General features: G+C 46.4%; 1 long non-coding RNA gene across 1 annotated transcript; it reads right to left on the reverse strand.

Annotated features, from left to right (window-relative positions):
• Positions 1–2,897: 2,897 nt before the first annotated feature.
• On the reverse strand, positions 2,898–56,128 carry LOC140430011 (uncharacterized). The gene is made up of 3 exons (XR_011949274.1): positions 55,771–56,128; positions 5,352–5,504; positions 2,898–3,218 (listed from the first exon to the last, which is right to left on the reverse strand). It is a non-coding gene; the product is annotated as an uncharacterized lncRNA (long non-coding RNA).
• Between the last annotated feature and the right edge of the window lie 15,961 nt (positions 56,129–72,089).

Genomic DNA, 72,089 nt, shown 5'->3' on the forward strand with positions numbered 1-72,089 from the left:
GGAGGATATTCATATATGACTGACATCAAAGAACAATATCCCCATGCTCTGTCAAGTATGAAGGGAAAGAAAATCTGGTCCTCCAGCATATTGTTCACCTGGAAGGGGTGGGGGTGGAAATTCTGTGTCTAGGTGGAAGCCAGGTGCAAACCTTGGTGCTGCATGGTGCCCCTGAGATGGAGGCAAACATGTAAAGAATAAGATTTATTACTGCAAGTTGTTCACAGATCCACAGAGGCCTAGATGATGCAGGCTCCAGGCAATCCTGCTCTTCTACCTGTTCTCATCCAGATGAGAAGTAGTTGGCGCTGGTTGGTACATGGCCAGGAGGCGGAATGGCCAAAGCAGCAAAGGGCAGCAGAGCCTCACGAAAGTCAGGATACTGGTGACCAGGGTCCACTGCAAGGGCGAGCACTGGCCTGGCCACGGAGGTATCTCACTGCAGCCATCTGCAAATGAGCAAAAGGCAATGCAGGGGGCACCCTGGAATGTCCCAGAATGTGGTCACACATCTGCCAGGTTCTCCACAATGGCCTGCAGCCACAAGAACTTGGAGGAAATCCCATGCCCGTAGCATTGAAGATCACCGCTGCCTTAAATCTCTTTGCCAGTGGCCCCTTCCAGGGCTCCAATAGGGACCTGTGCGGAATCTCTCATTCAGAACCACACCAGTGCATCTGGGAGGTGACAGATGCCCTCATCTTGAGAGAAATGTGTCCAATTCTGACCGAATCCCGAAAACCAGGCAGAAAGAGAATTGGGTTGTGTCCCAATCTCAAGTGTCCCGCAAGCGAATGGACTATTGACTGCATACATGTGGCCTTGAGAGCCCTCTGGCAGTAGCCAGTCACATTCATCAATAGGAACATTTTCCATTCTTTGAACGTGCAGCTGAAATGTGGTCACAGAAGCCAAATCCTGAATCTTTGTGTTTGGTTCCAGGGAGTGCTCACAACATGTACATTTTGAAACATTTCCAGGTACCACAAGTTTTTGAAGGACCTCAGCGATTGCCTAGCTGGTTCCTTGGGGACAAGGGATACCTGCAAAAGACCAAGCTGATTGACACCAGCTTGCCTTCTGCAGAGTGCTTCTGAGGAGATGCACAATGCCACATATGACACGATCATGTCCATGACTATGCAAGCACCAGGTCTCCTAAAGATGAGGTCCAGTTTGGACCGCACAGGTAGGGCTCTCCAGTATTCACCAGAGTGTCCCAGATAATCGCTGTCTGCTGTGCCCTGCACCACCCCATGCTGTAAATGGGATGGCTTGGCTGAGGGAGACATGGAGGAGTGAGATGTCTCCTTCGCCGATGAGGATAATAATAATAATAATCTCTTATTGCCACAAGTAGGCTTCAATGAAGTTACCGTGAAAAGCCCCTAGTCACCACATTCCGGCGTCTGTTCGGTGAGGCCAGTACAGGAAGGCGTTGCGCTGACAAGGACCAAGATGTTGCCAAGCCACATGCAGAGGCCATATCAGGGGCATGACATGGTAGACTGGCCCATAACAATCTGAAAGCTAACAAATTCCAGGCAGAGTCAACAGCCAAGACATTTTCTTTACAGTTTGGGTTTCTATCCTCTGCTGGCTGGAAGTCTCCAGCTCCTATTTGATTACAGACATCTACTTTGCTCTAATGTACCTTGATTTATTGTAACCAAATTAAATTGCACTACCTTACACTTGCCCTGATGGTTGTTTGAGCCTTTTCATGCACTAAACTATGCTAGGTCCTGGCACCAAATGAACTTGAGTAGCACTCTGTTCTTCCGTGATTTCGAGTCCTTGGATATAGAATTGTGATTTTTATCCATGACCTCACAAAGTACGTTTCTATGGCAACTTGGAAGACTTATCAAATCTAACCTCGACAGGGAAGCACTCAGGTCACCTTCACACCATTGTCGATTGTGTAATACCCATCTGGTTCACCAATATCCTTTAGCGAAGGAAACCTGCTATCCTTTTAAAAAATATATTTTTATTCTCCTCCTTTTTCACAAACGCCTCCCAACCCACCCCATAATGTTCGATGTCATCCAATTCTTGAAAATGAATAATAAACACAACCCATGAATTGTAGAACCCTTCCATCCTTCCCCTCGACTCGATCTTCACTTTCTCAAGTGTTAAGAACTCCAGCAGATTCCCCACCATGCCAGGGCACAGGGTGGAGAAACTGATCTCCACCCCAGCAGGACCTGCCTTCGGGTGATCAACGAGGTGAAGGCTTCCAACCCCCGCTGATCCGACACCCCAAATATGGCTTCTAGGGGATCTGGTTCGAGTTTCACGTGCACCAACTTCAAGATTACCCTGCATACCTCCCACCAATACCCCTCCAGTTCTGGACAGGACCAAAACATATGAACGTGGTTTGTGGGGCCCCTCCCCACAGCGTTCACAAATATCCTCCACCCCTTCAAATAGTCGGCTCATCCTCATCTTTGTGAGGTGCACTCTATACATCACCTTCAACTGTATCAAACCAACCTAGTGCACAAAGTTGAAGCATTCATCCTCCAGAGCACCTCACACCACAACCCCTCCTCATGCCCTCCCCCAACTCCTCCTCCCACTTTGTCTTAATCCCCTCCATCCTCTCCCAGAATCACCCCATAAATCGCTGACACCACCCCCTTCTCCATTCTCCCTGTCGTCAGTACCTCTTCCAACAGTGTGGGGGTTGGCACCACCGGAAAGCTCTGTACCTCCTTCCTGGTGAAATCCTGGACCTGCATATACCTAAACATCTCATCCTGCCCTAACCCATTTTTCACCCCCAGCTCCTCCAGTCCCGCAACCGGCCCCACAGAAGCAAATCCTTTAATGTCCTAACTCCCCTCTCCTCCCATCTCCGAAAATTCCCATCCCACTTCCCTGGCTCTGATCTCTGATTCCCCCGAATCGGCATTTCCCTTGACCCCACGCAACTGCCTCCAGATCTTCAACGTCACCACTACCACCGGACTCCCCGAAGCCATCGGGAGCGGCGCTGTTGATTGATTGATTGATTTGATTTATTGTCACATGTACCGAAGTACAGTGAAAAGTATTTTTCTGCGGCCGAGGGAACGTACACAGTACGTGCATCGTAGACAAAAGAATAATCAACAGAGACCATTGACAAATGGTACATCGACAAACAGTGATTGGTTACTGTGCGGCACCTAGTCCGGTCCTCAAGGTTCGAAGGATCCTCAAATCTGTAAGAAAACATAGAAGAATATTGTTAGTAATTATATAAGAAGAGGAAGATAGTTTTAGTAGGTCAGAACGCTCATAGGAGATAAAAGAAAAGGGACAGGGGGAGAGAACTCGCAGAGAGTCGCCATGCTCCGGCGCCATCTTGAAACCAACGTCCTCAGCCCCGACCCCCTGCACAAACTGGAAATCTGCCATCCTTAACTGGTCTGGCCTACATGTGACCCTTCACTGCCCCTTCAAGGGACGATTCTGGCCCATCCAGCGACGCCCACATTCCAAGAATTAATTAAAAATAACATAATAGTTTTAACTCCCTTTGACTACTTGTGGCATATCAGGGCAACAGCAGTAATAATCTCACTGAGCATATTTTTAGAAGTCAGAAGATGCTGAGCTTCAAGCTTGCATAATACATGGCCAAGCCAGACAGTACACTCACCAATGATTTCCATTACTAGTATTATTGAGTAATAACTATGTTGATAAAGTGAGAGAAGTGAATCTACAAGAATTCATTATTGGACTCTGATCGGGACTCATGTTCCAGACCGTTGAATGTCCATTACCATTGAAGCAACTAACAACTAACAGAAAGATAGAATCCAGGAAACTTCCAAACAATGCAAGTGGACATATATTTACAAGTGCCAAAAGGACATACGTTGGTTGTACAGTCGTGCCACCTGTTTGTCTTCAATATTTCTTCATCTTTTTTGCCTACCGTTACTTCCAGGTGCAGCCTTAACATCCACAGTTCAGGTGAAGACAGCCTGCTGACTGCTATGTGCTGTTGACTGTGATAACTGCAGGCCCAAGACCTAATGGGCCCTGGCCTGCTCAGGGTCTCCTGCTCAGATGCAGGTGCACCCTCTTTGGTCTGACCTGCTGGAGAGACTATGGATGGATTCACCATTCCCCGATGCCGATTTTGTAATCGGCGATTGGGCAGAGAATCCCTTTTGACACCGAAATCGGGGGCGGCGCCTGTTTGATACAGGTTTTGTTGCTCCACCCCCTCTGAAATGGTGTCATCACGTCGCATGCCGCATGCCATTGGGATGACCTTAGCGCGTCACCTGAAGCCCCTCCCCAAATGCTCCACCCCCAATGGGCCGAGTTCCCAACCGTGCAGGACACGTGTGGTCTCAGCCGTTGGGAACCCAGCATGGTGCCTGCGGACTGTGTCCAGCGCTGCCACACTCGGCTGGGATTCGTGCTGCTGGCCGGGGTGGGGGCTTCCGCGAGGGCTGGGGGATTGGTGGGGGGTAGCCAATGGGTGGCCAGGGGGTGGCCAGGGGGACACTATCTAGTAGGTCGGGTCCACGCACGGCAGGCGTCATGTTATATGGCATGACCACTGCAGGTCGTCGCCATGCGCATGAGAAGCCATGGACCCAGCCATTCTCCAGTCATTTTTATCGTGGGATCCGGAAGTTTTACGCGGCGTGGCTGTTAGCCCCTCACTAGTCATAGGATCGTTGAGGGGGCGGAGCCAATGCTTTTGACGTAAAATGCCACAGATCCTCCACACTTAGGCTCAAAAACGGTGAATCCAGCCCGTGGTCTCAGGCAGAGGGGATTCTGAGTGGCAGGAATCCCTTGAAATGTCCTGGGCTGAAGCCCATGGGGTGCCTAGTTGGCACTCCTCCGCATTGTGGGTGCTCAATGGCATCCCCCTGACTCCTGGAAACTCAAGGTACTCTATCTGCCATTTGCCTAGCACCTGCCGCAAACTGCACACATGGCTCTAGCATATATCCAGCAGCCATATTGTGTGTTCTGTTGGACCTAAGTCTCCGAGGTGGCTGCCATAATTTTCATGGAGGCAGTTAAGTGTTTGCATGTTGGAGCTACGACAGCAGACAGACTGTGGATGGAAACTCCAGCTTTAAATGCAGTCTACATATGGCCGCTGGCATCTCCACCAGTTGTTCCCCTGCCTGTTTCTGCATCTCCAACATGTGTCTTAGCACTGAGTCCAGAGGTTCATCATTTGCATGGGGCTAAGCAGTGGCAACAGTCCTCTGAGTGTCAGAGGCCCAGGCCCTCACATCCTCCATCAGCTGTGGATCCGTGTTAGTGATGTGCTTACTAGATTATGGCCCTAAATCTAATCTAGAACGCCGACCCACCAAGGTAACTGTAATTGTGCTGGTGGAGAGTTCAGGTGAGCATCGTGATGATGCATCCACTGATGCTTCTGAGTCATTCTCTCTCTAAGGTCGGGTAAAGACTGGTTCTGCAGCTGGTCTCCCTTGTTGACCTTCCCCTTTTCTTGCTGGTATCTGGAACAGAGAAAAGAAATATGCCATGATTGACTTAGCAGGCTCCTTAATTAAAACCAATGTATTACATTATGGGCATAGCTGACAACTGCAGACTGGAAACATCCTCACTGGTTTCTTGGGCAAGTCTTATCTTGCCCTCCACATGCACTGCCCTGCTTCTCCTTGGCCATCTAGGTGGCCTACTCCTCATACAGGGTTTTTAAAATTTATTCATGCAATGTGGGCATCACTGATGATGGTCAGCATTTATTGACCATTCCTAATTGCCCTTGAGAAGGTAGCGGTGGACTGCTTTCTTAAACCCTACTGTCCATGTGGTGTTGGTACACCCACAGTGCAATTAGGGAGAGAGTTACAGGATTTCGACACAGCGACAGTAAAAATACGGCGATATATTTCTGAGTCAGGATGTAGTGTGGCTTGGCGGGGAACGTGTAGGTGAATGCGGGAATCTGGCATGAAGGGGGAAATGGGCATTGAGTGGTGGGGGGGAACTTGTACTGATGGAGGGACCTTTCATTGAGAGTTGGGAGTGAGCATTGAATGGGCATTGAGGAGGGGAACCTAGCATTGGGGGAGGAATGGACATTGGAGGGAGGGGGACCTAGCATTGAGGGAGGCTTGCATTGAGGGGGGAGTGGGAATTGAAGGGGGTGCGGCAGTGATACTGGTGCAGTGGTTATTGGGGGTATGGGGCAGGAGAGCCCCCGATAATTGTGCAATGAAGGGAAGGGGAGAGCTCCCGATATTTTGTGGTTGTGGCAGGGGGGCTGGGGGGAATCTCATGTCTGTCCTGATTGGGTCTTCCTTTAATGATGGTGCTCAACCTCTGTGGAACCGACCTTGCTGGCACTCTCATGCCCCGCCCTGCCAGACTGATAGCATAAACCACGCTGCCCAATTTTTCTTCTTGGAGTGGCTCAAGATCTGGTCTGAAAACGCAGCTGAGCATCTGGAGAAGCACACATCAGTTTGCAGACATGGCCTGACACTGAAAAATTACTGGAAAATACCGCCAATCATAGGCATTGTTGTCCTACAGAAAGACAGATTGTCATCCAATAGTTGTATGAGTAGTCAGGAGTATGAATGCCTATGGCAGCTGCTGACCTTCCCCAGTAAGTTTAATACCAAGCAGGATATCCTGCAACTGAGAGAAGATTGAAGGTGTGACTGGCACATATTCCGTGTACATGTCTCATCTGCTGAGTCCTGCAACCCAAACTCCTGTGTGACATCCTTGTGCACTCGCCGATTTAGACTGCCTGATGCTCTAATGATTATTTACCCTGGTGGAGTGCAGCAGATCATACTGGGCATTTCTTTGGAGGTCCCCATGGATGCTAAGCTCCACTTTGCCCTCCATACAGCCTGCCATGGTCAGATAGGATGACCTCCTGTTGCCACCCCTGGGAATCAGCATCTTCTGCCTTTCCTAGATGGCCTAGAGGAGAATCTTCAGGGGCTTTGCTGAAATATGGGACTACACAGTCTCTGCTCAGGGACACTCTCATTGATAGAATCTTCAAGGACAACCAGACTGAAATTCCTGACCTTTGGTGATTGAATGATTGTTCGGATTCCTATTAAATATAACGCCTGGTCCTTCAACCCCATGAGGTAACGGGGGTTCGGCAACTTCCTACCCGCCCTGCCACAGCGTTTGGTAAGCTCCTTGTGGCTGCATAAATAAGGAACTGAATATCACAATTCACACGTGGTCACCCATCCAGCACTTCCAGCGGAAATCACTTTTGCGCCCACCACCGAACCGAGACTCCAGGGCAGAAGATTCCGGCATCTATTTGAGAAACCTGCAATGACATCCCTCCAATGTTTTTGGAAAGCTTAAATCCATTTTCGATTTGGCATATGAAAGATAGCATTGGGAACTTTTCCAAAACAGTTGGTTCCAATATCAATATCCATGTTAAAGTCAGAACACTGAGTAAGTATTGAAGTTCCTGTTTTTTGATGATTAAATCAACAAAAAATAAGGAGCACTGCCAGTGCACCCTATTCAATTTTTCATCTACCAGAATGAGAAAATGTTGAATTGGAACTAACCTTGTGACAGGACGCAATAATTAGTTGCAATGTTGGAGACAGAGAATAGTGCTAAGGGTAACATCCTCTGATTGGTGAAAGGTGATGTGGTGCTTCCACAATGCAATGACCTCAGTTTTTCACTTTCCATATTTATGACTTGGATGAGAGCATTGTATAACTTTGTTTGCACATGAAAACTTCAGACATAAAATATTGTTCATCGTCTCAGGATATCCCAAAGCGCTATACAAACTAAATGCTTGTTTTAAAGTGTCGTCACCTTAGTAACAAAGATTAGAGGGGGAAGCCAATTTGAACACAAAACAACAATGAGACATTTTACTGATGTTGGTTGAGATATAAATAGTGGCCAAGACAGTAGAAGAATTTCCCTGGTTTACATTCACCCAAAGGACACATCTCAGACCTTGGTTTTACGTGTTATCCTGAAATGTTAACCTGGATTATATGCTCAAATCTCTGGAGTGGGATTGAACAAAAACACCGAATTACATTTACATTGAAAAATGTCTCAGAAGTATAATCAGAGAAAAATTGACATTGAGACACAGAAGGACAGGTGACTCATGAAATAGGTTTTAAGAAGTGTCTTAAAGTAGGAGTGAGAGGTGGTTGAGGTTTTTGGGGGAAATACTGGAGTGAAGGGCCTAGAAAATTGAAAGCCTAGCCACTAATGTGTCCTGTGTAATAAGGACATGGGGAGTCCACACCAATTAAAATAAAGAACTAGATTAATTTACAATGCCGTACACAGTTCCCAGTAGATCCCTACTGGGTCTCTTTCTGGTCGGTGCCTTACTGGCTAACCTTTTATACATTGGTTAATTAGAGTTTCCCCACCCTTAATGGGGGAGCTCATACTCTGCGAGGAGAATGTGGAAGATAAGCGTTTCCACCCAGTAGGTCACATGCAGTTACATCCACAAAGTTGGAGATGTATAAGAGAATTGGACAGCTACAGATTTTCAGAAAGGGTGGTAGATTGAAGGAGTTTGCAAAATAAGGGAGAGGCAATGTCATGAAAGAGACTGAACATAATGTGATGAATGTCAGAATTTTAGATAACACAGTATATTTATTTGGTGCAGCAAGGGTTAAAACACCTGGGTTAGTGTGTGTCTGACTGCTGCAGTTATGTTTTTAAAATCTTGGTTTTAATGGCAGCAGGATATTTGGAGACAGAGCTACAATTCAAGCACCGTAGAAGTGGGCTGATGGAATTTTGTTTATATAAAGAGGGTTCCCTGGGGAGTAGATAATCAGAGACATAGGGTGTGATTTAACGGGAAATAGAGTCCTGTATTAGGCGTGTTTAGCCTCGGTGCCTGTAGCACTGAGAACGGCCCCGCTATCAAACGGGACTCTGTTAGTTTTGGCCTCGGTGAGGAACGCCCTGCCGTGGCCACACTTACCTTCATTTCCTGCATTAATGAGCCCTGATCTCAACCCCCCTCAGCATCCCACCATAACCTCTGAACCTTCCAATGCCCCAACTTACATGTTAGGGGCTCCTTGAACCCCTCCTCACCCCACCTCATAAGGGCAGGGCAGCCTGGGCTCAAACCCTGGCATGGGCAACCTGGAACCCAGACACATTGGCACTGCCAGCCTCGCACCCTGGAAGTGATCCTTCCAGGCAAGCAGTGCTACCTAGGCACCCTGACAGTGTTAGGGTGGCACTGCCTAGGTGCCCAGGTGGCAGTGCCAAGGTGCCAGGCTGGCAGTGCCAAGGTTCCTACATGGAAGAGGAAGTGTCAGAGTACATGAATAGAATAGGAATAGATGGATACGGACCCCAGAAGTGTAGAAGATTTTAGTTTAGACGGACAGCATGGTCAGCGCAGGCTTAGAGGGCCGAAGAGCCTGTTCCTGTGCTGTACTTTTCTTTGTTCTTTGCACTAGCCTGCCAAGAGCCTGATCACCCGCGGGTCTCCGATGGCCTCGGAGACCCCTGTAGGTGCCATAACATCTAGCCCACATTTGTCTGGACCAATCCTAGACGGCGCCATGGCAAGGTCTCCAAGGTGTAGACGTTTGTTCCTGAGCCTCAGGATGCCATTCGATCATGCCCATTGTGTTTAACATAGGGAGATGATATAGTTCATGGGAGGAGCCATGGGTTGAAGAAGTCAGGTGTTGAGTTTTTAGTTTTGAAATTCAGTTTTAGATTGGATTGTAGACAGCCAAGCAGCTTCTCTGAAAAATGAGATTTGATCTGCCTGTGAACAGGAGCAGTTTCCCTCAAAACAGTGAGTTAAAGATTTGTCTGTGAACGGAACAGGAGCAATTTCTCAAAAGTTGGCAGGTTAAACAGTAGTTTGAGGTAGGCAAAAGTCTGCAAGCTGGTTCCTGAAGGATATCTCTTTCTCAAAGCGGAGTATCCAAGACATCTCTATATGAAACAAGTACTCCTGGGTCTGCTAACTGTATTTAAAAGTGGATTTTGACCTGATGTAGGTGTTATTTGAGTGGAGATACAGATAGCAATGTCCATGTATACAGATCACAGATACTAACAAATTCCAATCATTACCTGAAAGGGTCAGGCATCATTAGTGGAGGGTGAAACAGTGTTAGTGTTTCATCACTCTGAAACAGTACCACTGTTGCTCTTTCCATGGACTTTGCCAAATGTGCTGAATGCTTACATCATTTTCTGACTTTGTCTCAGTTTACCAGTATCCACACTATTTTGCTTTTGTTTATCTCAAACGCATGGGAATACATATTTGATAAAATTATGTTTTGGTTACATGGGACGGGATTCTCCGACCCCCCCGCCAGGTCGGAGAATCGCCGGGGGCGGCGTAAATCCCGCCCCGCCGCTCCGACGCCGGCTGCCGAATTCTCCGGCGCCTTTTTTTGGCGGGGGCGGGGATCACGTCGCACGGTCACGGGCCGCTGGCAGGGGCCTCCCGGTGATTCTCTGGGCCCCGATGGGCCGAGCGGCTGTCCATTTTCGGCCAGTCCTGCCGGCGTGGATTAGACAAGTCCATACCGGCGAGACCTGGCTTTGAGGGTGGCTAGCAGAGTCCTCAGGGGGCGCGGGGGGATCCGGCCCCTGGGGGGGGCCCCCATGGTGACCTGGCCTGCAATCGGGGCCCACCGATCTGCGGGCGGGCCTGTGCTGTGGGGGCACTCTTTCCCTCCACGCCGGGCTCTGTAAAGCTCTGCCATGGCCGGTGCGGAGAAGAATCCCCCTGCGCATGCGCAGGAATCACCGCAGCAGTTCCGCGCATGTGTCAGAATATGCTGGCACTCCCGCGCATGCACCAACTCACGCTGTCCGGCGGAGGCCCTTCGGCACCGGTTGGCGCGGCACCAACCACTCCAGCGCCGGCCTAGCTCCCGGATGTGCGGAGGATTCCGCAACTTCCGGGCGGCCCGACGCCGGAGTGTTCACGCCGCTCTTTGGCGCCGGTACGGCCCTCCCGCCGGTTGGGGGGAATCCCGGTCATGGAGCTTTGGTCCGATGTCATCTGGAGTATCGCGTTAAGGCTTGGGCACCAAACATCAGGAAAAGAATATTGGCCGACAGCGCAGATTCACCAGAACGATGCCACAGCTGAAAGGGTTAAATTATTTTTGGTTAGATTACATTTGAACTCTTTTGAATTTGGGAGGTTGAGGAATGACCTATCCAAGGTATTTTAAATTATAAAGATAGGGTTGATGAAGAGAAATCCTTGGGTGAAAGAACCCAGAGAAAAGAGGGTAAAATCTTACATTTAGAGTTAGGTTTTATAGTAATAAAATCAGGAATCATATTTTTATGCAAAGGGCAGTTGAAATCATAGAACGTCCCCCACAAAATGCTGCGGTTGTATGGCCATTTCAAATTGTCAAGACGGCAATGAATATACTTTTTCTGGGATAAGGGTAACCAGAGATGTAGGGCAAAGGTGGGTAAATGGAATTGACCTACAGATCATTTAAGGTACAATTACAGATGCCAAGATCTAACTGAATGGTGGAATAGGCTTTAGGGGCATATAGCCTGCTCCTGTTCCTATGCTAACTGTTAATTCTTGGGTCACGCAGCACTGCAGGAACAGATTACATATAAAGTACAGTTTCTGGATCATAGGGGACAAGGTTCACTTAGAGGAAATGCTGTAAAGCAGTTTGAAAGAAAACAGTTCTCTGCCGTTGATGAAATGCAAAATAAATGCCATTTTAGTTGGATGCCTCTGCAGTTTGAGTGGTCTGTGGCATCTTTATTATGACCCCAAAACAGCACAGAATGCATATCAATAGAATCAACTATGACAACAAATATAGCAACACAGTACAAGGCCACCTTGGCTGGGGGACAAAAAAATGTCAAGAGTTTGCAAGTCAGGCAGTACAGCCCATGAAAAATGTCAAATAGGTGTGAAATGAGGTGAAATTACTAGGGAGAAATTTCTCCTCGGCTTTAAAGTGGAGAACGGAGAAATCACTGCTGACACTCCACTAAGCTGCACTTCTAATTTTAAGCCAAATTCATCTCTGACATGCAGCAGCCTATGTGAAGGTGGAAGCAAGCAGCTTTCCACTCTTTTTTCTGCCAGTCAAATTATGTCATCAGTGAAGGATCACTGGTTTTTAATGATATGGCAGTCTCCAACCTAAGTTGTAGGTCCCAATAAACTGCCCATCACCAAATTACAATTGACATCTAACATCACTAAATCTGAAATGTAATTCTTTATGACAGGAGTGGTTATATTGGAAGAAAATAATTTACTTCAAGACTGGGGCTTTTCAGTGTATACCTGAAATGTTCTCATCCAAGTATGAGTCATGTCAAATTTACTGTAGTTGAAATAGGCATATATATAGACCAATCATAATTTATCCAAATTATGCAAGTAATAGATATCATTGCACTATGTATAATTACCTCTATTGATTGCTCAAGATGTCCAGATTTCAGGTACTCGCTACTGTTCTGCAGGCTGCAGTTTTAATACGTTGTTTATTGTCTGTGACAGTCAAATTATGTTTGTGTCATGTAAAACAGCAATTTGTTATTTAGGGAGCCAATGAAGGTGGGATCATTTTGAAATATACTGGTACAGTAATTGTTTCATTAAAATATGATTTTGCAAGATAATGATAAGGTAGATTTTCTTTCCTCTTGTCGCTGCATTTTATGCAATACAGGAGGTTGCAATCAAATCAAATCAGGCTAAATAAAGTTCTTTGTCTACAGCACATCACTTCTGCACCTTGAAAACCTATACCATAGTGTCAATGAATTGGTATCAGGGAGGAATGGGGTATTTCTGGCATATTCTGTTTTTATTTCAGATTTCCAGCATCTGCAGTATTTTGCTTTTGCATTGGTTACAGAGCTGACAACCATTTAGGTTATCTAATTATCCTCTAATACTGTGTAGGCAATCGTAGGCCAAGATGAAAAGTATGTATATCGGTTATTTCTTATTGAGAAAAGCCCAATATTTAAATCCAGTAAATCTGGATTCAATCAGCATCTCAAGTTCTGAATATTAGGCATCTGTTTGTCTTCAGTAATTCATGAAACATCCATGGGTTATGTTTTATTCATTTTACAAAGGGATTTTCTTTCCTGAAGTACCTTTTAGATTCTTGAGAATAGGCTAATTGTTTTTAAACCTGTGTTCTGATCCATTTTCTATATATAATTGTAACTTAAATGAATCAGAATAAAGATGACAAATTTCTTTTACTTCCCCAAAATATAACACAGCATTTGACCATTGCTTGCATGACTAAAAACATTTTTGGTCTCAATTCAAATGACTTCCTTCTGATGTAGGAATGCCAATACATTGGAATGAAAGGTAATCTAAAATTTGAGCGTTGCACAGTGTTGACTCTCACAATGACAATTAGGAGTTGTGGGCCATGCTTTCATATTCAAGGCTTACTGTTCGTTGTTTACTATTCTTCAACAATTGGACACCATGTCTAATACAGAGTCAGAGGTGTTAAGTTACAAGACTAATTCCAAACTGTCTGAGATTTGTGGTTAGCATTTTGCACCACAGCCAAAAGTATGACAAATTCAAAATTTGTAGCTGCAACCAGTCGCTGAGGAATGTTTTGCACTTTATTCACTTCTCACAAGTTCCATTTTATGATTCTGCGAATGTCACAGAAGTGCAACTGGAAGATAATCAGCAAGTGGTGACATTCCAGGTCTATACAGGGGAATTTAGAAATCAAACGGCTTAGCTTCCTTGAGCCTGTGGATTGTACTCTTGCTAATCACAGTTCTAAGAGTGAATTGGTGACAGTTAATACATGCACACGTTCCAGCCTGCATATTAGAGGATACTTATTACTGGCATGTTCTAATAAGTCTTGCAGGTAAGGAGCATTCCCTATGAGCGTGTGAGTCAATGAGAAATGTTAAAACTGATGACAATTTTTTTAAAATAATGTAACTTCACACTATATCTATCTGTAAAATATAGGATGTATTTAGTTATGTGAGTAAGAACTCGGGCCACAAGTGATCCTGCCTTATATTTTTGCATAATACCCACTCTGGATCATTTTCTTTTCTTCGGATTGGGAAGATTTCCTGAACTTCATTTTATCATGTGAAATGGATTGAAGTTACACAAAATAAATACCCTTGCCTATTATGACTGTATTGCTCAAACGCTGCTGAGGAGTTTTTAATTGGAGTTGCAGGTAGGTCTGAATGGAGTGGGATACCTTGATGGGTTAAACATTCTTGGAAGGTTGTATTATACAGCATTTACAAATTAATCAGCTTACATTTATCTACAAAATTGATTTTTGAACAAGAAAGGAAAATGATTGTCATTTTTCCAAGGGAAAAAGAAGTCTGATTTGAGGCATTAAAGAGATCAGTACAAATAAGTATCAGGCCCCATTCACAGCATATTTCCTTCCTAAACAAATTCCGCCATTTGGCAGATTGAATATGGGTGTTTGTGACTGTAAACATAACAGACAAATTCGTTATCAGTATGAGAAAATTGCTTTGGCTCTCTAATTTAGTAAGGAAATTGTTGAGCTAAGAGTTATAAAACATAAGTACTGCCAGTCGCTAGTCTCTGAATTTTATTGGTTTATCAAAGATTGGCATTTAAAGAATCGCGCTATGCCAATCTTAGATTCAGCCACTCCAAACCTGCAGAAGGAGCCACCAACAGTACTTATAAACATATATAACTGTGACAGAGCTAAAAGTGCAAAGTCTTTAAGGAGCTGTGCTCTTCAGAATTATGTGGTTTGACTGCCTTGTGAAATGGGACTGCAAAAAATTCATTTCAACTTTGTCTGCAGGCAATTCACCTTTGGCCTACAGATGATATGAGTCTCTTTGCTGATGGGTAAAGTATAATAAGTCAGGTCAGGCGGTCTGTGGATGGCGAAGGCCTATTTATTAGTTGAATGAGGCAGGTGTAGTATTCAGCGTGAGATTAGCTCATCTCAGCATGATAATTACCTTACAGGAAGCCCTGAAGGTTACATATCAGATAGCACCAATCCAGCTGAACCACAGAACCCATTCCCGAAAATGGAGTCTGTAATATAATCATATTTTCCAACTCAAAACTGACAAAATACTCTCGGAAATAATCAGTGTTCCGATTTGGACTGCTAATGTAGTGTTAAACAGCAATTGTTCTGTAATTTTTTTAAACAGCAGGAATAGGAACATTGCAGATGTGAAAACAAAAGCTTTGCAAGCATGTCATCTGAACTAAGGAACAGAAAAGTATATTGTAATGCATGAAATGTATTTTTCACAATGCTTCTTAATATTTAAAAAAATAATTACAGATACTTATTTTGGGCTTTGAAGGACGATTCTTCTGATTTTCTACTACCCGAACATATGGATTTTTTTAACATTTAAATGTAAATGCCATTTTTGTTGCAATGAAATTATAGTGCATTATCAAAGTGCAAGGAAACTGCAAACCAGCCATCTTGTACAGGTTTAAGAAATAAATACTTAAATACCCCAGCACTTTAACCCTCAAAGGACTACCTGAGTCTAATAAAAATCCTCCATTAATTTTTCCTGTTTCTTCACAGAGTATTATGTGGTTTATCAATTTTACACCGTTGAACAAAAAGCAACTTTTGATAGTCTATTGTGAAATGAAAGACATGAAAGTATGAAGATGGTTAACTACTCGGACTTTATTTTTTCAAACCATCATGTACAGAGCTCTACACAAAACACCAAAATAGAAAACACTGCAGTTTATGCCAGAACACTTGGCACAAAATAGTACTTATCTAATTCATGTCCTGCACTCGCTTTTTCAATAATTATATCATTATTTAGATTTTTTACAGTTGAAGCAGTTTCTGGATGTGGCTTTAACAAAATGACAGTTTCCACAGTGAAATGTTTTCTGTGTAACTAATTTGGCTCCTTTGTAAGGAAGCTGGCAGAATTATTAAAGCTTAGGGAGTAGTGCCAAAACGTGTCTCGGCAGCCCCTTGCCATGTATGGCGAGGATTTTTTGCATTTGTTCTGGATTTGCCGTTGCACTTACTTTGCAGCAGCTTAGACCTAGCGATAAACTGTCTATAGCCCTTCATTTGAGGTTGCCTTTCAGTCGCATTTTGCTGCATAATTGACTTAACCCCTCACCCCCACCCCCTCCCGCCCACTTCTTCCCAGACCAAAAGATCTTTGTGGCAATATAAAACCACAAGTATACTCTGCCCTCTAGTCTAGGAAAATGATATTCTAAATTTGTGGTCTTAATTATTTCAAGCCAAATTATGGAAATACATGAAGTCAAAATATGTTTCTTTGTAGTTCAGGGTTTTAAAAATATTTCTACCATTCTTTGAACAAATTAATCAATTTTTCTCTCGTGATGCTATAACAGTAATCAAAGCTGAAGAAATTTTATTTGGCAAATTATTATTAATGAAATCAGTGGATTAATACCTAGTATATTCATAAGACATTCATCTGACCATTATTTTAATATAGGTGTTAGTCTATTTATTTTAAATTAATGAACAAGTTTGCCAAGATAGAGAACCAAAGAATGTCATGTTAACACATTCTACATTCAGCCACTAAATGTCTGTCATTCATCGTAATTTACGGGTTGTTATGTCAATGTTTAGAAATTGTATTGTACATAGAAAGAAGCCTGTAAATAATTCAAATTTTTCACACAATGTAATTGTAGCTGAGCATTGCTTTTTTTGGATTGGGTGTTGTAGTTTCACTTGACAAATGTTCGTTAAATTAATTTAAGCTTTTAGCTTAAATTTAAGGATTTTGCTTAAATTAATATCTCACACCTCTAATCCACAATGTATAGTTTTATTGCATAAAATCTGAATTATTCCTGAAGAACACAATCAAAAATCTCAAGAACAGTTTGATGCACATGTTACTTATTGCAACAGTATGGTACAGATTTTTATGCATGACAATAAAAACCCTAGTTCAATCAAATTTCTAAGAAACAAAATCAATTTTAGATATATCGCACTTTCACCTGGTCGGGCTAAGCATTTTACATTTCAGTAAATCCAATCAACTTTCTAGCTTTCTAGCTTACACATACCTCTGAAGTTTACTGTTTTAGTCTGTTGTGGCAGCTTTTATTACCAGTAAGAAACACAGCTCTCCCCTATTTTCAAAACATGTCTACATATAAACCGTCAATAATTACTGATATCTATCAAATGCTCCAGAATTATGTGACTGTTAAATCATGTGAATTAGGTAGAATATTCCTTCATGAATGGAGATTATTGCTTTACTTGTACTCTTTGAACAATAATATCCTATTAGTAGCAAATACAGACTGAATGTACGGCAAGAACTGCTGTGTTGTTTAGCTGAAGTTTCCAAATTGGGTCTGAGGAATATTAAATTAAACATCCCCTGAGCACAACTTATTTTTTTTAATGGTTTAAGTATTTTGGTCAATGTTTTCAAGTCCATAGATGGCAGCAGCATTTCAGGTAACTACAATATTTAGTCACCATTTTAACTGGTGCAGCAATCAATATATGGGTGAAGTAGAATATATTCCAGTATAGAATTTAGTTCTCACGCACAAGCAAGTTTGGTATCTCCCTATTGGCTTTTCAACATGCCTTCAGTGACCCTAAGCCTGTCCAATGCGGTTTCATATGGCATGCTAGTTCTGGAGAAATTAGCCTTCAAAGCCTCCAGTTTTCTTTAACTCTTATTATAACATAATAATAGGTTATACAGCTGGAAAGTAAAAACTACTGCTTGTAACAATTGCAAGTCCACCTATTATATTGGCCTTCTGAAGCATAGGCATTACTGTTTTAGTATTTGAAAACATTTAATTAACTAGCTGTAGTGTTCAAGTGTTGTTCAGGTAAACAGTTAAGTTCTGAATTCAAAACACAACATTCATGTGATATTGCTGCAGAAAATTAGTAGTTTGTAGATTCCATTATGGATCTGGATTTATTGAATGCAAATAAAATCATGTGTCACTTCACCGCTGTAAGTATAGATCACACAATGTACAGTAAAGCTTGTGCATTAATAAAATCTGGTGGAGCTCCAAGTGTTTTTATTTCTTATTCCCAAAGTTTGTGCAAGTTCAGAGAGTGTATCTTAGATGTCCAGTTATTCATTCAAAAGAATCAATTCAGAGCAAATATTAAATCCAAGCACTCAGAAATTTGCATTGCTAACTGTAGAACAAAACAAGCTGTGTTCTCTCCAGGTGGTAAGATGGGTTTATTTGAGATGACCATGGATCTGGGCCAAAGATTCACGGCAATCTGAATTTGACTGGTTCAGTCAGCCTGGACAAAATTCAATTCTGCTGAGAGACCTTCAAATTATTATTATTATTTTTTAAATGATACTTCGTTCACAGTCTGGCCAGCAATTTGCTGTTCCCTCGAGCAAACCAGTGAGAGCACACTGTAACAGGCTCGGTATTTCAATCAGCTGACCTCAGTTTGCAGCATGTACGGGGCCACATGACTTAGAGATTACATCAGAATTTGGAGTTTTGCCCTTGGTAGAGACAGCACTGTGCATGGTGCTTTGTGCAATTACAATGATGATTCAAAATGATTTCTGACCCAACTTTGAAACATCTTTTTACATGTTTTAGGTCAGTAGTTAATGTCCAACTTTAGATGCTGAACAGATCAATTCAGGTAAACTAATGGTGGAGATAATGGGTAACTCACAATAATGCTGTCATTTTTAAAACCAATCAGAAAGCTAATTTGTAAAATGTACTATTTCTGCTCAAACATTAAGCTTTGTGGCCACAAATCAACAGCCAGCATTTTTATCAGTATACATAATAAATGTTGAATCAGTTTCACTGTTCACTGAAGGTCATAGAGCATGCCAAATGCTTTCAGAATGACAAGATGGTGCCAGTGCATGGTCTGATGGAAAGATGATTACGGGATGCTCATCTTTTTTTCTCACTTGTGCAGTGGGAAAGAAATGCATTCCATGACGACTGATTTCAAATTCAGTGACAGTTTAGTGTAAATGAAGAGACATTTTAAGGAGTTGTCAAATATCGCTGTAAACAATTTATTTGGACCTAAATATGACCTTTGATATGTCGGGATAGAATGTTATCCTGACCACCTGGGTATTAAGCCTGAGTGGAGCAAAGACTGGGAAAGCTGCAAGGTAGGTTTCCATGCCCCTTACTGAAACTGCTGATTTTCTGTCCATTCTTTTCTATGGAAGAAAGACCAGATGGGTTATTGTAATGAAACGTGATCCCCCACATTCGCTTTTCATTTCTGCACTGGGCCCAGGTGATTAGCATCCTTAAGGATTGCTATGGACCAGGGTTCAAAGAAGCCCAAAGTGTATCATGGAGTTTACCTGACCCACAACTTTTACTAGATTGTGGTATGGGGAGCACACGGCCCACTCTACAGGTGTGGTACAGCAGAAATGGAAAAGTATTTTTGAAAGCAAAACAATGTTTATTCTATGAACTCAAGTTAACCTTTTTAAAACATACAGTGAACATCTTAGCAACCATTAATTCAAATACAACCCCCAAAGAGTACAACACTAAGTAATGCTTAATAACTTCCCAAACAACATCCAAAAGACAAAAGAAACACCTTTTAACAGAAGCACATTAGGTTTACATTCACTACTGAGTACATTTATAATTCTGAATTCACCAAATGATCAAGAGATAGTCTTTTGATGGCAGAGAGATCAACAGTACACCTGCTCTGTCTAGCTTCAGCTCCAACACTGAAAACAAAACTGAAACACACCCTGCAGCAAACAGCTTAAAATGAAAGTAAAAAGCTGACAGACAGCCCAGCTCCACCCACACTCTGACATCACTAATAAACACCCATTTCTTAAAGGTACATTTCTTAAACACCCATTTCTTAAAGGTACTCTCACATGACAGGATATCGGAACAAGAGTTGGCCATTCAGTGATTGAGCCCATTCCATCATTGAGTTAGATCATGGCTGATCTATACCTCACCACTGTTTGCCAATTTCCCCATGCATCTAGATACCTAGACTACACAAAAATCTAGTGATCCCAATCTTGAAATTTTAAATTTACCAAGCATCCACAGACTTTTGGGATAGTGACTTCCAGATTTACTTTTGTGTAAAAAAATGCTTCCAAATTCACCCCTGAATGGCCCAACTCAAATTTTAAAGTATTAGGTAAAATTTTCCGCCTCATGCTGCCAGTGCCACAGTTCCTGATGAGGCAGAGAATCCAACGGTTGTGAAGAAAATCGGATTGACGCTGGGTGCCGACGACCCATTTCCGACGCTCCGGCCACTCACTGGCATCGGATCAGAGTTCACGCCCCGCTCCAAGAGGAGGTTCTAAATGGGTCATTAATGGGCCACTCTCCCCCCCAAAATGCAAGACATGCCCATCCATCCCCACCCCCTTCAAAGCCCTCCCCACTGCCCCCAACCAGAGACCCCCAAATAACGAGATAACCAGAGACCCACTAAATAAGAAAGCCCCGAGATGCCCTAAATAAGAAACCCTCCCTGATAAATGCTAAATAAAGAGACCCCACGGAGACCCCCTAAATAAGGAAACCCCCCACAGAGACCCCCTAAATAAAGAGACCCCCACAGAGGCCCTAAATAAAGAGACACCTCCAGAGACCCCCAGAAAAGTGACCCCTGTCATTTTGATTGACAGCTCCTGGACCACTTCAAACAGAACTAAGTGCCATTAATTTCCAGCTGACCACTTCAAAATCACTCAAGCATGAAGGGAGGTGATTGGAAAGCACTTAATTCTGTTTGAAGCATTGTTCCAGTCATCTTCATTCATGGTTGAGTAACTCTGAAGTGCTCTCACCACAATGCTTATAAACATTGTTTTGATCGACAGCTCCTGGACCACTTCAAACAGAGCTAAGAGCTGTCAATTTCCAGCTGACGACTTCAAAATCACTCAAGTATGAAGGCAAGTAATTGGAAAACACTTAATTCTGTTTGAAGTGGTCCAGGAGTTGTCAATCAAAGTATGATCTTTATAAACATTGAGGTTAGAGCTCTTCAGAGTTACCCAACCGTGAAGAAAGAAAGATTGGAATAATGCTGACCATTGTGTATGTGTGGAAGCTGTCAATCACAGCCTAGTCAGGGAAATGAATGAATGTCTTGCAGCTCAAGGATCTGAGGGGTTTAAACACAGGAACTGACACCTGGTGCTCCTCTATATGAGCCAGCAGGTGTATTGTCCAGGTGAGTGTTACAACAGTAATTATTTTCACTGTCTCGGTCTGGATTGTTCTCCAGGTTCCTGACAGGTGTCTCGTTTCTGGGATGCTTCCTGACAGGGGTCTCCTTTTGGTGGTGGGGGGGGGGGCTGCCTGTCAGGGTTCCCTTTTCTGGAGAGAAGCCTGTCAGGGGTCTCTTTTCTGCGAGGCTTCCTGACAGGATTCTCTTTTCTGGGGAGGGGGGGGGGGCTCTTTATTCAGGGGTCTCTGGAATGGAGTCCCTTTATTTGGGGGGTTCTTGGGGACCTCTTTATTCCAGGGTCTCTGGGGTGGCCATTTGATCTGGAGTCAGCACAGTTGAGTGAGATTTTAAACTCACTTAACTGTGTGAGAGAGTCCCGCCCATTGTGGGTAAGATTCGGATCGCGATGTCTCACGAGATGTAACAAGATCTCGCGAGGCGTAACGATTGTTGGGGATCCTGGAAGAGGCCTCTCTCAGGATCTTGCGACTGTGTCCCATTCTGATTCCAGCGGGTCATGGCCGGTAATTCGCGCTCTTTATCTCTATCTATCGAGAAGGAAACATATATAACACCTTGTTCCTCGTATACCTAGCCAGTGTCTGTCACTCAGCACCCTCGAAAAACATTAACATATTTTGATGAGAAAGGGACAGATTTTCACGATATTTCTGACGCAGTAATTGCAACACAGGGGTGGGTGGGAATTGGATTATTTTATAATCTCCCATTAAAAAAACTGTTTGTGGTGGTCACATCTTTCTGCTGTGAAAAGAAGAGATGCCCATTAGGCTCCAGCTATCTGGAGCAGTAACTTTTAGTCTAATTGTGACTGTTCACAAAATGTCAACTCGTTTACAACTGGATAGATGAAGGGCAGAATTCTCCGTTTGGGAGATGTTCTCCCACGGGAGATAAACAGCCACTGATTTGTGCTCTCACTGCAAATTTATGCATGGCAGGGACTGCGATGGATTCCATTGCAAATCCTGCTATTGGGTCGTCGTTTTGAATGGGCGGCCCATTAGCGAGGTCCGGTGGCTGGGCCCCCATGACCCTCACAACGAATTTCCACCCTTCCTCTCCCACCACAGGATTTTATGGTTCACCCCCCCCCCCCTCCGCCACACACACACACACACACACACAGTGCAAGGGTGACCTGACACCCCCATCAGAGACCCCCCCCCCCCAATAAGGAAGAGACTCCCATCAGAGACCCCCATAAGAGAGACCTCCACCAGTGACCTCCCCATCAGCAGAAACCCAACCAGAGACCTGCCCGGAAGCCCTCCATTAGCGACCCCTGCCTGTAAGCCCCCATTAAAAGGGACCCCTGCTGGGAAGGCATCCAAAATATAGAACCCTGCATGGTAGACCCCCATAAGTGATACCTTTGCTGGAATTACCCCATTTCAGAAATCGATGCCTGGAAGTCCCCCATTACAGAAACACCTGCCTGAAAACCCTCCATTACAGAAATCTCTGCCTCAAAGCCCCCCATAAGAGAGAATCCGGCCTGGAAGCCCCCAATAAGAGGGACCCCTGCCTGGAAACCCTCCATTACAGAGAACCCTGCCTGGAATCTAGAGAGCAGTCCAGACAGAGACAGTGAAAAAAAATCAATGTTTTAAAATTCACCTGTGCAATACACCTGGCTCAGGCAGAGAAAACACCACCTGTCAATTACTAGAATTGGGATAGCTGGGTTTAAACCATCTCAGGTCTTTTATATTTTAAAAATTTGTTCATGGGTTGTGGACGCCGCTGGCCGCACCAGCATTTATTGCCCATCCCTGAGGACATTATAGAATCAACCACATTGCTGTGGGTCTGGAGTCATATGTAGACCAGACCAGGTAAGGACAACAGATTTCCTTCCCTAAAGGACATTAGTGAACCAAATGGGCTTTTACAACAATCACCAATGGTTTCATTGTCACCTTTTAGATTTTTACTTCCAGATTTTTATTTAATTCAAATTTCACCATCTGCCATGATGGGATTTCATGGAATCATAAAATTTACAGTGCAGAAGGAGGCCTTTCGGCCCATTGAGTCTGCACCGGCCCTTGGAAAGAACACCCCACTTAAGCCCACACCTCCAACCTATCCCCATAACCCATTAACCCCACCTAACCTTTTTTTGGACACTAAGGGCAATTTCAGCATGTCCAATCCAACTAACCTGTGCATCTTTGGACTTTGGAGGAAACCGGAGCACCCGGATGAAACCCACGCAGACATGAGGAGAACGTGCAGACTCCACACAGACAGTGACCTAAGCTAGGAATTGAACCTGGGACCCTGGAACTGTGCTAGCGTGCTGCCCCTTTGAATCCGGGTCCCCAAAGCATGGGGGTCAGGATTACTAGTCCAGCAATAATACCACGATGTCACTTCCTCACCACTGCCAAGCTTTCATTCATATCAATTTGAAATTGATTGTACTAGGCTGTGATTGATAGCTTGTGCACAGAGTCAGCTGTCTGAATTGTTTAATTTAATTTCCCTTCACACTTGAGTGGATTTTGAATAGTCAGCTGTGAAATTGACCACAGTGTTTCGAAATATTTAGCTGTGATTGACAGCTCTTGGACCAGATCAAAGCCAATTAAGTGCTCTTCATAGAATCATAGATTATCATAGAATTTACAGTGCAGAAGGAGGCCATTCGGCCCATCGAGTCTGCACCGGCTCTTGGAAAGAGCACCCTATCCCCATAACCCAATAACCCCACCCAACACTAAAGGCAATTTTGGACACTAAGGGCAATTTATCATGGCCAACCCACCTAACCTGCACATCTTTGGACTGTGGGAGGAAACCGGAGCACCCGGAGGAAACCCACGCACACACGGGGAGGATGTGCAGACTCCGCACAGACAGTGACCCAAGCCGGAATCGAACCTGGGACCCTGGAGCTGTGAAGCAATTGTGCTATCCACAATGCTACCGTGCTGCCTCTTGGACCACATCTTGGATCACATCAAAGCTAGTCAAGTGCTCTCACTTCCTCTTTTCCTCTGCAGAAAACACTTAACTTCCAGGCAGAGATCTGGGGCTTCCAGGTAGGGGTCTTTCTTATTGGGGGCTTCCAGGCAGGGCTCTCTCTTATTGGGCGCTTCCAGGCAGTGGTCGATAAGGAGGTCTCTGGTGGGGGTTTCTCTTACGGGAGGGGTTAGCTGGTGGGGGTCTCAGTAATGGGGGGGTGACAATGGGGTCTCTCTTATAGGGGATCTTTGGTGGAGGCATGATGGGGGGGGGGGGGGTCTGGTGAAGGTGCGTGGGCAGAATTTGCAATGTGGGGGAGGGTGGCCCTCTGATGGACTTTGGGGCAAATCCCCAAAAGAGTTACCCACTTGACCCACCGTGAGGTCCAATGGGCCAGAACCACAATGGGAAATACTTGCCCACGTGAATCCTGGCTCAGAGGACCGGGGATTCATACAGGCTTGAAGAATCTGGTGCCCAGCCCGTTAATAGGATGTAATAGGATGTAAATAGGCGGGGACCTTGATGCTGCCACCAACAGGGGACCGGAGCATCGGAACGGGATCAGCGCCTTTGGTTGACCCTTTGATTCTCCGACGCATCGGGAAGTCCACTCCCTGCAGCTGACGGCGGAGAATCCAGCACTAAATTACAATCAACAATAAATTAGCAATATGTAATGTGGAGTATGGTTCGCAGGTAAATGGTCCTGTTCCCCGCTCACCAAAGACAAGCTCCCATTGCTTTTATGGGTTCAGTTTTTCTTGTTTTGGGGTAGTTTACGTTAAAATTAAAAACTGAATAAAGTCACTTCAGCTATTTGTATACATGTGATCCCTTTGTTCCCCCTTATGCATGAACCTACATGTTCAAATACACAAAGTAGAGAACTGAAATATATTTTCAAAATATTTTTCAACCATTAACCTAAACTGATTTCCTGTCCTACGTCATTCTGTCCTCGGTCACAATCACAATGAATTGTCCAAATCATCAACTAGAAATAGCTGCAGTACTGTCAGGACGGTAACAAGGGTAAAATCAAATGCACAATTGCTTGTCAAATAAACCTTTATTAGGAGAAAATATCTATTTATGAAACGTAGAAACAAGGTAGCAGGCAAACAGGATTATGGTGCTACTTGAGCATTCGTTTATGAGTGGATAAATAAAACATGAGGGATTTGAGGGATAAAAGACTAAGTCAACATTCCACTGCTTACCGCACTCATTCTAAAACTCTGCTGTGGCACTGAGTTTCAGTTTAATATTGAGACGATAACTCAGAAACACTGAAGCTTTTTATGCCACCTAATTTGCATATGTTTCATTGACAGAATACTACATAGACGTTAGAATTTGATTTGTATCTATGTAAGGAAGGATCAATACACACTAAAAGAGATAGCAATAGACTGAACGTGACTATTTAAAACCCTTCGGACAAAAGCGTTGGCTTTCTCACCCGCTAATAAAATGAAATTTAATAAAGGAAACATTTCTCTATGACTGCCTGTGGCCCAGAATGTGCAAGAGAACATTACATAGACTTTGGGAATATACTAGACAATGTAAAAGGCCTTTATAAATACTCCAAAACTTATAAATGTACATAAAATTCACTGTCACGTTTGCCCACAAAATGACATTAACATCACTCCAAAAATAAGAGACTGGGTGAGAAAATCATCCCAGTGTTGCTTATGGAGGCGGAGCATGCCTATGCACGCGTCATTTCTGCGCAGCCTGCATGGCGTTCCATCAGGAAAATGGCACACATGAGAACGTTTCCAGCATGTGTTGAAACTCTATGCCATCCTGATATTGCACAGCTCAACTGATTAAACCTGGGCCAGAATGCTCCAGGTGATATGGTGGCACAGTGGTTAGCATCGCTGTCTCACTTAGGTCCAATTCCAATCTTGGGTTACCATGTGGAGTTTACACATTCTCCCCGTGTCTACATGGGTTTCCTCCCATTCCAAAGTTGTGCAGATTAGGTAGGGTTACAGGGATAATGTGGGGCTGTGGGCCTAGGTAGAATGCTCTTTCGGAAGGTCGGTGCAAACCTGATGGGTAGAATGGTCTCCTTCTGCACTGTAGGAATTGTTTGATACACCACTCTTGTCAACAAATGACACAGAAATGCAAGATGAAATGAAATGAAAATCGCTTATTGTCACAAGTAGGTTTCAATGAAGTTACTGTGAAAAGCCCCTAGTCGCCACAGTCGCCTGTTCGGGGAGGCTGGTATGGGAATCGAACCGTGCTGCTGGCCTGCCTTGGTCTGCTTTAAAAGCCAGCGATTTAGCCCAGTGTGCTAAACCAGCCCCTCCCAGATGGGCCCTGCAATTGTAATGGCTTCATGGATCTCTCATCTCTAGACTGATGTGGCCTCTTCATTATTGCTGGGCTGCTGGTCTCTCCCTTCTTCCTTGGGCTTTTATAGCTGGGCACATGGCAGTTATTGGGTGTCTGAAAACAGAAAACGGGGGTTGAGGAAGAGGAGGTGCAGTGGGAAGCAAGAGTTTGATGGTCACAACATGCATTAGCAGCTTCTTTATCATGCCAGATGGCTGGATGGGGGTGTGCTGGGAGTTGAGGAGGGTCTTAAGGCAGGAACATACCCAACCTGCTCTGTGTTCTCAGGTACTCCAGATGACACAGCCTCTTCATTGCTTGTCCACAATGCTGATAGCTATGTACTTTCTAGGTCTCTGGAGGCACAGACATCCTTATCCCTGACCAATTCTTCTATGCTCCCTGTCCTACAAATGAATGGGAAGAATGTTAGGTGAGGGTGACTGCCCTTGACATCAAGGCTACATTTGACCCAGTGTGGCATCAAGGAGCCCTCGCAAAACTGGAGGCAATGTCAATCAGAGAGAAAACTCTCCATTGGTTGGAGACATACCTAGCACACAAGCAAAATGGTTGAGGTTATTGGAGATCAGTCATCTCAGCTCCAGGATATTGCTGCAGGTGTTCCTCAGGTGATTTCCTAAGCCCAACCATCTTCTGCTACTTCATCAATGACCTTCTTCCACCGTAAGGTCAGAAGTGGGGGTGTTCAATAATGATTGCATAATGTTCAGCACCGTTCATGACTGTTCAGATACTAAAGCAGCCCATGTCCAAATGCAACATGGTTGATTTTGGGGCTCGGGTCCTGAATCTTAATAAAGGAAACTATGATGGTATGAGGCGCAAGTCGGCTATGATGGATTGGGAGACATTACTTAAAAGGGATGATGGTGGATAGGCAATGGCTGACATTCAAAGAGCACATGGGTGAACTGCAATAATTTTTTATTCCTATCTGGCACAAAAGTAAAACTGGAAAGGTGGCTAAACTATGGGTACAATAGAAAGTAGAGGTAGTATTAGATCCAAGGAAGAGGCATACAAATTGGCCAGAAAAAACAACAGACCTGAGGACTGGGAGCTGTTTAGAATTCAGCAAAGGAGGACAAAGGGATTGATTAAGAAGAGGGAAACAGAACACCAGGGTAAGCTTGTGGGGAACATAAAAACTGAAAGTAAATGTTTCTATATGTATGTGAAGAGAAAAAGATTGGTGAAGACAAAAGTAGGTCCCTTACAGTCTGAAACAGGGGAACTTATAATGGGGGACAAAGAAATGGCTGAAGAACTAAATACATACTTTGGTACTGCCTTCACAAAGGAGGACAGAAATAGCACACCAGAAATGTTGGGGAACAATGGTTTAGTCAGAGGGAAATCAGTATCAGTAGAGGAAAGGTGTTGGGGAAATTGATGGGGTTGAAGGCCAATAAATCCCCAGGGCCTGATCATCTAAATCCTAGAGTATTTAAGGGAGTGGTCCTAGGAATATTGGATGCATTGGTTGTCATCTTCTAAGATCAGATAAACTCTGGAATGGTTCCTACAGATTGGAGGGTAGCTAATGTAACCCCTCTATGTAAAAAAGGTGGGAAAGAGAAAACCGGGAATTATAGACCAGTCAGCCTGACGTCGAGAGTGGGAAAAATGCTAGAGTCCATTATCAAAGATTTTACAACAGAGCATTTGTAAAACAGTGGTAGATTCGGACAGAGACAGCATGGATTTACAAAAGGGAAATCGTGCTTGACAAATCTACTGGAATTCTTCGAGGATGAAACTAGTAGAGTTGATGAGAGGGAACCAGTGGCCGTGGTTTATTTGGACTTTCAGAAGGCTTTTGACAAAATCTCGCATAAGAAAGTTGCGTGTCAAATTAAAGTGCATGGCATTGGGGTAGTGTATTGAGATGAATAGAAAATTGATTGGCAGACAGGAAACAAAGAGTAGAAATAAATAAAAGCAAATTACTGCAGACGCTGGAATCTGAAACCAAAAGAGAAAATGCTGGAAACTCTCAGCAGATCTGGCAGCATCTGTCGGAAGAGAAAAGAGCTCAGGTTTCGAGTCCAGGTGTAGAAATAAATGGATCCTTTTTCAAATGGCAGGCAGTGACTAGTGGGGTACTGCAGGGATCGGTGCTAGGACCTCAGCTATTCCCAATATATATTACTGATCTAGATGAGGAACTAAGTGAAATTCCTGTAAATTTGCAGATGAAACAAAATTGAGTGGGAGGGTGAGCTGCAAGGAGGATGCAGAGAAGTTTCAGTCTGATTTGTTCTGGCTGAGTGAGTGTACAAAAGCATGGCAGATTCAGTATAATGTAGATAAATATGAGTTATCCACCTTGGTAGTAAAAACAGGAAAGCAGATTACTATCTGAATGGCTATAAATTAAGAGATGGGACCTTGCAAAGAGACCTGGTGTCCTTGCACACCAGCCACTAAAGGTAAGCATGAAAGACACCAAGATGCCCAGGCTGCAGGATTTTCCACCATCACCGGAATGTTCCAGGTCCAGGGAGTAGTTGATGGTATGCATTTTGATATGTGCATTGGGGCATCAGGGAATGCCCTTCATTAACAGGAAGGAGTTACACTCCCTGAATGTTAACTCGTGTGTGACCACCACCTCCGGATCATGCATACGTGTCCATACTTCCCAGATAATGTACATGACAGCTACATACTGGGGCATTCGGAGATCCTCAGCATCTTCGAGGACCACCCCAGGATGGCGCCTTCCCGTTGTCTGCACCATGGTGTTGACGCTCTCAGCGATGCTTCTCAGTGACTGGGCTCTACACTGCCCCAACAATGTCCATCTGTGTCTGAGACACGTCCCTCAGTGATTGGGACATGCTGTGTAGTACCGTGGTAATGTCCACCGGCATATGGGACATGTCCCTCATTGACTGGGACATGATGTCGATGCCCTCAGCCATGGTTGACACAGACTGAACCACACCTTGGACACCACCACTGAAGATGTTGACCTCGTGCTCCAGGCATTCCACTGCGGTAGCCACACGAGCAGTGTTGGCCTCAGTGCTAAACATTGTCGGCATCACCTCCTATGCCCGTAGCCTTTGGAATCCTCCAATTGGCTATGCAGTCACTGGAATGTTGCTGACCTCCCCTCCTGAATCTCATGGCATTGTACCATCTGCACCAGTCTGGGAGAACCTTGTCCAGAGGCTCGGCATCTGACTGGGACTCAGCAGAGTCTATGGAGCCAGCAGACCTCCGACTGCTGACTCCCTTGGATGTTCCTGCCTCCACCTGATGGGCATCAGCAACTATGTGGTGCTCACTAGATTGTACCTCAGAAGCCTATCCAGTAATATCACCCACCGAGGTTTGTGTCTCTGTGCTGGTGGAAGGTGGGGGTGATAACTGCGATGCCTCGATGGTGGTCTCCTCGGAGCTCTCCTCCGAGGTAGTCTCTTGCGTGGGGGGTTGCAGTGGGTGGGGGAGGGAGAGGCATGGAGTGACTCCGGATGGTCTGGCCCCATCAGATGGAGATCCTGCGAAAGAATAAACATGTGGTCAGTGAAAGAGAAGGGTAATTTTGTCTGACAGGAACAACTCACTTGAGACAGGTAATCTGGGCGAAGGGGTAGTGGATCCTCACCTCTGCAACGCAGACTAACATTGCTGTCGGTGACTGCTCTCTCCTCGACAACCCACAATTTTCAGGGCCCCGTTCCCCATCGGGCTGAGGATTCGAATCTCTGCTAATCTGTCGCCCATCTTGCCACTTTCCCGCTTATTATGGGTTATCCTCTCCTGCGGGGACAAAGACAGGGCATTGTGGGCAACACGCTTGATGGACATGAAGGGGTTGTGCTGGTGGGTGCCAGGAGGTGCTGAGAAACAAACATAAAGGTCGGATGTGGGGAGGGTGCGAGATGTCAGCCAGTGATTTGTGGGGAAGGGGTTTGGAAATTTGGGGCATGACAGATGGAACTAATGTCAGGAGAGATGTCATAACTTACTCTTGCAGCTCAATGGAGGTCGCCTGTCTTCCTGGCCATGCTGCCCGCACTGACAGCTGCTACCTCCCAGGCGCTATTGGTAGCCGTGGGACAGGATGCCCTGGCTCTCATTCACAACGTTGAGAAGCCTGGCCATGTTGGCACCCCCAATGCGAGGCGCAGGTCTGTGCGCTGCCATGCTTGTGTGTTGGCTAGAGTGTGGTGAGGGAGCATTTAAAAGCAACTTCCCCTTGTTAGTGGCGAGACGCTGAGGCGCAAGTCTGGCGAATCAGATGGCGAGACAGCCAGTAATGGCGAGATGTGCATGGGGCTCATTTCCAGCATCAAGTGCCGTTAAATGTGAGCCGTAAAGGCAGCACGGTGGCGCAGTGGGTTAACACTGCGGCCTCACGGCGCCGAGGTCCCAGGTTCGATCCCAGCTCTGGGTCACTGTCCGTGTGGAGTTTGCACATTCTCCCCATGTTTGCGTGGGTTTCACCCCCACAACCCAAAAAGATGTGCAGAGTAGGTGGTTTGAACACGCTAAATTGCCCCTTAATTGGAAAAAAAATGAATTGGGTATTCTAAATTTAAAAAAGAAATGTGAGCCGTGATCCAGTCACAGAGCCATCGAGAAACACCCCACCAATCACGCCCAAAATGACACTTACAGAGAATGTCTGTTAAATTGTGCCTGTATGTTTTTAAGAAGAAATAGTTCTTGGAGCTAAAGGGATCAAAGTATATGGAGGAAGGCAGGACAGGTCACTGAGTTAGATGATTAGCCAATATCAGATTGAATGGCAGAGCAGGCTCAAAGGGCCAAATGGCCTACTCCTGCTTTCTATGTTCCGATGTAATATGACCTGGACAATGCGCAAGCTTGGGCTAAAAGATGACAAGTAACGTTCAGCCCACACAAGTGCCGGGCAAAGGCTCAGAGGCTCATTGCAGGCAAGCTACCAATATTGTGCCACAAGACCTCCTGTACAAGTATGCACCTTGTATCAATGCTTCTCAGATGCTGGATCTTTCAAGTTGCAGGAAAGTACTGATCCATGGTGGCAAAAGTTGCACCTTTGTCTTGCAGATGAGTACCATTTATTTTATCTCCGTCGTCCACAGTCTTATCGCTTCACATATATCCACATTAGATCATATCTGCCAATTGCTAACCCAACTTAATCATATGCTTTTTCTGGAATTTTTCATGTGCATTTTGCTGCGAGAATGTTGGCTGGGATTCTCCAGTCTCTGACACTGAAATCACGTTCGACGATTGGCCGGAGAATCCACGTTGGCGCCGAAATCGGGGGCGGTGCCGCTTTTGCGATGCTCTGCCCCCTCCAAAACGACGTTCTCGAGGAGTACACCGCACATTTTCGGGACGGCCTCAGGACGTTACCTGAGGCCCTCCCCCCCCCCCCCCATGGTCTGCCCCCGATGGGCCGAGTTCCCGGCGGCGTCGGTCGCGTGTCCTATTTATTTTCGAGAACTCGACGTGGCGGCTGCGGACTAAGTCCAGTGCCACCACAGTCGGGTGGAGTGGGGGAAGGAGCTGATCCATGGGCAGGGGGGTCTTTGGCGGGGTCTTGGGCACTGGTGGGGGGTGGTCCGGGCGCGGCCACGGACCCGGCAATTCCCCGGCCGTATCCGCAGCTAGAGCCGGGTGTTATACGGTGCATGCACGGTAGCATTGTGGATAGCACCATTGCTTCACAGTTCCAGTGTCCCAGGTTCGATTCCGGCTTGGGTCACTGTCTGTGCAGGGTCTGCACATCCTCCTCGTGTGTGCGTGGGTTTCCTCCGGGTGCTCCGGTTTCCTCCCACAGTCCAAAGATGTGCAGGTTAGGTGGATTGGCCATGATAAAATTGCCCTTAGTGTCCAAAATTGCCCTTAGTGTTGGGTGGGGTTACTGGGTTATGGGGATAGGGTGGAGGTGTTGACCTTGGGTAGGGTGTTCTTTCCAAGAGCCGGTGCAGATTCGATGGACGAATGGCCTCCTTCTGCACTGTAAATTCTATGATGCCTGCTAGCCCCCACCAGACGGAGGATCGGTGGCCATTACGTTGTTTCTTTGGTCAAAAAAGCCCACCGTTCCCAAGCCGGAGTCAGGACATAGTCTCCAAATCGGACAATCCAGCCCGTTGTTTTTACTCGCTGAGTGGGTGACTCGTGCTGGGTTACAAACAATGCAATTTTTGGTCCTTCTGACAGTGAATGTGCTAATGCTGCTGACATGAGAGTGCATGTAAATGACCAGATCCCATGATTAACACTTCTATTGTTCAACTCTAATGTCAACAGGACAGTAACAGAATGTGCATGGGTGGTTCATTCAAGTTATCACCACAGTACATTGGTGCAGTAATAAAAGCAAGCAAAATCTGAGTAATGTAATCAGTGGGGTACAATTTACTGGAAGTAATGTTAAACTTTAACAAATCACTTGTCCACTTGTGTCTGAGACACTATTTAATTCTGGTCAGTAAACTACAGGAGGAGCAAACTGGTGTTTGCAAGTACAGTACACATAGAGGGATGAATAAATCAGCACCTTGAATGAAGTGCCTCAGTTATTACAGCGGAAGCAACATAAATTGGGAATGTTCACACACAGAAAAGAAGAATCAGGAGAGATGTTCATGAGGTCTTCAAAATTTTAAGGGGTATAGGTAAATTGAAGTCTCAATACAATTCTGAGCGTTATAGCTAGGGACCATAGACTTATGGTGAGCGAAGGGAAGGCACACAGGCAGTTTGTGTTTAAGTTTGGTGAATTTACTATCCAGGGAGACACTATCGTCAACCAAATCAAGGGATATCTGAATAGATACCTAGCAGAGAAAGCAAACAAGGGTTTTTGCATTCATAATATAGCATTTTAAAATAAATTTTGGCCAGTAAATGATTGAAAAGCACTCTACTATTCTGTACATTGCTACAACCTGTCAGAAAGCTCCAGCTAGTTGGCCAGTGATGTTGACTGCTACTCTTCACTGCCTTCGTATTTCCATGACAACATTAGACACATGGCAAGGGTTTCTTTTTTTTAATATTGGTTCTTGGGATGTGGGCGTCGCTGGTTGGGCTAGCATTTGTTGCTCTTCCCTAATTGCCCTTGATTTGAGCGGCCTTGCTCGGCTATTTAAGTGGGGCAGTTAAGAGCCAACCCACTGTTTGGGTCTGGAGTCGCATGTCGGCCAGACTGGGTAAAGACAGCAGATTCCCTTCCCTGAAGGACATTAGCGAACTAGATGGGTTTCTACGACAATTGGCAATGGTTTCATTAGACTTTCTTTTTGAATTCCACATTTTTATTGAAATTTCACCACCTGCCATGGTGGGCTCCCAAAAAATTACCTTAGATCTCTGGATTACTAGTCCAGTGACAATACCAGTGCACCACCACCTCCCCCTCATGTGAAATGAAATGAATGAAATCGCTTATTGTCACAAGTAGGCTTCAAATGAAGTTACTGTGAAAAGCCCCTAGTCGCCACATTCCGGCGCCTGTTCGGGGAGGCTGGTACGGGAATTGAACCATGCTGCTGGCCTGCCTTGTGTGGATGTTTTGTAGAAGTAAAGAGACTTGCAATTACATCATGCTTTTCATGACCATTAGACATCACAAAGCGCTTTACACTTTTTGAAGTGTAGTTGTGGTTGTAATGTAGGACATTGAGCCGCCAAAAGGACACAGCAAGCTCCCACTAACAGCAATGTGATAATGACCAGATCATCTGTTCTTTTATTGAGGGATAAACCATGGCCAGGCCGTGAAAGATAACTCCGCAGCTCTTATTCAAATGGTGCCATGGGATCTTTTTACATTCACCCAAACAGGCAGACTGGGCCTTTGTTTAACACCTCATCAGAAAGACAGCACCTTCAGCATTGTGGTGTTCTTTCAGTACTGCACTGGAGTATAAGCTTTGATTTTGTACTCAAGTCCTGGAGTAGGAGTTGAACTCAAAACCTTGTAACTCAGAGGCAAGAGTGCGAGACCACAACTAATAATCCAAACAAATGGAAGCAGAATAGGGGGCCATTCGGCCCATCAAGTCTGCACCGACCCTTGGAAAGAGTACTCAGGCTCATCGAGTCAAGCCCTGACCCTATCCCCGGAGCATCACCTAACCTGCTGTTAGCACTGTTGCTTCACAACTCCAGGGTCCCAGGTTCAATTTCCCAGCTTGGGTCACTGTCTGTGTGGAGTCTGCACATTCTCCTTGTGTCTGCACGGGTTTCCTCCAGGTGCTGCGGTTTCCTCCCACAAGTCCCGAAAGATATGCTTTTAGGTAATTTGGACATCCTGAATTCTCCCTCAGGTGCCGGAATGTGGTGACCAGGAGTTTTTCTGTTATGGGAGAGGTGTTTTCAGAACACCAAAATGTATCATGGAGTTCAACCAACCTCCCCCTTTAATGGATTGCTGCTTTTGAAGCACACGGCTTGTTCCCCAGGTGTGGTATTACAGTTATGGACACATGGGTTTTTAAACAGAACAATGTTTATTCCATGAACTCAAATTAACCTTTTAAATAAACATTGGATCTCTTAACACCCCTTACTTCAAAGATAACCCCCAAAAATAATACAACACTAAATAATCCCTCAAAATGTTCCTTTAAACATCCAGAAGACTTCACCTTTAACAACAGACATGAGGTTACATTCACTATATTTATAGTCTTTGGATTTGCAGACATCCACAGACCAGCTCTGTGTTTTTCTTCCTGCAACTCTTCAAAACACACAGATACTCCCAGCTTTCCCCTCAAACTGTCTTTCTCCTTTCAAGCAGCTCTCAGCAAACAAGCCAGGCACTTTTCAGCTGCTCTCAGCAAAATGCACGGATACACCCAAGCTGCTCTCTCAAACTGAAACCAAAAGCAGAAGTGAGCTCAGCTCCCCCCCAACCTCTGACATCACTTCAGTAATATGATCAGCTCTATTCCTTAAAGGTACATTGCTTAAACATCCATTTCTTAAAGGCAGGAAGTGCTGCCATCTCCAGCTCCTCCAAGACCGAGTTAGGGAACTGGAGCTGGAGTTGGAAGAACTTCGGATCATTCGGGAGGCAGAGGGGGTCATAGATAGCAGCTTCAGGGAATTAGTTACACCAAAGATTGGAGATAGATGGGTAACTGTAAGAGGGACGGGGAAAAAACAGTCAGTGCAGGGATCCCCTGCGGTCGTTCCCCTGAGAAACAAGTATACCGCTTTGGATACTTGTGGGGGGGACGACTTACCAGGGGTAAGCCATGGGGTACAGACCTCTGGCACAGAGTCTGTCCCTGTTGCTCAGAAGGGAAGGGGGGAGAGGAGCAGAGCATTAGTAATTGGGGACTCTATAGTCAGGGGCACAGATAGGAGATTTTGTGGGAGCGTGAGAGACTCACGTTTGGTATGTTGCCTCCCAGGTGCAAGGGTACGTGATGTCTCGGATCGTGTTTTCCGGGTCCTTAAGGGGGAGGGGGAGCAGCCCCAAGTCGTGGTCCACATTGGCACTAACGACATAGGTAGGAAAGGGGATAAGGATGTCAGGCAGGCTTTCAGGGAGCTAGGATGGAAGCTCAGAACTAGAACAAACAGAGTTGTTATCTCTGGGTTGTTGCCCGTGCCACGTGATAGTGAGATGAGGAATAGGGAGAGAGAGCAATTAAACACGTGGCTACAGGGATGGTGCAGGCGGGAGGGATTCAGATTTCTGGATAACTGGGGCGCTTTCTGGGGAAGGTGGGACCTCTACAGACAGGATGGTCTACATCTGAACCTGCGGGGCACAAATATCCTGGGGGGGAGATTTGTTAGTGCTCTTTGGGGGGGTTTAAACTAATGCAGCAGGGGCATGGGAACCTGGATTGTAGTTTTAGGGTAAGGGAGAATGAGAGTATAGAGGTCAGGAGCTCAGATTTGACGTCGGAGGAGGGGGCCAGTGTTCAGGTAGGTGGTTTGAAGTGTGTCTACTTCAATGCCAGGAGTATACGAAATAAGGCAGGGGAACTGGCAGCATGGGTTGGTACCTGGGACTTCGATGTTGTGGCCATTTCGGAGACGTGGATAGAGCAGGGACAGGAATGGATGTTGCAGGTTCCGGGGTTTAGGTGTTTTAGTAAGCTCAGGGAAGGAGGCAAAAGAGGGGGAGGTGTGGCGCTGCTAGTCAAGAGCAGTATTACGGTGGCGGAGAGGATGCTAGATGGGGACTCATCTTCCGAGGTAGTATGGGCTGAGGTTAGAAACAGGAAAGGAGAGGTCACCCTGTTGGGAGTTTTCTATAGGCCTCCAAATAGTTCTAGGGATGTAGAGGAAAGGATGGCGAAGATGATCCTGGATATGAGCGAAAGTAACAGGGTAGTTATTATGGGAGACTTTAACTTTCCAAATATTGACTGGAAAAGATATAGTTCGAGTACATTAGATGGGTCGTTTTTTGTTCAGTGTGTGCAGGAGGGTTTCCTGACACAGTTTGTTGACAGGCCAACAAGAGGTGAGGCCACATTGGATTTGGTTTTGGGTAATGAACCAGGCCAGGTGTTGGATTTGGAGGTAGGTGAGCACTTTGGGGACAGTGACCACAATTCGGTGACGTTTACGTTAAGGATGGAAAGGGATAAGTATACACCGCAGGGCAAGAGTTATAGCTGGGGGAAGGGAAATTATGATGCCATTAGACGTGACTTGGGGGGGATAAGGTGGAGAAGTAGGCTGCAAGTTTTGGACACACTGGATAAGTGGAGCTTGTTCAAGGATCAGCTATTGCGTGTTCTTGATAAGTATGTACCGGTCAGGCAGGGAGGAAGGTGCCGAGCGAGGGAACCGTGGTTTACCAAAGAAGTGGAATCTCTTGTTAAGAGGAAGAAGGAGGCCTATGTGAAGATGAGGTGTGAAGTTTCAGTTGGGGCGATGGATAGTTACAAGGTAGCGAGGAAGGATCTAAAGAGAGAGCTAAGACGAGCAAGGAGGGGACATGAGAAGTATTTGGCAGGAAGGATCAAGGAAAACCCAAAAGCTTTCTATAGGTATGTCAGGAATAAGCGAATGACTAGGGACAGAGTAGGACCAGTCAAGGACAGGGATGGGAAGTTGTGTGTAGAGTCTGAAGAGATAGGCGAGATACTAAATGAATATTTTTCGTCAGTATTCACTCAGGAAAAAGATAATGTTGTGGAGGAGAATGCTGAGCTCCAGGTAAATAGATTAGATGGCATTGAGGTAAGTAGGGAAGAGGTGTTGGCAATTCTGGACAGGCTGAAAATAGATAAGTCCCCGGGGCCTGATGGGATTTATCCTAGGATTCTCTGGGAGGCCAGGGAAGAGATTGCTGGACCATTGGCTTTGATTTTTATGTCATCATTGGATACAGGAATAGTGCCAGAGGACTGGAGGATAGCAAATGTGGTCCCTTTGTTCAAAAAGGGGAGCAGAGACAACCCCGGCAACTATAGACCGGTGAGCCTCACGTCTGTAGTGGGTAAAGTCTTGGAGGGCATTATAAGAGACAAGATTTATAATCATCTAGATAGGAATAATATGATCAGGGATAGTCAGCATGGCTTTGTGAAGGGTAGGTCATGCCTCACAAACCTTATCGAGTTCTTTGAGAAGGTGACTGAACAGGTAGACGAGGGTAGAGCAGTTGATGTGGTGTATATGGATTTCAGCAAAGCGTTTGATAAGGTTCCCCACGGTAGGCTATTGCAGAAAATACGGAGGCTGGGGATTGAGGGTGATTTAGAGATGTGGATCAGAAATTGGCTAGCTGAAAGAAGACAGAGGGTGGTGGTTGATGGGAAATGTTCAGAATGGAGTTCTGTCACAAGTGGAGTACCACAAGGATCTGTTCTGGGGCCGTTGCTGTTTGTCATTTTTATCAATGACCTAGAGGAAGGCGCAGAAGGGTGGGTGAGTAAATTTGCAGACGATACTAAAGTCGGTGGTGTTGTCGATAGTGAGGAAGGAAGTAGCAGGTTACAGAGGGATATAGATAAGCTGCAGTGCTGGGCTGAGAGGTGGCAAATGGAGTTTAATGTAGAGAAGTGTGAGGTGATTCACTTTGGAAGGAAAAACAGGAATGTGGAATATGTGGCTAATGGAAAAGTTCTTGAAAGTGTGGATGAGCAGAGGGATCTAGGTGTCCATGTACATAGATCCCTGAAAGTTGCCACCCAGGTTGATAGGGTGGTGAAGAAGGCCTATGGAGTGTTGGCCTTTATTGGTAGAGGGATTGAGTTCCGGAGTCAGGAGGTCATGTTGCAGCTGTACAGAACTCTGGTACGGCCGCATTTGGAGTATTGCGTACAGTTCTGGTCACCGCATTATAGGAAGGACGTGGAGGCTTTGGAACGGGTGCAGAGGAGATTTACCAGGATGTTGCCTGGTATGGAGGGAAAATCTTATGAGGAAAGGCTGATGGACTTGAGGTTGTTTTCGTTAGAGAGAAGAAGGTTAAGAGGAGACTTAATAGAGGCATACAAAATGATCAGAGGGTTAGATAGGGTGGACAGTGAGAGCCTTCTCCCGCGGATGGAAATGGCTAGCACGAGGGGACATAGCCTTAAACTGAGGGGTAATAGATATAGGACAGAGGTCAGGGGTAGGTTCTTTACGCAAAGAGTAGTGAGGCCGTGGAATGCCCTACCTGCTACAGTAGTGAACTCGCCAACATTAAGGGCATTTAAAAGTTTATTGGATAAACATATGGATGATAATGGTATAGTGTAGGTTAGATGGCTTTTGTTTCGGTGCAACATCGTGGGCCGAAGGGCCTGTACTGCGCTGTATTGTTCTATGTTCTATGTTCTATGTATTCTCACATGACATTTTCACAGTAACTTCACTGCAGTGTTAATGTAAGCCTACATACGACAATAAAGATTATTATTATTATCATTAACCATTTGGTCACTAAGAGGCAATTTAGTATGGCCAATCCACCTCACCTGCACATCTTTGGACCGTGGGAGGAAACCGGAGCACCCGGAGGAAACCCACGCACACACGGTGAGAAAATGCAAATTGTACACAGACGGTCACCCAAGGCTGGAATTGAACCTGGGTCCCTGGCACGAACCACTGTGCAGTGCTAACCACTGTGCCACCATACCGACCCAAATGAAATCACAATCTTATACTGTATGATGAATGCTGTAGTCTGTACATTGCACACCTTTTATACCTCCTTCACCTCCCCCCTCCTCAACAAAAGAAATTGTTAATACCACATTACCTTTCATAGGTGCACAATTATGAGCCATGTCACATTTACCTGTGTTTCCAAGATACCAAAATTGCAACCACCATCATCCTTCATTCTCCTTCAAACTTTATAATGAACATTTGATTGCCTCAAAAAATATGAAACAATATCTAGGAATCATGAACTGAACGTATTATTTTCTGGCAGGGGTCTCATTTATTTACATCATCATTGACTTGTTTGATCTACCTGAAAGTAAGTCCTTGGCTCATTGTCTGCTAATGCTTCACCCTCAGCTGTTTTTCTTGGCAGTCTTTGTCAGTGGTAGTTTGCCATTGCTTTCCGTTCTCAGGAGCAAGGTCAGGAGACAGGTCCAAAGTCTACCTCAAATAGAATGTAAATTGAAACTGCGCTGTTGGTATTATTCTGAAAGCACACATTAGTTATCTAGCCAACGGAGTTGACCAACGCTCATATGTTTATATGTTGATCGAATGAGATGATTCTTTGTTTCAATGTGTCACAGGCTTGTCAGGCGCATGCAGCATGTTATGCAACTGCTATGCTTTTGTGCTCCTGCCTGCCCACTGTGAAACTGGCAATAGTTGTTGCATCCATAAACAAGAAAATCTTCTCTGTAGTGCCCATTTTTGTCACTACCATGGCAAGGCAATGATCATGTCCAATCAGAGAGAATCGAACTATCACTCCTTGACATTCAATGGCATTACCATCGCTAAATCCCCACTATCAACATCCAGAGTGATACCACTGACCAGAAACTGAACTGCTTGTCATACAAATACCGTAACTAAAAGAGCAGGCCAGAGTCTAGAAATCCTGCATTGTGTAACTCACCTCCTGACATCCCAAAGGCTGTCCATCATCTGCGGCACAAGGTAGGAGTGTGATGAATACTCTCCACTTGCATGGATAAGTGCAGTTCCAACAACACTCAAGACACTGGATCTGATCCAGGACAAAGCAACCCACTTTATTGGTACTTGGGCCACAAACATTCACTCCCTCCACCACCGACACGCAGTAGCAGCCATGTGTACCATCTCCAAGATGCACTGCAGGAACTCACCAGTGGTCCTCAGACAGCACATTCCAAACTCATGACCGCTACCATCTAGATGGACAAGAGTAGCAGATGCATGGGAACACCACCACCTGGAAGCTCCCCTCCAAATCAAACCACAATCTTTACTTGGAAGTATATCGCTGTTCCTTCACTGTTGCTGGGTTAAAATCCCGGGACTCCTTCCTTAACAGCACTGTGGGTATATATACACCACATGGACAGCAGCAGTTGAAGAAGGGAGCTCATTTCGCGAGGGATCAGGGGCTGGTCCCGCAAAAAGGACCCACGGACGCAAGCTAGGGTCCGAGAGTTATCGTTTGGGGCGATGCCTACTGTGCCTGGACTGACGGTCGACTGTTTACTGCTTTAAAGGTGCCATGTGTTGTATTTTTGGGCAGCTTTCGCCTACGGGGGGTGCGGGGGAGAGGGGAACCCCCTCTCGTATGCTCTTTTTTTTCTTTTCTCTTTTTTCTGCTGTTGTTGGTACCTTTCGTCGTGTTCTCTGGGTGTGCTGGAGCCTTCATTGGTACATAAAGGTGGCCGGTTAGCAATGGGGATTAAAGATGTTGTTTGGGTTTTTTTTATGTCTATAGTTTTTATGTTTGTTTCGGGTGGGTGATATATGGGTACTGTGTTACTGTGTTGCTATTTTATTAATGCTCAGGAAGGGACGTGGGTACAGCTGGAACTGTATTGTACCTGGAGCAGCCTCACGGTGCGGTTTGATGATTCCATCTTGTTTGATCTTTCCCATTTTAATGAGGCTGCTCCAGTGGGCCGGAGTGGGGGATGGTGTGTTGATGAGTGGGGAGATGAGGTCGGGGAAACAATGGGAGTGAGACAAGTGGGCGCCAGAGGGATGAGTCACCGGGCTAGCAGATTGGCTAGTCAAGAGAGTCAGGTGGGGGGTGTGAATACAGCCAGTAGATGGCAGGGGTGGGGCTATCGGTAGATGTTGCTAGGGGGGGAAGGGGGGGAGGGGGCAAAGTTATTCTGCTGATGTGGGAAGGGTCTGAAGTAGGTAATGAAGAGGAGGTCGGGGGTGGAGCCGGCCAAGAGGTGAGCCAAGAGCGGCGCGGCGCATGGGCTGGGGGCGGGCCCAGGAGAGGTTATGGCTAACCGGCCTGGGGGCTGATCACCTGGAATGTCAGCGGACTAAATGGGCCAGTCAAAAGGGCACGTGTGTTCGCGCACTTGCGGGCTCTAAAGGCGGACGTAATTATGTTGCAGGAGACACATTTGAAAGTGTCTGACCAGACTAGGCTAAGGAAGGGCTGGATCAGGCAGATCTTCCACTCGGGCTTGGACTCTAAGTCCAGGGGGATAGCAATTGAGATCAATAAGCGGGTTCAATTTGAGGCGGAGGGCGTAATCGCAGACAGTGGGGGCAGATTCCTTATGGTAAGGGCAAGCCTGGAGGGGAGGGGAGTGGTGCTGATGAACAAATATGCTCCAAACTGGGACGACGCTGTCTTTATTAAAAGAGTGCTAGGGAAGATCCCAGACCTAGACTCACGCAGGTTGGTGATGGGGAGGGACTTTAATACGGTCCTCGACCCAGGGCTAGACCGGTCATGACCCAGAACGGGTAGGCTCCCAGCAATGGCAAGGGAGCTGAAAGGGTTCATGGAGCAAATGGGGGCAGTGGACCCATGGAGAGCCAGACAGCCGACGGGAAGGGGCTATAATCTATTCATTCTACTCGCATGTTCAGAAAGTATACTCTAGGATTGATTTCTTTATCTTGAGCAGGGACTGTACGGAATACTCGGCAATCACTATTTCTGACCATGCCCCACGTTGGGTGGACCTGCAGGTCGGTGGGGCGAATTACCAATGCCCGCAATGGACGTTAGACCATTGCTGTCGGAGGAGGGGATATGTGAGAGACTGCGGAAGTGTATGCAAAATTACTTGCAGGTGAACGATACGGGGAGGTTTCAGCAGCGACCATGTGGGAGGCGCTGAAGGCAGTAGTGAGGGGGAAGCTGATTTCAATTCGGGCTCACAGGGATAGGGCGGACAGAGCAGAAATGGATAGATTGGTTTAGGAGATTCACCGGACAGACGAGGGGCATGCGGGGTCCCCGGAGGAGGACCTACTCAGGGGAAGACGGAGACTGCAGGCGGAACGGGGGGTGCTATCCACGATTAGGGCCGTGGAACAACTTAGGAAGGCGAGGGGAGTGGTGTATGAGCATGGGGAGAAGGCCAGCAGATTGCTAGCACAGCAACTCAGGAAGAGGGAGGCGGCCAGGGAAATAAGTAGAGTGGTGGACGGGAAGGGGAGCAGAGTGGAGTACCCGTCAGGACTGAATAAGGTATTTTGGGACTTTTATAGTAAGCTTTACACTTCAGAACCCCCGGAGGAGCCGGAGGAGATGAAACGGTTTCTGGATGGACTGACCTTCCCAAAAGTAGGCGGGGGACTAGTGGACGGTCTGGGGGCCCCGATTAGAGCGGAGGAGGTACTGGGGGGCCTAAAGGCCAAGCAGTCGGGGAAAGCCTCGGGAGCGGATGGATACCCAGTAGAATTTTACAAAAAGTTCTCGGAGATAGTGGGACCGGTCCTGACTAGGGTTTTAATGAGGCGAGGGACCCTGCCTCCGACGATGTCGCAAGCCACCCTCTCGCTGATATTAAAGCGGTACAAGGACACTCTCCCTGATCAATGTGGATGCCAAGCTCCTGGCCAAGGTCCTGGCGATTAGAATTGACGACTGCGTACCGGAGGTGATTGGGGACGACCAAACAGGGTTTGTGAAAGGCAGGCAGCTGACAGCCAACTTGAGAAGATTGCTTAATGTGATTGTGATGCCCCCGATGGGCAAGAAGGTGGAGGTAGTGGTGGCAATGGACGCTGAGAAGGCCTTCGACCGGATGGAGTGGGACTATTTGTGGGAGGTACTCGGACGGTTTGGGTTCGGGGAGGGACTGGTTAATTGGGTCAGACTATTGTACCAGGTCCCAAAAGCTAGCGTAAGGATGAACAGGATAATGTCAGATTACTTCAGACTACATTGCGGGACCAGACAGGGATGCCCACTCTCCCCGTTGCTGTTCGTGCTGGCCATAGAACCATTGGCGATTGCGCTGAGAGCTGTAAAGGGGTGGAAGGGAATGACTAGGGGAGGGGGTGGAGCTCAGGGTCTCTCTCTATGCGGGTGACCTGCTCCTGTACCTGTCGGCCCCACTGGCCAGGATGGAAAATATACTGGAAGCATTGAGGAAGTTCGGCCGGTTTTCAGGGTACAAATTAAATATGGCCAAGAGTGAGATGTTTATAGTGCAGGCAAGGGGCCAGGAGAATAGACTGAAGGAGCTGCCATTTAGGCTGGTGGAGGAAAGTTTCCGGTACTTGGGGATACAGGTGGCACGAGACTGGGGCAGGTTACATAAATTAAATTTGGCTAGAGTGGTGGAACAAATGAAGGGGGAGTTTCGGAGATGGAATGCACTCCCACTGTCACTTGCGGGGAGGGTGCAGAGGGTAAAGATGAAAATCCTCCCGAGATTCCTGTTCATCTTCCAGTGCCTCCCGATCTTTATCCCAAGGTCCTTCTTCAAAAGGACCGGCAAAATCATCATGAGCGTTGTCTGGGGTGGAAAATCCCCGCGGGTGAGAAAGGCGATGCTTGAAAGGAGCCAGAGAGAGGGGGGACTGGCATTGCCAAATCTGATCAACTACTACTGGGCGGCTAACATAGCCATGATAAGGAAGTGGATGGTGGGTACGGAGTCTATCTGGGAGCGAGTGGAGGCGGCTTCGTGCAGGGGCACCAGTTTGGCAGCCCTGGCCACGGCTCCCCTACAGCTTACGCCGGCCTGGTACTCCACCAGCCCGGTAGTGGGGGCGGCCCTGTGGATTTGAGGCCAGTGGAGAAAGCATGCAGGGGAGGTGGGTGCGTCGGTCTGGACTCCAATTTGTGATAACCATCGATTCGCCCCCGGGAACATGGATGGAGGGCTTCGAACATGGCGGCAGGCGGGGGTGAGGAGGGTGGCCGATAAGTTCTTGGAGGGGAACTTTGCGAGTTTGAGGGGGTTGGAGGAGAAAGCTGGGCTGGAAAGGGGAAATTACTTTAGGTACTACTTACAGGTGCGGGACTTTGTATGCAGACAGGTCTTATCCTTCCCACGCTTCCCGCCAATAGGGATCCAGGACAGAATAGTATCTAGAGGAGAAGGAGGAGAGGGTAGAGTCTTGGATATTTACAAGGTGCTCATGAAGGGGGAAGAGTCCCAGACGGAGGAACTGAAACTCAAATGGGAGGAGGAGCTCGGCGGGGAGATGGAGGACGGGGTATGGGTGAAAGCCCTGAGTAGGGTAAACTCAACCGCAACATGTGCCAGGCTCAGCCTGATTCAGTTTAAGGCCATTCACTGGGCCCACATGACGGTGGCTCGAAGGAGCAAATTCTTTGGGGTAGAGGACAAGTGCGCTAGATGCGCGGGACGACCAGCGAACCACGTTCGGATATGTTTTGGGCATGCCCTAAGCTTAGGGGGTACTGGGAGGGATTTGCGGGGGTCATGTCCCGGGTGCTGAAAACAAGGGCGGTGATGAGTCCAGAGGTGGCAATTTTCGGGGTTTTGGAAGACCTGGGAGTCCAGGGGGAGAAAGAGGCCAATGTTCTGGCCTCTGCTTCCCTGATAGCCCGGCAGCGAATACTGCTGGCATGGAGGGACTCAAAACCCCCGAAAACCGAACTATGGCTTTCGGACATGTCGAGTTTTCTGGGTATGGAAAAAATCAAGTTCGCCTTGAAGGGATCTGTACTGGGATTCGCCCGAAGGTGGCAACCATTCATCGATTTCTTCGTGGGAGAGTGAACGTCAGCAGGGTCGGGCGGGGGGGGGGGGGGATTAGAGTAGAGTAGGAGGGATAAATAGGCAGGTAGAGGAGCGGGTATGTGCATTATGGTTTGGTTGAAGTGTTGGTTTTCCGTTGATGTTTGCATATTTCTGTAATCTGTAACTGTTTACAATGCCAAAAAATACCTCAATAAAATTGTTTGTTAAAAAAAAAGAAGGGAGCTCACCACCACGTTCTCTACAGCAATTAGGGATGGACAATGAACACTGGCCCAGCCAGTGACTCCCACATCCCATAAATGAATTTTTAAAATTACTTGACTTTTCACACAATTACATTTTGTTAAAATTTTAACCCTCATTGTTGAAGAGCAACAACTTTCAGTTGTACAGCACCTTTAATATAATAAAACTTTCCAATGCACCATCTGAACATCATCTGAACTGTATGAATCAATTCTAACGGATCGACACATCAGGATAAGATTGACAGGCTGTGTCGCTTGCATCTTGAAAAATGAAGACTGAGGGGTGGCCTAATAGAGGTCTTTAAAATTAGGAACGGTTTTGATAGAATGGATACAGAGAACATTTCCTTTTGTAGGGAAGAGCATAACGAGAGCATCAATATACATTCAATCAAACATGTAAATTAGGGGCAGCAGTAAGCCATTGAGCCACTTAAACCTGCTCTGCCGTTCAGTAAAATCAGAGTTGATCTAATCATGGCCTCAATGCCATTTTGCTAATACCCTATGACTCCTTTGTTAGTCAAGAATCTATCTACCGCTGCCTTAAAAATATGAGGGTCACCAAGAAACCCAATAGAGAATTCAGAAGAAACTTCTTGACCCAAAGAGTGGTGAGAATGTGGAACTCGCAACCATAAGGAGTGGTTGAAGTGAATAGTGAAGACGCATTTAAGGGGAAACTGGACAATCATTTGAGGGAGAAGGAAATAGAGGGTTAGGATGGTAGCTTAGTGGAGAACAAAGAAAAGTACAACACAAGAACAGGGCCTCCGGCCCTCCAAGCCTGTGCCGTCCATGCTGCCCTTCTAACCTTGCACCTCTATACTTCTGGGATCCGTATCCCTCTATTCCCATCCCATTCATTTATTTGTCAAGACGTCCCTTAAATGTCACTATCGTACCTGCTTCCACCACCGCCTCTGGCAGTGAGCTCCAGGCACCCATGACCCTCTGTATAAAAAAGCTTCCCTCGCACATCTCCCGTAAACTTTGCCGCTGGCACCTTAAACCTATGTCCCCTAGTAATTGACTCTTCCACCCTGGAAAAAGCTTCTGACTATCCACTCTGTTCATGTCCCTCATAATTTTGTAGACTTCTATCAGGTCACCCCTCAACCTCTGTCGTTCCACTGAGAACAAACCGCATTTCTCCTACCTCTCCTCATTGCTAATGCCCTCCATATCAGGCAACATCCTGGTAAACCTCTTCCGTACCCCATTCTTCTGGTAGTACGGTGACCAGAATTGAACACTGTATTCCAAGTGTGGCCTAACTAAGGTTCTACACAGCTGCAGCATGACTTGCCAATTTTTATACTCAATGCAAAGATGGGTGAAGGCCCGAGTGGGACATCAACATTGGCAATAACTGGTTGGACCAAATGGCTTGTTTCTGAGCTGTATATTCTATATATTCATATGTAATTTGCTGCCATGCAGTTATCATTAATCTTTACAGATGGAATGGATGTGTATACTGAATGGAACTGGATATTTTTTTCCAAATTGACAGGATAGCCTTTCTTTCTTGTGATGTTTAAAACCTGTCAATTTTCTTTTACATATTCATATTGTGCTGCTCTAGAGCCCAAAGGCAATGTTTACATAGGTTAAGATAAAACTGCACCTGCTGCATTAATACAAACAGCACCATCCCTGAACTCTACTTGAAGAGGCCCAGTCCTGATTGCTGGGGAGGCATGGCAGCCAGAACAGCTGTATATCATTGTCATTGTGCCGACATTACGCACAGACAGCACATTTTGATCAGCGCATTGTGATGCAAATTGTATCATCCCAACACACTGTTTGGCGAGCACCAGAGAAAGGCTTGCCATGTTTCAATAATAATAAAGGCACTGCTTTAAAAAAGCACTGCTCAATTCAAGTGAAAACTGGTTTGTTTATAATAATATGTTTGGAATGACCTGAAATCAATTAATATTTAAAAAATTTGTATTTGTTGCAAAATTGAAGAAATATATTTGTAAAGAAATGCAGGAATTCAATTATTTAGATTAAATCTGCTGAAGGTTTGCACCATTCCCATTATTTTCATTGCTCTTAATCTGGAAGAGTGTCACCCTAAAGTGTGCCATCCTAAAGTGTGATAGCTTTGGTATTGGGATTATTGTGCTCAATGTACTTGTTCTAAATTTGTTTACACTTGCACTGTAGAATGCTTATATGTTGAAAAATCTCCTTCATAAAGGTTTGATTGCATCTGTATAAAGCATGGTGATTATGACATTTGTAACACAGAAGCCAAAGTTCATGATTGTTGTGGTAAAAATATGAGCACTGGTTCTCTATTGTATCTGATAGTGAGTGGGAAAAAGGATTTAAAGCTTGAAAAACTTGTTGTAAATTGCCTAATCACTGTTTTGAAAGCACAATATTAGCTTTCTGTTCTCTTTGTGAATACTTGCAGTTAACCTTACAATTACACTGGAGCTGATGAAGACAGTTAACTGACAGCAGGTGGAACCTAATCTGTAGGCCTCAACATGCTGCCACTAGGGTCATGTCAGCTTTACTTTCTCACCTAGACTGGTTTGACAAAGAGCGCATAACCTTATTGCATCACTGTCTACCTCATTTGATTGGTAAGCATTGATCAAAGACACCATACCACGATATTAGTTATAACAATAGCGCACACATAAGCACCAAAGCCATAAATCATTATCCCATTGCTTATGTGATTTCTCACTTTATTTTTTTGCCAAATTATAGCTTGTGTGTTTGTATAATTATTACAGCAATGTTCCTCTCACCAAAGGCAAGGAAATTTCAGGTGTGATATTATTGTGGTGAGGACTATAAGATTTATCCTGCCCTTTGTCAGTAAAACTATTCATTACTACAGTGGTTCAAGTTTTTTGTCACAGAGGTAGGTTCTGACTGTTTGATCCCTGGCCTGCTTTCAGTGTGTTTTTGTGCAGAAAATTTAAACCTTTGATTATTGCAATTACTGTTTGTTCGCACTTTCTCACCTTGATGTATCAGGGCCAAAGGCAAGTCCCAGATCTTATTACAGTCTTTAAGAAGGAGCATGCATATGGGAAAAATGTTCTTATTCACCTGAATTAGCAGCTTTCAGGGCTGTGAATTCATTTTGAATAATTGTTTTACCTTCCACTCATTGTGTTCTGATGTCTAACATCTACAATAAGTTCCATTTGTGTTGCACCTTTAGCAATGTAGAACCTTTCAATGCGTTTTGCAAGAGTGCTATCAAACAACATTTGACACCAAGTCACGTAAGTAGACTTTAGGATGAGTGACCAAAACTTTGGTTAAAGAGGTAGGTTTTAAGAAGCAATTTGAGAGGTAGAGAGGCATACCAATAGTAAATAACAAATTACTCATACATTGAGAGTCTTGGATGCACTCTACAATTTATACATTTTTACTCAACTATTTTTTATGCATGATTAAAGATACATAAAAATGTAACATATTCATTCTTAAATCTTTGTATTCAATGACAAAATGGAAGGAGAGTAATCAGCTGATACCTTCTCGACAAAAAATATGGAAATTGATTTATTTTTTCTGTCACCAAGGAGTATGTACTAGATTTATTTGCTCAAGGAGAGAGATGTCGGAGGATTGTCTAGAAAATAGAAATTCCTCTTCAAATGAGGGGAAGGTAAAGCAACTAAAGTATTTCCAACTATTTGTACAATAATGTCAGGACCATAGCCTCTGAGAGGTGCTGATCCAAGATCAGTTCTGGTCTATATGATTATTCCAAGACAGATTGGTAAAAGATGATCGCATTTTGCTCAGCCCAACAATTCCTGCTCCCAGTGAGTGAAGCAGGGTTGCTGAATTGCACAACTGTTGAAAAGTCATCCAGACTGCCAAGTTTTTGCAGCAATATTACATTAGAGTGGAGCAACCCAATCAGTCCAATAAGGTAATGTGCAATGCAGTTAAAAATCATGTTCGCCCGGGTCACTGTGTAAGTGGAGTTTGCACATTCTCCCCATATCTGCGTGTGTTTCACCCCCACAACCCAAAAATGTGCAGGTTAGGTGGATTGGCCACGCTAAATTTCCCCTTAATTGGAAAAAAAATTGGGTACTCTCAATTTATTTATTTTTAAATCATGTTCAAAGATTGATCCCAAAAAGCTGTGACCCAGCGATATAAGTATTCAGGTTCTCAAAGTTAATTCCATAAAAATGACTTACTCCTCTGCTTATCAACTCAATAAGTCATGTAAGCAGTTGCAATGTTATCCCAAAGAACTAAAAAAAAGCTTGAAAGAACATGGCTGGGATTCTCCGAGATTGCGGCCGGCACGGGGGCGGAGAATGGGGCGTTGGACCTGCGACGCCTTCCCGCGATTCTCTGGCGACCGGAGAATCGCCGCCAGTCGTGCGCGTGCAGTCGATGCGGCGCTGGTTGGGGGCCATTGAAAGAGGCCCCCACGGCGATTCTCCGCGGCCGACCGGACAAGTTCCCGCCGGCATGGTTCACGTATGGTTCCACCCAGCAGGAGCTCGGAGCCGCTGTTGCAGTGGCCGTCCTGGTGGAGGGCGGGGGGGTTCCGTCACCGGGGCGGCCTCCATGACGGCCAGGCCCGCGATCGGGGGCCACCGATCGGTCGGCGCGAGCCATCTGGGGGGGGGCCTACTTCTTCGGCGCCAGCCCACTGTGTGGGTCCACGTGGCCGGAAGTGCAGGACCCCGAATCGGAAGCCGGAGCTGCTGGCCCCCTTAAAAACGGAGAATCACCCCGGACTTTCTCGAAAAAAGTCCAGAGTGATTCGCGCCCGTTTTTTCACAGGCGTGGTGACATAGCCCCATTATTGGAGAATCCTGCCCCATATCTGTTTGCAAGAAGGATTCAAAGTTAGAGCCTATAACCCACAAAACGGCCTCTTCTATTTATCATTCTAGGTTCACAGAAACTGTAGTAATTTTAGAGCTTTGGTAACAAAACTCCTTGACTTGCTAGTGATCACCATTTGTCTTACAAGCAAATCAATCATGAATTGCAATGTTTTCAATCTTTATTTTTGACAGCAAGAGAAAATGGGCCTGGGTGACTTGCCCACTCCCAACTCCTGTGACTGGCACAGTACCTGAAAAATGGCTAACATTTAAGCCAAGCTTTTGCCACTGCACCTCAAGCTTTTCCAACCTCTGGAAACCTGTGTAAAAGCACAGCCAGTGCACTGATATCAAGTTTTTGTTTCACTAAGCCTCAATCAAAAGTTTATTTTTGATATAAATGCATATTTTTTTCTTAATCAAAAATTCCAAAGCAGCTAAATAAACAATAAATAAATAAATCAGCGTCTCTGGTTATAAGGCTGATTTGGGCATTTTCACAATTAGTTCACCTTGTTACAATGCCAAATGTGCTCTTGTAATTCAGCAATATGCCAGAAATTTGTTCATATTGAAAAATTCTAGAAAGAAAGTTGAATTACTCGTTGACAGAATTACATCCATTGACAGAAAAGGCCTTATCCACTTGCACCAGGTCAACAAATCAGGGAAAGTAAACTAATCAACTTATTTTGTTTGAAGCAAGTGTTATTCATTAGGTTTTCTGGCTCTGTATCAGAAAATTCTAGAACGGGCTGTTCTTTCTGAAGTTTTGATGAAGCCATCAAAGGTAAAGTCAAGTTAAAATGTTGGTTGCATAAAAGCAACATGGAGTAATGACTATATCCAACCTAAATAACAAATAACATGATGGAAGAAACATACTGCAAAAAAAGACATGAGATAAAGTTTCCCCTGATGATACTGCCAGTAATACAAATTACAGTTCTACCAATGGTTCAAATTGTATTGTGCAATAGTAGCATTGGAACATAAATGTACTCCAGGTTAATAGATTCATTAAAAGGCAGCCTATCGTAGAAGTGTTCATAATATTTTCATACGTTAGTACCATATTTCATTACTGTAAAGAATAAACTGTAAATTTTCCCTATTTCCAGCAACTTGTTGTTTTAAAAATCAGTGTTAGCAAAGAAAACACCATCTTGTATTTTTGGTTCAAATGTTAGTATCTTGCAACCTCTGGTCGGTATAACATCGGTTGGGTACAAACTGAATCACCTTCTTGTTTGCTCCTGTAGCGGCACTTAACCCAGATTTGAAAAGTACATTAGTTTGCATTTTTTCATATCCCATTTTTAGATCCTTTCTGAATAAGACTGCCAAATTGTAAATCATTTTGTGCTGCGAGACTGTGCCTTTTAAGAACAGGTTTAGGCTGAATAAGCATGATTCACGTGGGAGCATCAGAGCCAACAGAGAGAACAATCTGGGTTGGTTTCAAATTGAGAAGTAAATGGATAGTGTGCTAAACCAAAGCGCCATTCATTCACCTTTTCACTGTTAATGTGTAGTTACGTTCTATAAGTGAACAGTACCAGAAAAAATAATCATAGGGAAGAGTAATAGGTGACAGGAATGGCAAGCTAAATGTCAGAGCACTATAAAGGTTAAAGGAGAAAAATGGTTATTGAGCAGCAGAAAAGGGGACAACAGATATGTTAGGAGGGTGCAAAGCACAGCTGATGTCACAAAAGATGGCAATAAGGCAGATGTGTTTAAGAAGGAATTTCCAGATGGCAGGAAGGTAGTGACTGAAGACTTGACTGCCAACAATACAACAGAGGGAGTGAAGGCAAAGTTAAATATCTGAGCAGAGCATGATGCATGTGACAATACATGGCTGGAGGTGATCACTGTGTAAGGTGAGATGAAACCATTGAAGAATTTGAAAGTGAGGGCAAACATCCATAACCAATCACCCACCTAGATCACACTCTCTGAAAATTTCTTCCCAACCCCATAGGCTTGATTTTCAATTGCCCATGGGGTCTTCTAATGCCTTCGAAGGCGCTCAAGGGAGGATGGGGAAGAGCCGGTAACCTGCAAGCTTCTTATTAAATGGTTTTTAAACTCATTGAAGAATTTGTTAACAGGCTGCAGAGGGACAATGTAAAATTTTCAAAGATAAGAACAGGAAGAGCAAATTGTTGGGGCATGTTAGTGCACAGATGTCGGGAGCACAGCAAGGAACAATTATTGATTGTTGATTGTTGCTGCTGCTGTCTTAGGCAAACTGAGGGATTCAAGTAATGGCACAAAATTACTATCGCTTGACAGAATAGTTTAAGTCCTTGATGAATGAGCGTTAGGATGGTTTGCATTCTAAAACTGTTGGTCTCCTGCTCTCCCAGTGATCCAATACACAAAGCAATGCATGCCTAGTCATGGCTGTCACCTGCCTTTGAGAATTGCTTTCATCAGCTAGTTCCAGAATCCAGACAGTGGCTGGTTTGATTTGATTTGATTTGCTTTATTGTCACATGTACCGAAGTACAGTGAAAAGTATTTTTCTGCGGCGGAGGGAACGTACACAGTACGTACATAGTAGACAAAAGAATAATCAACAGAGAACATTGACAAATGGTACATCGACAAACAGTGATTGATTACAGTGCGGAACAAGGGGCCAAACAAAGCAAATACATGAGCAAGAGCAGCATAGGGCGTCGTGAATAGTGTTCTTACAGGGAACAGATCAGTCCGAGGGGGAGTCATTGAGGAGTCTTGTAGCTGTGGGGAAGAAGCTGTTCCTATGTCTGGATGTGCGGGTCTTCAGACTTCTGTATCTTCTGCCTGATGGTGGAGTCTGGAAGAAGGCAATGCCTGTGTGGGAGGGATCTCTAATAAAACTGTCTGCCCTCCTGAGGCAGTGGGAGGTTTATACAGAATCAATGTGAGGGTGGCAAGCTTGTGTGATGCGTCGGATTGAGTTCACCACACTCTGCAGTTTCTTGCGATTTTGGACCGAGTAGTTGCCATACCAGGCTCAGATGCAGCCGGATAGGATGCTCTCTATCGCACATCTGTGGAAGTTTGTGAGAGTCGATGCAGACATGCCAAATTTCTTTAGCGTAGGAAGTGGAGACGTTGTTGGGCTTTCTTGACTGTTGCATCAATGTGAGTGGACCAAGACAGACTGTCGGTGATGGTGATACTTGGGCATTAGGCTCACCTCCAGCCTAATTAGATTCTTTGCAGTTCGTGATCAGGATCCAGAAATAATCTTGCATTGGGTTCTCAAACCCAGATTGAAAATTCAGCCCCCCCCCCCCCCCCCCCCTCCACCCACCCACCAACCCTTCACTCCGTCTGTTTTTTAATAAATCAATTTTGATTGCTCCTCCTAATTTTTCCTTCTTTGGCTCTTTGTTCATAAAGTATCTGGGAAAATATTATTTACATTATAGGAATATTGACTGGGAACCTGGTTCAAATCTCCAAACTGATGTCTGCATTCAACAGAGAAGCGACAGCCAGCAACAGTCCAAGTGAGGACAGGAGGGGAAGTAAGAACAGGCAGCAATGAGCCTCAATTTTCCCACCAATTTGAGGAACGTGGGTAGATGAAAATTCAATTAATCTCAGCAAATTTCACCCCACTCAGGCCTTAAGTCAGGTTGAAAAGGAGTCTTACCACAGAAATCATGGAAAAACATTTCCAAAGTCAACTTTCGTTTTACTATAAGAGAACAGGACATTCTGGACAAAATGGACGAGATTTTCTGCCATCGCCACCCCCCACCCCACCCCGTGGCGGCGGCAGAGACGGACCATCATTGGCCACTGGTGAGATCATCCGGGCGTGACTATCAATGTGGTTTCCTGTTGTTCTCACCCACTGCAGCCAGTGATCCCATGGCAGAGGGTGTCCGTCTGTGGGACCAGAAGGTCCCTCCAGTTGGAACAGCCAATGAGTGTCAGTGGCACTGATTGCAGTCAGGCACAGCACATAGCCGAGTGGAAAATTAATTTCTTACGCACTATCCTGTTTCTAAACACATACTGAAAATACACAATTGTCATGAAGAAAATGATTGTAAACTATTTAGATTTGGCCAGAAAGAAGAGTTACACTTTATTTCCACCACAACATTGTCATATAGAATTGATATGATGATGCATATGGCTTGTTTTGCATCATGGATGTTTGAAAACACATGAAAATGGCTGCTCTCATGGTTCTTTCACAAAGACAACACCTCTTTAAATCTGAACTGAGTTTCCTGATTTCAGCAGAACCTGTGGTAAATGAAAACCGATATAAGGACTGTTTTCACAATTTGGAGTCATTTTGTGAGGTGAGCTTCATCACAACAGTTCTGGAATGTACAATAATTTACATTCAGTTTTGAAAATATTGGGGAAAAAACACAAATATGGCTTTCAATGAGATCAAAAGTACTTGACACATAGCATTTCAGAACTCCAGAAGTTTTGGCTCTTACATGTTCACAGCACAGTGTGCGAATATACACATTCCACAGGAGCTCCAACGAGGCAGAGGGACAGGTGGCTCAATTAGAAGAAGCTTATCTGCCTGGGTGGGCAGATCATTATTTTAAAATTTACTTTTATAGAACTTATCTTTCTCATAAGTATGTAATAATCATTTCCATTACATCATATCTCTCGAGTCTGTTGTCCGAGTGTGCACATTGCTGCTCCTGTGGTCCTGCTATTTGGGGGAGGGGGCGATTGTTTGAAATCCCCCCCCCCCCAACTCTCAAGTAGCTAAAGGCTTGGCTTCATTCTCAGCTTGAATGTTTAGAAACCATCACTGTTAAATACCTCACTGCATTACTTAAACACCAACAACAGCATTAAGGGGCCTTGCCAACCTTAAACACGTCTTTGTGTTGTGAATATTGTATTCTGCCACAATTCTGTAGTGTAACCCAGGCTCACTTACTGCATCAGCTTTCTCGTCCCCTTCTCTCGGTCTCCTTTTTTTAACGTTTACTGAATTGAGTCGAGTCTCTTTTTGTTTTTTTGTCTTCACTTCACCCCTGAGTGGCCGATGCAGCCATTCTTCCAGCGGAGCGTGTTTAAAAGCAACCAGAAAAGAAAACCAAAAGGTGCAGCTTAGGCCCATAATTAGCCTTGATCCTTGGAGTCTAAAATATTTTAACACCAGGTTTCTGATTGCACTAGGATTTAGGAATGCGGCAAGTAATTAGGTCTGTGCATTGAAGTGTGGAGAGCTTTTAAAAATGAATGGGTGGTTACTACATTCTTTTCAGGCTTGTTTTTTATCTTTTCGTGCTCTGCTGTTGTTGTATGTGATGGGTTTATTGCAGTTTTCACACTTTGGAGGTGGATGCGGCATTATTTCTTAAAGTTAGCTCTTGCCAGTTCTGTTCAGATGGAAGCCAGACAGTCCAAGAGAAAGAGGGTTTTGCAGCAAGAGGAGAAAGGTCATAAAAAGGAAAAAAGAGAAAATCTTTTAAAAACATTTTTTTTATTTAGACACCCCTGGTTTAAATTCCATTTTTTTCCTTCATCAGGAAACTTCCCTTGTGCCTCCTGCACCAAGTTTCAGCCGAGAAAAATTGTGGCTGCCCAACCACCAATGCCAGTCTTATACTTGCTATTAAAATGTATGGAAGAGTGAACTTAGCTATTGTGTTTACCCTTCAAGATATGCTTTGTCTCGTTTGGGAGTCCTTCGGGACTGGGAACGGCTGTGTGGGAAGTTGCAGTCAGTAATCTGTATATTTGTACTGCCCTGGATGCTGACTTACTGGGGGTAAATTCATCTCTGACAGTTGCACAGATGTGTAATAGTGCATTAGCACCCCATTTTACAATCTAGCTGATGATATTTTCCATTAACTTTATTGGAAAATGGAAATAGGCAAAGTGTTAATCAGGTAGATGATGGATTATCACTTGTTTTGCGTTGCTGCCCCTAAGGTGAATTTCCACCCAATTTTCTTAAAAAACAGTTAAATCCAATTATGCAACTGCTCTGATGCCTTGAAGGTGAAAGTAAGAGGCCGGGCATATACTGCTGCACTGAGAGACATGCATCACCCAGTTGGACCCCAATATGCTGGCACAGTGGTTAGCACTGATGCCTCACAGTGCCAGGCACCTGGGTTCAATTCCGACCTTGAGCGTCTGTGTGGAGTTTTCACATTCTCCCCGAATCCCAGTGGGTTTCCTGCAGGCGCTCTGGTTTCTACCACAGTCCAAAGATGTGCAGGTTGGGTGGGGTTATGGGGCTGTGGGGACAGAAGAGGAGAGTGGGCCTGGGTAGGGTGCTCTTTCAGAGGGTCGGTGCAGAATCAATAGTCTGAATGGCCTCCTTCAGCATTGTAGGGATTCTATGAACTATCTCCATTCCATTGGACCTTGGATTGGTCTATACAGGCATCAGGATAAGTAGACCATGTGAAACTATCCCGTCGCAAATAGATTTAGTGCATGTCCATCATCTCACATAGGATGCTGGTAATCGATTGGGAAGGCTGGCTGGACCAATAGCATCCATCAGATTCTCAAAACCCTGATACACTGTGGTCAACATTGCTGGAAACCATTGTTTGTTACAATCTATTTGGTCTCCTAGTGCCCTCAGGATTGCAGTCTGTACTTCTGTGGAGTTGATATGGAATGGTTGGCTTGAACCTCCTAGTTGGAAAACTGATGGAGATTTCATTGAAGTTGCCATTGGCTCCATTGATTTTAAGGTGTTAGCACAAATTTGGTGTTTTTGCCAAATGAGCACCCATATTTTTGAGCCCAATGACACCAAATCCATTGGCACCACTGATAAGTTATTTGGAGAGCTGAAGTGGAGAATCAAACCGCTAAACTAAAGGGAAGTTCTGTGCAGAGGTCCTGTGAGCTGTTCAGTGCAATTAGGGCTCAGGAGAAGTCCTGGGGAATTGAAATGGTGGCAGAAGGTCACTGTTCCCATGTTGGAAAGGGTTGGGGCTCAGAAGAAGTTGTGGCTTGGTGCTGCTAAAAGACTGGATTTCAGAGAAACCTAGGGCTGTGCCTGCTTAGTGAAGCTAGTGGTCTACAAAAGAGTTGGAAGAGTGCTGATGATTAGAGGCAAGGGTGAAGCTTTTTGAACCCCAGAGAATGCAGGCTCAGGAGGAAAGATTACACCATAGCAGGTCAACAGTCAGTGAGGCAGTCTGAATTGGGGGAGCTCTTGAGGGAATAAAGAGGGAAGATCTTAAAAAGGGAAGAGTCAAAATCCTTCATGAGGAAGATAGAGTTTTAACATGATGATGTGACTCACAGTGATCACTGACATCTGGGCCGGTTGCAAAGAAAGGCATCGATCTGTGGTCACATCTGCCATGTAATATGCAGCGTGATGTGTTTGACCATAGTTTGCCTGTTAATTCATATTTACAGCATGTTAATTATGAATGTTAGATGGTAAGCTAAACATTGTAGATTGTTTTATGTTATTGACTTTGTTTTTTAAAGTTTATTTTGCTGGTTTAAAACCATGGATCTCATGGCTTTAGTCTCCTCTTGGGTAACTGGGATTTAAAATGTTGTCTACTTTAAACAAAAGTTACTGATCCCTAACTGGATTGTAACAAATTGTGAAGCAGATAAAACACCTTTCTGTATTCAGAGACAAATAATCACTTTTTCATTAATGAATTGGCTAATTTTGTACAACTACTTAATCATGCTTCACAACTAGTATTAAATATTAGTCCAACTGTGATAGTAAGTGGTAAAATGCATGCAGAAAGAACATTAATAAAGCAAGAAGTTATTTTGCAAAATGATTGACAGACTAGAAATTTGTTAATATCACTTAATTTTATGGGTCAGTATATTTTCATAATTATTCACAGCTTTGGGGTATAATTTTGGTATAGACGGGAACAGATTAGTCATGGGAACAGAAAATGGAGTGGCAGTGCAAATTGAAGAGGAAGTGGACAATTAAAGGAAAATGCCAGAATAGAAGGACAAATCTTCTTACAAGTTGTTAGACGAGTTCAGAAGTCACATCAATCCATTGACAAGTTACGCCAAGGTTGAAGGCACAATGAGTTAAAAAACGTCAGGCAAAACTGAGGGGAAGGAAAACTGAAAATTGTAGACCTGACTCCTCAGATATTTAATGGAGCAGCTTGGCACCCAGCCCTTATTTGACAGCCACTGAACTGAAGATGGTATTGCATAAAGAGGTTGCCAAGTGATGATCCTCTTTGCCACTCTATGGGATATTCTCACAGGTGAATATGTCAGCCTTCCTGGAAGGAAGCAGTGGCAGTTCAGAGACCACATCTGATTGTTGCTTACTATCTGAATCAACCCTTTATTTTACATTAGCGGCAAGTACTTTTGCACCAGATGACATATTTTTATACTGGGCTGGATTCTCCGGCAACGCTGATCGCAGTCGGGCAGAGAATCGAGTGCCGAGTGCTGAATCAACTGCTCCAGTTGGTGGTGGGATCGGGATTCGTACCCTCGCACCTTGGGAGGAAGCTAATGGATGCAAATGGGTCCTAATGACCCATTTTCATCCAGTTAGCGGGCCCCGCATTAGAGTCTCTCGACTCTCCTGATTCTCCAGTCCTCTGGGCCAGGAATCACGTGGGAGCGGATCACTCCTGGCATTTACCAGCATGGCCCTGACGTGGTGGACCTCGCCGTGGGCCAAGGACATAACCCCTTGAGGGGTTGCCCCCGAAGTCTATCCAAGGATCACCCTCCCCCTCCCACAATGCACGACCTGCGCACCCCTCCCTTACCAGACCCCACCAGCATGACCCCAAGACCTCCCTGAAATGGGAGACATCCCCAGACACCCCCTAGACAGGGAGATCCCCAAAGAGACCCCCTAGATAGGGAGACCCCTTACAGAGACCTTCGAGATAGGGAGTCACCCCCCAGAGATCCCCTAAGTAGGGAGACACCCCAAGACCCCCTAACTGAGGGGACCCTCCCCCACAGACCCCCAGAAAAGAGACCCCCTGCCTGGTAGCTAGAGAGCAGTCCAGACTGGAGCAGTGAAAAAAATCTACTGTTCTAACACTTACCTGGGCACACAACTGTGGGCTCTGACAGAGGAAGCACCATGTGTCCTTTCCTGGAAATATAAAAGCAGTGGCCTGTGTTTAAACCCCTCAGACCCTTTAGCTGCAAGCCATTCATTCATTTCTCTTAGTGGGCTGTGATTGACAAGTTGCATAAACACAGCTGTTCACCTTGCTTCATTCATCTTCCTTCATGGATGAATAATCCTAAGTGCTGTAACCACAATGTTTACAAACATCAACCACTTCAAAGCGAGTGCATTCCAATCGCCCTTCACGATTGAGTGATTTTGAAGTGCTGAGCTGGAAATTGACAGCATTTAACTCCCTTTTAAGTGGTTGATGTTTGTAAAGATTGTGGTTACATCACTTAGAGTTACTCATCCATGAAGGAAGATGAATGAAGCAAGGCTGACACCTGTGTTTGTGGAAGCTTTCAATCATAGCCTACTAAGATGATTGAATGGATCTGAGGGCTTTAAACACATGTCAGTGCTGTTCTTTTTGCATGAATGGACACCTAGTGCTTTCTCCGTCTTAGCCAGCAGGTGTATGCCCAGGTGAGTGTTGCAACAATTTTTTCACTGCCCTTGTCTGGACTTCTCTCTAACTTGCAGACAAGGGTCTCTTTTCTGGGATGTCTGTGAGGGGAGGGATTCCTTTAGTTAGGGTCTCTCTAGGGTGGTGACTTAAGTTAGGGGGTCTCTGTGGGGGTGTCCCATTATTTAAGGGGTGTCTGTGGGGGTTCCGTCTAGTTCGGGGGTCTCTGGGCGGGTCCCTTTAGTTAGGTGGTCTCTGTGCGAGTCCCTTCAGTTGGGGGGTCTTTGGATTGGTCCCCCTAGTCAGGGTTTTTTGGGGGTGTCCCCCTATCTAGGGGGTCTCTGTGGAGGTCCCTCTATCTAGGGGGCCTCTGTGGGAGTTCCTCTATTCAGGTGGTTTCAGTTGGGGTCCCCCTATCCATGGGGTCTCTGTGGGGGGTCCCTTTACTTAGGGTATTCTGGGGGAGGGGTTTCTATCCAGGGGTTCATGGGGTGGGCCCCTATTCAGGGGTCTCTTGGGGGGTGGGTAGATAGGGTTGGGTCACCCCCATACTTGGGGGAAGGGAGCTTCCAGAAAATACGGATGGGGGGATCAAACCCGATACCAGGTGGGGCCGTTTTGCAATGCGGGGAGTGGAGGCTGGTCCGCGATGCGGGGGACTGCTTTGCGATGCCAGGGGGATGGACAGCCGGGGGACCTCCTATCGGGCCACCCACTCAAAATGGCAACCCGATAGCGCGATTCCCTCAGGAATCTTTTGTATTCCTCGCCATGCATAAATTTACATGGCAATGGTACTGAATCACCAAGCGCAAATCAGTTCGAATTCACCTCTGGCAGGAGTCTACCAAACAAAGAATTCTGGCCACTGTGAGGGACCAAGACCTTGCACTGCATGCATTTGGAAAATATCTATAGATATGTTCATTGCTCTTTATAAAGTTTTAAAACTGAACATAGGCTTTTAAAATTGTAGAATCTATGGCTGCCTGTGACCCATGTACAAGAGAAGCTATTCCGCAGTTTCATGAAAACACGCACTTCACTATCTCTGAGGAGCCACTGAAGGCTGCCTGTGGACTGCACAGCCCAAATTGAAAGAGATCTATACAAAGGCCATTTACATTCAATAATCCAGGCTGGACAGAAGGAGATGGATTGTCTGCTGAGGGGTTGGGAAATACACCACTACTTATAAAGAAGGAAACAACTCAAAACACCTTTCTGTTTATGGTGGGGTGGTGAGAGCAGGAATTAGTGTTGTTTAAATTCATTCCCTCCTGTCCAGAACAATACAATCAGGCTCTGCTGATTGTTGATTAACATGAAATGCCATATTCCATGGAGTACAACATGAAATGAAAAATTGAAATGAAAATCGCTTATTGTCACAAGTAGGCTTCAAATGAAGTTACTGTGAAAAGCCCCTCGTCGCCATATTCCGGCGCCTGTTCGGGGAGGCTGATACGGGAATGAAACATGGGGTGGGATTCTCCGTTCTGCCCAACCTGTTTCCTAGTGTTGCGCACCCCCGCCGGCAGCGGGATGCCCCTTGCCAGCAGCCAACCATTGTGGGCACCCCCACGCCATTGGGAAATCCGCAGGCATTAGTGCACTGCCGGCGAAACGGAGGATCCCGCCGACGGAGAATCCGGCCCATGGTTCTCTGTGGTTTGGGAGCATTGCATTTGGTCAGGCATTTGTTTATCACAATTTTGCCATTTCATTTTTCATTAACCTTCTCAAGTCCAAGCCCCTAGCAATGTCAATACAAAAGTAACAGTGAAAGTTGAATTTTCCACAAGCATTAATCCTCTCCTAATGAAAGGTATATGGACCTCCATCTGTAGGTGTGAGTGTGACGGTACTGGCAGATACATATTGAGCATCTCAGATGAATTCCGAAAAACGAACAGAAAATACTGGGAAAATACTGGGGTGGGTGGCACAGTGGTTAACACTGCTGCCTCACAGCGCCAGGTACCCGGGTTCAATTCTGGTCTCCGGGTGCTCCGGTTTCCTCCCACAGTCCAAAGAAGTGCAGGTTAGGTGGATTGGCCATGCTAAATTACCCTTTAGTGTCCAAAAAGGTGAGATGGAGTTATTGGGTTAGAGGAATATGGTGGAGGTGTGGGCCAAGGTAGGGTCAGTGCATACTCGATGGGCCGAATGGCCTCCTTCTGCACTGTGGGGATTCTTTGATTCTATGATCTCAGCAGGGATGACAGCATCTGTGAGGCCTGAGTGGAGATAACGATTTGAGTCAGGATGACTCTTTCTCAAAGACTTCTAACTTGCCTGATATCCATCCATTAGTCTACCTCTTCTTCAATGAGGGTACATATATCTCTATTCATATTATGAAGTTCACTGGTAACAATAATGGAGTTATTAGAGGATAAAAGACAGCAGAACAATTATTTAAAATGTTCTCTAAAATTGCTAGCGAATCTTTTTCCAGTGGCCTTGGTATAAAGTTACAATTTAAGCCAACTCACTACCAAGCAAGGGTGTCTATTGTATATGCAATATGTAATTGCGCACACTTGACCGTCAAAAATGCTACACAGGACAATTTCATATTCTACATCCCATATTTTAAACTTTTAGTGAAACTCCTGTCTCTTTTCAGTAGGAAATTCCTGTTCTTGCTTCAAATGCCAGCATACATGTGAATTATATGTCAATGTATTTCTCGGCAGTCGGAGGCAGCATGCCATTCGCTGGCTGCGGGAATCTCTGTTCTCGCCGCAGTCAAAGGGATTTCCCATTGAAGCCACACATGCCACCGGGAAACTCACGGGTAGGGATGTCCTGATGGCAGGATCAGAGAATTCCACAGCCAGCGAACGGACAGAGAATTCAATCGCCTTTTCTCATTTCCATATTGAAACTGGAAGTTGTCCTGTGTAGCATTTTTGACAGTCAAGTGTGCGCAATTACATATTGCATATACAATAGACACCCTTGCTTGTTAGTGAGTTGGCTTAAATTGTAAGTTTATACCAAGGCGACTGGAAAAAGATTCAGCTTGCAATTGTAGAGAACATTTTAAATAATTGTTCTGCTGCCTTTTATCCTCTAATAACTCCATTATTGTTGGTAGCCATGATGTGGAGATGCCGGCGTTGGACTGGGGTGAGCACAGTACGAAGTCTTACAACACCAGGTTAAAGTCCAACAGGTTTGTTTCGATGTCACTAGCTTTCGGAGCGCTGCTCCTTCCTCAGGTGAATGAAGAGGTCTGTTCCAGAAACACATATATAGACAAATTCAAAGATGCCAAACAATGCTAGGAATGTGACCATTAGCAGGTGATTAAATCCTTAGGATTTAATCACCTGCTAATGGTCGCATTCCTAGCATTGTTTGGCATCTTTGAATTTGTCTATATATGTGTTTCTGGAACAGACCTCTTCATTCACCTGAGGAAGGAGCAGCGCTCCGAAAGCTAGTGACATCGAAACAAACCTGTTGGACTTTAACCTGGTGTTGTAAGACTTCGTACTGTCCATTATTGTTACCAGTGAACTTCGTAATATGAATAGAGATATATATACCCTCATTGAAGAAGAGGTAGACTAATGGATGGATATCAGGCAGGTTAGAAGTTTTTGATAAAGTGTCATCTTGCAAATTATGTCCATTTGTGCCAGTTGTGGAGTATAATAGGCCTTAATATTGAAACACATATCCAATCCATGCAACCCTACCCTATTTTGTTTTGACTTTCATGTACATTGACCTTTTATTTCCAATTTCTTGCTATTTCAAGAATTTTGAAAATATGTCTGAAATTGATATTAAATGATTAATTTTCTAACTTGTGAGGAAGAAAATAGAGCCATAATATGTAAGTACATAAATAATAATGCTGAACAAAATTGTCACTGCAGAGCTTAGACTAGGTCAAATTTTGCGTTTTCTCAAATCTCCATGGGGCATTTCCTTTATGTGCTATTTTTAATAAAATTGTAAGCACATTCATAAAAAGCAGCTTTAGGATTCTATGACAAATGGCTTCCGTCAATATTTGTAAGCATCATACACTTTTGCAGTTTTGTTCTTGCAAACAAGTCAGTCAGTCAAATGTGTTCAAAACTCTGTTGAGCAGAGAATGGAATGATCTCTGCAAACTGCAGAAGATCTGATGGAAAACAATAGTTTCTCTCATTTATATTTTAAAGTTGCTTATCTAGGGTATTTATCTGAGGTATCGGAGTGAAACTTTGTTGTCACTTTCTGGTTATTATTGGACATTAGTCCATTGGGTGACCTCAATCGCCTTTTCTCATTTCCACATTGAAACTGGCAATTTGTGGGGCTAGACTGTCTAGTTGGTTGTATGTTCTGCTTTTTAATCTAGTTCTTCATTTGTTTTGTTTTATTTTTTTCATTAGAGAGGATGAAAGTTATGCCTGCAGATAACTACCAATTTTGTGTGGCCGATACTGAGCCACACTGAGAAGCAGCCCGAGTTAAATAATTCGCTGGTTCTACTCTTTAGTCCTGAATTGGGGCAGGGTTTAGGAGGGGAGCAAATAAGAAAGAGGGATAGGAGGAAAGGATTTGCCCCCTGTTCAAGATCTCCACCAGAGCACCTATGTGAACAATTGCAGAGGCAGGCTTGCAGAGGTTCGGAGCATCAATACACTATGGCACTCTACTGCTCAGATGATAGTTCTCAGATATGTGCATTACATAGAGAATCATAAGCATAATTATTGACCTTTTCAGAGTGGGGTTTGAAACTGCAGTATTACTGAAATATATCTTTATCATTCATTAATATTTCATTTGGTACAACTTTTTAATGTACAGTTCTAAATAGTTTAACATCGTAGTAGTTTGATGAATAATTCATTCAGAGTAAATGCAAACATCTACATGGAAAGTTGATCCTGTAATGAGATTTCTTAATGTGATTGACATTCTGTTGACTGACACCCTGATTAACCATTTCAATATATTTATAATGCTCGGAAGCTTACACATGCATCCCCCACATGACTCTCGCTGTACAATGTATTGAATCTATAACAGTCATTTTGAACTTTTCCCTCTTGTTCCTGCAGCAAATATACTTTTCCATACACTTTTTTTCTCCTTATTTCTCCACTGTGTTGAAATCAAGGTTTATAGTCTCCTAGAAGAATTCATTCTTTCCCAGTACTTGAAACTGCCTTATCTTCATCTGTCTTTTCTCATTTTACTATCTTCATGCAATCTTTAGGCCTTTAAAAAAATCAACTCTTTGTCAGCTAATCATAGTTTCCAGATTTCTGTCATGACAATAAAATTGGTATCTAAAATTTCAAATTTTGTTACAATTTTCATAGAGTACTACTAACATTTAAAAAGAAGTTCAAATTTCCAGTTAATAGCTGAAAAATTGATAAGATAAGATTTCACACTTTAAATTTTTCTTGTAATGGTAGCACAGTGGTTAGCACTGTTGCGTCACAGCTCCAGCGTCCCAAGTTCGATTCCCAGCTTGCGTCACTGTCTGTGCACGTTCCCTCTGTGCCTGCATGAGTTTTCTCCGAGTGCTCCAGTTTCCTCCCACAGTCCAAAGATGTGCAGGTTAAGTGGATTGCCCATGCTAAATTGCCCTTAGGTTAGGTGGGGTTGCTGGGATGTGAGGATAGGGTGGAGGTGTGGGCTTGAGTGGGATGTTCTTTCCAAGGGCCAGTGCAGACTCGATGGGCCAAATAGCCTCCTTCTGCACTGTAAATTCTATGATTCTATGCTTCACAGCACCAGGGTCCCAGGTTCGGTTCCCAGCTTGGGTCACTGTCTGTGGAGTCTGCACGTTCTCCTTGTGTCTGCGTGGGTTTCCTCCGGGTGCTCCTGTTTCATCCCACAAGTCCCAAAAGGCTTGCTGTTGGGTAATTTGGATATCCTGAATTCTCCCTCTGTGTAACCGAACAGGCGCCGGAGTGTGTGTATGTGTGTGTGTGTGTGGGGGGGGGGGGGGGGGGGGTAACTTCATTGCAGTGTTAATGTAAGCCTACTTGTGACAATAATAAAGATTATTATTATTACAAGTGACTAAAAGCACCTTTGACTAAACATTATTTTCTTTTTTTTTAGGCAACTTACACTTTAACCTGCAGAGAACAACATTTCCCTTTTATATTTATCACCTATCGCATTCCCCCTAGAATTATAGTTCTTTTAGCCAACAATCCATAGCTGGTCACTGATACCAGTGGTTTCCTGTTTCACTGAGTAGTTGCTTAAGTGTCTGTCACCAGGTACTTTCCTTAGTTTTCAGAGTTCATTAAATCCACCATCAGCAGTAAAGTCTATTTCAATGATTCTTCTCCCCCCACTGACCATGCTAGAACAAATCTCCCAGAATCTGTAACAAGGTGCAGGATTTGCTTCTTTGGCTGTCTCCCTTCCATATCTGGTTGTGCAGCCTTTTCTCTCTGCCAACTATGCATGCACATTTGCTGTCAGCCTTTGATTTTCACTGATTTGTAGGGAAGTCTGTAACCTGATCTCAAAATGAGACACTATTGGAAAATTAAGGTGCTTGTTTACTACCCATGGGATACCAGGGGTACTGGCTACAGATAACGAGATCCCATTCATGAGCGAAAAGCTCTTCGCGTTTGTGCGCAAAACGGTAAGACACATCCGGACGACCCTGTACCACCTGCCTCAGGCTGGTACAAACGTTTTAGCAAGGCATACAAAAGCAGACCACAGGCTCTCAGGCTACACGACTGGCAAGGTTACTTTTTCATTACAGGACCAACTGCATGTCACGACAGGAATAGCACCAGAATAGCTGCTGATGGGCCGCACCTCTGGACTCACTTAAGTCTGACTTTTCCAAGTTTAGGCAGAAGAGTCGAACTACAACAGGATATTCAAAAGAAATAACATGACCACAGGATGCTTGTGAGAAGTTTCCAGCTGCAGTATCCTGTTTATGTTTGGAATTTCAGAGACAGCACCCTTGAGCTGAAACGTCTTCCAAACAATTATTGGAGAAACTGAAGCAATTTCTTTAATTCCTACAACACCTTTTCCTAGCAATCAATTCGATCTCTTTCCCTGACAACTGTCAGAGGCTACATCAATCTGTTTGCATCCTTGCTGCCATATTTGGCCTAAGATAAGCATCCCACCAAATATCCACACCAACACTAAGACCACCGATTTCTAACTCCTTACTTAATATTACTCGGCCCCAGTTCATCTGCTGGTGCAACTTTCTAGACTTGACTACTGCAATGCAATTCTGTCTGCCTCCTAATGCTACCCACTATAGCTTTAGGCCACTGCCTGTCCCCTTACTCTTACTAAGTTCCTTACACACAAACTCCCATGCAATTCTCCCGTTTGGGAGAATCGGCGTTCGCGTCGATTTTTCACGTGCCGCCGGTCAGACACCATCCCGCCAACCGGCGAGAACGGCATCATTGAGGTTGGCGCTGTGCCTGCCGGAGAATCGCACAAGGGGCTAAGTATGGCGATTCTCCAGGCCCCCCGCTATTCAACGGCCCGGATGGGCCAAAGTCGTCACGCCGTCGCCATTCAACCCTGCTAAATAAATTTGTCAGCCAGTCGCGTTGGTGGAAGGAGGGGTTTGGGGGAACAGTACCACCAAGCTCAGGGGGGGAGGGTAGGAGGGGGGGAAGGGGGAGGGGTTTTGGGGAAGGGTGCCGCCATGCTCGGCTGGGGGGGGGAGGAGGTAGGGGAAGGAGGAGGAGGTGGGGGAAGCATGCCGCCATGCTCGGGCGGGGGGGGGGGGGAAGGAGGAGGGGGTGGGTAAGGAGGTAAGGAGGAGGGGGTGAGGGAAGGATGCTGCCATGCTCGGGCGGGGGGGAAGGAGGAGGGAGTGGGTAAGGAGCAGGGGGTGGGGGAAGGATGCTGCCATGCTCGGGCGGCGGGGAAGGAGGAGTGGGTGGGGGAAGGATGCCGCCGTGCTCGGGGGTGGGGGAAGGAGGAGTGGGTGGGGGAAGGATGCCACCGTACTCGGGGGTGGGGGAAGGAGGAGTGGGTGGGGGAAGTATGTCGCCGTGCTCGGGGGGGGGAGGGGAGGAGGGGTGAGGGGGAGGAGGGAGGGGAAGGAGGAAGAGGTGGGGGAAGGATGCCACCAAGCTCGGGCAGGGGGGGGAAGGAGGAGGGGTTGGGTAAGGAGGAGGGGGTGGGGGAAGGATGCTGCCATGCTCGGGCAGGGGGGAAGGAGGAGGGGGCGGTGGAAGGATGCCACCATGCTCGGGCAGGGGGGGAAGGAGGAGGGGGTGGGTAAGGAGGAGGGGGTGGGGGAAGGAGGCCGCCATGCTCGGGCAGGGGGGGGAAGGAGGAGGGGGTGGGGGAAGGATGCCACCATGCTCGGGGTGGGGGGAAGGAGGAGGGGGTGGGGAAAGGAGGCCGCCATGCTCGGGCAGGGGGGGGGAGGAGGAGGGAGTGGGTAAGGAGGACGGGGTGGGGGAAGGAGGAGGGGGTGGGGGAAGGATGCCACCATGCTCGTGCCGGGGGGGGGGAAGGAGGAAGGGGTGGGGGAAGGATGCCGCCATGCTCGGGCCGGGGGGGAGGAAGGAGGAGGGGGGTGGGGGAAGGATGCCACCATGCTCGGAGGGGGGGGAGGAGGGGGTGGGGGAAGGACGATGCCGTACTCGGGTGGCGGGGGGGGGGGGAGGGAAGGAGGAGGGGGTGGGTAAGGAGGAGGGGGTGAGGGAAGAATGCTGCCATGCTCGGGCGGGGGGGGAAGGAGGAGGGGGTGGGGGAAGGAGGAGGGGGCGGGTAAGGAGGAGGGAGTGGGTAAGGAGGAGGGGGTGGGGGAAGTATGCAGCCGTGCTCGGTGGGGGGGGGGAAGGAGGAGGGGGTGGGTAAGGAGGAGGGAGTGGGTAAGGAGGAGGGGGTGGGGGAAGTATGCAGCCGTGCTCGGTGGGGGGGGGGAAGGAGGAGGGGGTGGGTAAGGAGGAGGGGGTGGGTAAGGAGGAGGGGGTGGGGGAAGGATGCCGCCCTGCTCTGGCGGGGGGGGGGAAGGAGGAGGGGGTGGGTAAGGAGGAGGGGTGGGTAAGAAGGAGGGGGTGGGGGAAGGATGCCACCATGCTCGGGGTGGGGGGAAGGAGGAGGGGGTGGGGAAAGGAGGCCGCCATGCTCGGGCAGGGGGGGGGGAGGAGGAGGGGGTGGGTAAGGAGGACGGGGTGGGGGAAGGAGGAGGGGGTGGGGGAAGGATGCCACCATGCTCGTGCCGGGGGTGGGGGAAGGAGGAAGGGGTGGGGGAAGGATGCCGCCATGCTCGGGCCGGGGGGGGGGGGAAGGAGGAGGGGGGTGGGGGAAGGATGCCACCATGCTCGGAGGGGGGGGAGGAGGGGGTGGGGGAAGGACGATGCCGTACTCGGGTGGCGGGGGGTGGGGAGGGAAGGAGGAGGGGGTGGGTAAGGAGGAGGGGGTGAGGGAAGGATGCTGCCATGCTCGGGCGGGGGGGGAAGGAGGAGGGGGTGGGTAAGGAGGAGGGAGTGGGTAAGGAGGAGGGGGTGGGGGAAGTATGCAGCCGTGCTCGGTGGGGGGGGGAAGGAGGAGGGGGTGGGTAAGGAGGAGGGGGTGGGTAAGGAGGAGGGGGTGGGGGAAGGATGCCGCCCTGCTCTGGCGGGGGGGGGGAAGGAGGAGGGGGTGGGTAAGGAGGAGGGGTGGGTAAGAAGGAGGGGGTGGGGGAAGTATGCCGCCGTGCTCGGTGGGGGGGGGGGGATGAGGATGGCGTGGGTAAGGAGGAGGGGGTGGGGAAGGAGGAGGGGGTGGGGGGAAAATTGCTTGGGTGGGGGGAGGTTGGGGGGGGGAAGAAGGAAGGAGGAGGGAGGGGGAAGGATGCCACCAAGCTCGGGCGGGGGGGGAAGGAGGACGGGGTGGGGGAAGGATGCCACCATGCTCGGACGGGGGGGCGGAAGGAGGACAGGGTGGGGGAAGGAGGAGGGGGTGGGTAAGGAGGAGGGGGTGGGGGAAGGATGCCACCATGCTCGGACGGGGGGGGGAAGGAGGAGGGTGTGGGTAAGGAGGAGGGGGTGGGTAAGGAGGAGGGGGTGGGGGAAGGATGCCACCATGCTCGGGCGGGGGGGGGGAAGGAGGAGGGTGTGGGTAAGGAGGAGGGGGTGGGTAAGGAGGAGGGGGTGGGGGAAGGATGCCACCATGCTCGGACGGGGGGGGGAAGGAGGAGGGGGTGGGGGAAGGATGCCACCATGCTCGGGCGGGGGGGGGGGGAAGGAGGAGGGTGTGGGTAAGGAGGAGGGGGTGGGTAAGGAGGAGGGGATGAGGGAAGGATGCCACCATGCTCGGGCGGGAGGGGGGAAGGAGGAGGGGTTGGGTAAGGTGGAGGGGTTGGGTAAGGAGGAGGGGGTGGGGAAAGGAGGCCGCCATGCTCGGGCAGGGGGGGGGTGGAGGAGGGGGTGGGTAAGGAGGACGGGGTGGGGGAAGGAGGAGGGGGTGGGGGAAGGAGGAGGGGGCGGGGAAAGGAGGCCGCCATGCTCGGGCAGGGGGGGTGGGAGGAGGAGGGGGTGGGTAAGGAGGACGGGGCGTGGGAAGGATGCCACCATGCTCGGGCCGGGGGGGAAGGAGGAAGGGGTGGGGGAAGGATGCCGCCATGCTCGGGCCGGGGGGGGGGGGGGGGGGGAGGATGCCACCATGCTCGGAGGGGGGGGAGGAGGGGGTGGGGGAAGGACGATGCCGTACGCGGGTGGGGGGGGGGAGGGAAGGAGGAGGGGGTGGCTAAGGAGGAGGGGGTGAGAGAAGGATGCTGCCATGCTCGGGAGGGGGGGGGGAAGGAGGAGGGGGTGGGTAAGGAGGAGGGGTGGGCAAGGAGGAGGTGTTGGGTAAGGAGGAGGGGGTGGGGGAAGTATCCCGCCGTGCTCGGTGGGGGGGGAATGAGGATGGCGTGGGTAAGGAGGAGGGGGTGGGTAAGGAGGAGGGGCTGGGGGGAGAATTGCTCGGGTGGGGGGAGGTTGGGGGGGGAAGAAGGAAGGAGGAGGGAGGGGGAAGGATGCCACCAAGCTCGGGCGGGGGGGGCAAAGGAGGATGGGTTGAGGGAAGGATGCCACCATGCTCGGGCGGGGGGGCGGAAGGAGGACGGGGTGGGGGAAGGAGGAGGGGGTGGGTAAGGAGGAGGGGGTGGGGGAAGGATGCCACCATGCTCGGGCGGGGGAGAAGGAGGAGGGTGTGGGGGAAGGATGCCACCATGCTCGGGCAGGGGGGGGAAGGAGGAGGGTGTGGGGGAAGGATGCCACCAAGCTCGGGCAGGGGGGGAAGGAGGACGGGGTGGGGGAAGGATGCCACCATGCTCGGGCGGGGGGGGCGGAAGGAGGACGGGGTGGGGGAAGGAGGAGGGGGTGGGTAAGGAGGAGGGGGTGGGGGAAGGATGCCACCATGCTCGGACGGGGGTGGGTAAGGAGGAGGGGGTGGGGGAAGGATGCCACCATGCTCGGACGGGGGTGGGTAAGGAGGAGGGGGTGGGGGAAGGATGCCACCATGCTCGGGCGGGGGGAGAAGGAGGAGGGTGTGGGGGAAGGATGCCACCATGCTCGGGCAGGGGGGGGGAAGGAGGAGGGTGTGGGGGAAGGATGCCACCAAGCTCGGGCAGGGGGGGAAGGAGGACGGGGTGGGGGAAGGATGCCACCATGCTCGGGCGGGGGGGGGGCGGAAGGAGGACGGG

This window comes from Scyliorhinus torazame, chromosome 9, assembly GCF_047496885.1.
Source record: "Scyliorhinus torazame isolate Kashiwa2021f chromosome 9, sScyTor2.1, whole genome shotgun sequence".
Lineage (NCBI taxonomy): Eukaryota > Metazoa > Chordata > Chondrichthyes > Carcharhiniformes > Scyliorhinidae > Scyliorhinus > Scyliorhinus torazame.